At 43.8% G+C, this 70351-nt stretch overlaps 1 protein-coding gene across 3 annotated transcripts; it reads right to left on the bottom strand.

Moving 5' to 3' along the window:
• Positions 1-34218: 34218 nt before the first annotated feature.
• On the bottom strand, positions 34219-52421 carry LOC124012633 (mucin-5AC-like). 3 transcript variants are annotated; one of them, XM_046326474.1, is made up of 9 exons: positions 52238-52421; positions 41365-41534; positions 41105-41178; positions 40575-40714; positions 40280-40496; positions 39247-40039; positions 38988-39128; positions 38221-38306; positions 34219-34411 (listed from the first exon to the last, which is right to left on the bottom strand). In XM_046326474.1, exons 1-8 carry the CDS (start codon positions 52299-52301, stop codon positions 38232-38234), a joined length of 1674 nt encoding a protein of 557 aa, XP_046182430.1. In that variant the 5' UTR covers positions 52302-52421; the 3' UTR covers positions 34219-34411; positions 38221-38231. The 3 variants fall into 3 exon arrangements, with proteins under 3 accessions (XP_046182430.1, XP_046182429.1, XP_046182428.1); XM_046326473.1 differs by having other exon boundaries at positions 38221-38303; positions 39247-40496; XM_046326472.1 differs by having other exon boundaries at positions 39247-40496.
• Between the last annotated feature and the right edge of the window lie 17930 nt (positions 52422-70351).

Consider the following 70351-nt stretch of genomic DNA (forward strand, 5'->3'; position numbering starts at 1 on the left):
GGTTGCCCAATTAGCCCCCACCTCTTTGCCCTCGCCATCGAACCGTTGGCTGAGGCTATTAGAACGTGCCCTGACATACATGGCTTTGAGGTGGGCCCCCATACCCATAAATTATCACTCTTTGTGGACGACCTTATCTTATTCCTAACAAACCCAGAACACTCCCTCTCTCACTTGCAGATCCTACTACAGTGTTATAGTTCTTTCTCTGGATATAAGGTCAATCTTGATAAAAGCGAAATCTTACCGTTGTCTGTCTTTCATACCATCATACCATCAAGCACAAGTTTCCTTTTAGATGGTCTCCTATGGGCTTCACATATTTGGGCATAATTGTGGATGGAAATCTGAACAACCTCTATAAACTCAATCTGGCCAGTTTGTTGCAAAAGGTGGAGGCTGACCTTTGTAAATGGATGGACTTACCTCTCACTCTACTGGGTGGAATCAATGTAATTAAAATTAATGTCCTGCCCAGGTTTCTATATCTGTTTCAATCTCTCCCTATCCCTGTTCCCGCAGCATTTCTGCGGTTTATCAGACGGTTTATCTGGCACGGCAAAACCCCTAGGGTTGGCCTGGATAAACTGACCCTTGATTACAGTCAAGGGGGCTTAAACCTCCCCAATTTTAGAATGTACTACTGGGCTGCACAGTCTAGGTTTCTGGCTCAGAGGTTTGACAATGGTCCCTCTCCCTCATGGTTGAACATTGAAAAGCTTGAGGTAAATGATGACACTGGGGCAGATTTGTTTTACAAATGGGACAGAAAATCTTTAAAAACCAACACAGACAACCCTTTAATCATACATTCTGTCCTGGCATGGTGCAAACTGCATGAGCTGTTCAGACGAGTGGGATTCCTTTCCCCTAAAACCCCTTTATGGAACAATAGATTGATCCCTATGTTTTTCCAGAATAGTAACTTTAGACCATGGTCAGATAAGGGGATCACTCTTCTGGAACATTGTTACAAGGAGGGAGTTCTTATATCTTTTGATCAGCTGAAACAGAAATACCACTTGCCTAACAGGGACTTCTTTAGCTACCTACAACTACGAAACTTTATTAGGGTGACTCTCAAGGGACAATGGAACCTACCTAAGATGTCACCTATTGAACAACTCTGCCACGCAGACCAACCACTGTTCAAGACCAATTCCTGTGTTTACAATGCTCTTATGTCAGGACTAACACTGCCTGGGCTAGATAAACCCCGACTTAGATGGGAGAGAGATCTGGGTATTGATCTTGATGAGGATCTATGGAGTGACCTGTGCTGGGATGGGGTTACATCCACATTGAACTCCAGATACAGACTGATCCAGTTTAATTTCCTCCATCAGCTCTATATCACCCCATCTAGACTGCACAGGTTCAACCCAGATATCTCCTCCCTATGTTTTAGATGTGGCTCAAATGAAGGAACATTCCTCCATTCCACTTGGCAGTGTTCAAAACTACACGGTTTCTGGCAGGGGGTATGCGATACCATATCCTCAATTCACAGAGTTGCATTCCCTTTAGACCCGGAGGTCTGTCTACTGGGTAACTTTACTAACACCAATCTTAGGCAAAGCCATACTATAAAGCTAACAGAAATATTGCTAGCGATTGTCAAGAAATGTATTGCCTTGAAATGGAAATTGGATTCCTCCCTGCCAGTTGCAATGTGGCTTTCGGAGGGTTAATAGTTGTATCCCTTTGCAGAAAATCACTTACTGCTTGAGGAATAAGTTAAAGACATTTTACAGAATTTGGCAACCTTTTATTGACTATATGGAGAATCTCCTCCCACATCTCATTGATTGAATCTATATATAATCCTCACATAATGTTTCACACGTAATGTATATTATGTAACCTACGGCAGGTGATCCAATGTCTCGTTATTTTATTTTATTATTTTTATTATTTTTTATTATTGTATGTTTGTTTATATAACTATAATTATAATTTATTTTTGTTACGTTCGTCTGTTACTGTCACTTTGTCCTATCATTGTCTAATATCTTTTCACTTTTGTTTTGAATGTTCTTAATTGGAAAATGCAAAAATAAAATATTTAAAAAAAATGGATATGAATTTGGCAATTAAAAAGCATATCCTTTTTTGTGCTCTGTAGATTACATAGACAGAGGTAAGCGGTTGAGTGAATTTTCGTTCATGAGTTTATTTTGTACCCACCCACATCCTTTCTCTATGACTCATTACAGCCCCAACCAAATGTCATGTAAATCAAAGGACATTTGGGATTGAATGCATTTTGAATGACTTCAGATCAGATGACTTGAAGCATGTACTCCACTACATGACCAAATTTATTTTATACACCTGTCAACAAAGGGTGTGGCCTGAAATAGCCAAATCCACTCATTTAAAAGTGTGTCGAGATACTTTTGTATATATAGTGTATTTCTTCATTTAACTACTTTTAAGGTCTAAAAATACCAACTTTGACGTTGGAGTGAACTGTCATTTTAATTACAATACTACAATGATGAAAAGGTTCTTGATTCTCCATTATTATTCTCTTTATTTACAGTAGAAGTCTTCCATTAAATTGTGCATAACGTGATGCAATATAAACTCAATACACAGAAATGTGCTCCTATTTACATGTGTAGTGCTCAAGTCCCTAGTCCTAACTTGATATTTGTTCAAGTTCAAGTTATCTTTATTGTTCCAATTGGGAAATTTGTTGTGCATAGTAACTTGAGTTTTTGCAAATCTTCCATTGACATCAATGATCTCTCAAGTGAAGTTAGGATTCAGCCTTAAATGTATTTGCATTTTGCAAGATGTCACATTATTACTGCACATGTTACATTATTACTGCACATGTTGTAAGCCAATGATATGTATATACACTAGATGACTTTTTGGCGGTGCTGTGTTGAAGCCACAATGCCTCCATCTTGGCATTCCCTCACCGTTGAAAAAATATTGTCACGCCCTGGCCTTAGTTATCTTTGTTTTCTTTATTATTTTCGTTAGGTCAGGGTGTGACATGGGGGATTTATGTGTTTGGCTTGTCTAGGGGTTTTGTATGTTTATGGGGCTGTTTCCTTTCTAGGGGTTTGTAAGTTTATGGGGCTGTGTCCTTTCTAGTGGTTTGTAAGTTTATGGGGCTGTGTCCTTTCTAGGGGTTTGTAAGTTTATGGGGCTGTCACCGTTCTAGGTAATTGTATGTCAATGTTTGCCTAGATTGGTTCTCAATTAGAGGCAGCTGTCTATCGTTGTCTGTGATTGCGAACCATATTTAGGCAGCCATATTATTTGGGTATTTTGTGGGTGATTGTTTCCTGTGTCAGTGTTTGTGTAACAAGGGACTGGTTTCGGTTTTTCACGTTTTGTAGTTGTGTTCGTGTTGAGTTTTCCTATTAAAACCATGGGCACTTACCACGCTGCATTTTGGTCCGATCCTTGTTTCACCTCTTCAGAGGTAGAGGAGGAAATCCACCTTGACAAATATTTTGGATGCTTTAGAAATGCATTTATTAATTTCTACATTTGTTTTTGACACTTGTATTCTATTGCAGACACCTTATTGCATACTTTTACATTATATTATGTGAGCTAAACGTAGAAATAAAAAACACAAATACATACAAATATTTTCCTTCAAAAATATTTTTTTTAGATTATGAATGCTACTATTCCAACTACAAAAACTTAAATAGATGTAATTTTGTCCTTTAATTGAAATACAGTAGAATTCTACTCATTCCTATGGAGTAGTGCTCCTAACCGGTGAGTGCAAATTTTGGTCGACCGGTGGCTTCAAAGTCTGTTAATGGCCAAAATATAGCATCAGCAATCCAGGATTTATATACATCATTGCTGTAACCCCCCGATTCAAATATCTGACCAATTAAGGAACTCTTGATTTTCATATTTAATATTTCATAAATATTTCATATTTAAATTGAACAGTTGAACACGATGCAAAGCCAAACTGAGATATTTGTACCAATGAAAAGTCAGAATATAACAGACAGAAAATATATATCAGGTTGATGCTGATTGTGTTCATAACAGGGTCAAAGAAGACATCAAATACAGTACAAAAATACTATCATGGTTGCCCAAAATTCAGGCTCAAACATTGTGTAATAAATACAAACATATGAAACCCTTCATTCTGATCATTTGCATCCTTGATATATAACATACTAAATTCCTGACTAAATGTACAGTATCTGCAGAGGCTGTGGCTTGGTTTGGCTTGTAGCTCATCTTTGTCCGATCTTGCTTGACTGGAAAATAAACAAAGATGATCAGATAAATTAACATACATTTAATTAAGATTTTCATTAATATCTAACATATCAGATAGATTCTAATTTTCTTGATCAAGCATATTAATATGTTTCATGTTTGTCTTGCTTTAGGTCCTGTCGGCTTGACCAGACCTATACATAAAGTTCTTCACCCATAGTATGGAACTACTGTTGGTTTCAACCAAAAGTGAAATTGCTTGTACATGCCAATATTACATATTCTGTTTGAACCCATTTACTGGTCAATGGGAAAAAAGAAAAGAAGAAAGAAAGCCTGTTTCTTTGCCATTTGTCAAAAAGAATGACTCATTTTGATTGAGCCTCAAATGGGAACAAGATCGCTCAATGAATTACCCACAATGGGAAGTGGGGAAAGGCAGCATTGTATAGGCCTCTTCCCATACAATATTGAGCCATAACATTTGAGGCTATTTTCAATATGATTTAATTGCACTGGGCAGGGCCACTAGAATGCAGGTGTGAGTATATCTGCCACCTTTACTACCAAAGTAAATCCAGTGGTATCAGTCACCATAAAAGCAATGTGCCGGGTATCATTCCCAGGAAGTATCCCACATACGCCTTTGTAAGAGTGACATACAGTGGTATTAGGAATCAATGAAAGATTGTAGAGCTTTGCTGTGAATGGTCATGCTGGGTATTGATCCAATATAATCTGATATTAAATAGCCAAGGCAAACTGTTTTCAATGTTTTTAACTGTGAGAATCCTCTCTGCCCAGAGCAGGCCGTTTGATTGTCAAGAAATCTAAACTACAGGTTGCGAATTAGATTGAATGTGTTCCATCATTCCATCACTGTGCACATTGACACTAAACACAATGAAGCCATATCTATTTAATTCTTAACCTCAAATATATCTTAGCCATGATTGTGCTGCAAATGATTTGCATAAATTCCTGCAATGTGATTACCTGACTGTTTCCTTTAACTCATTCCACTGTGTTGTGTATTTTGACAAGTTTGATGTATGTTTGTGCTCTGCTTGTATGTAATCTGCTGCAAACTAATTAAACCTCTGTACAGTACCAGGACAGTCAGTCAAAAGTTCTCTGTATATATATATTTAATTCTAGCATTTTGACTTAAATAATTGTAAAAGTCATTGTAGAACAGTATTATGTGGTTGAATTGATATGTATTACTAACAATAGCAATATCAAATCAAATCAAATCAAATCAAATCAAATTTATTTATATAGCCCTTCGTACATCAGCTGATATCTCAAAGTGCTGTACAGAAACCCAGCCTAAAACCCCAAACAGCAAACAATGCAGGTGTAAAAGCACGGTGGCTAGGAAAAACTCCCTAGAAAGGCCAAAACCTAGGAAGAAACCTAGAGAGGAACCGGGCTATGTGGGGTGGCCAGTCCTCTTCTGGCTGTGCCGGGTAGAGATTATAACAGAACATGACCAAGATGTTCAAATGTTCATAAATGACCAGCATGGTCAAATAATAATAAGGCAGAACAGTTGAAACTGGAGCAGCAGCACAGTCAGGTGGACTGGGGACAGCAAGGAGCCATCATGTCAGGTAGTCCTGGGGCACGGTCCTAGGGCTCAGGTCCTCCGAGAGAGAGAAAGAAAGAGAGAATTAGAGAGAGCATATGTGGGGTGGCCAGTCCTCTTCTGGCTGTGCCGGGTGGAGATTATAACAGAACGTGGCCAAGATGTTCAAATGTTCATAAATGACCAGCATGGTTGAATAATAGTAAGGCAGAACAGTTGAAACTGGAGCAGGAGCATGGCCAGGTGGACTGGGGACAGCAAGGAGTCCTCATGTCAGGTAGTCCTGGGACATGGTCCTAGGGCCCAGGCCAGTTGAAACTGGAGCAGCAGCATGGCCAGGTGGACTGGGGACAGCAAGGAGTCATCATGTCAGGTAGTCCTGGGGCATGGTTCTAGGGCTCAGGTCCTCCGAGAGAGAGAAAGAAAGAGAGAAGGAGAGAATTAGAGAACGCACACTTAGATTTACACAGGACACCGAATAGGACAGGAGAAGTACTCCAGATAAACAAACTGACCCTAGCCCCCCGACACATAAACTACTGCAGCATAAATACTGGAGGCTGAGACAGGAGGGGTCAGGAGACACTGTGGCCCCATCCGAGGACACCCCGGACAGGGCCAAACAGGAAGGATATAACCCCACCCACTTTGCCAAAGCACAGCCCCCACACCACTAGAGGGAAATCTTCAACCACCAACTTACCATCCTGAGACAAGGCCGAGTATAGCCCACAAAGATCTCCGACACGATACAACCCAAGGGGGGAACCCAGACAGGCCGACCACAACAGTGAATCAACCCACCCAGGTGACGCACCCCCCCCCCCAGGGACGGCACGAGAGAGCCCCAGCAAGCCAGTGACTCAGCCCCGTAACAGGGTTAGAGGCAGAGAATCCCAGTGGAAAAAGGGGAACCGGCCAGGCAGAGACAGCAAGGGCGGTTCGTTGCTCCAGAGCCTTTCCGTTCACCTTCCCACTCCTGGGCCAGACTACACTCAATCATATGACCCACTGAAGAGATGAGTCTTCAGTAAAGACTTAAAGGTTGAGACCGAGTTTGCGTCTCTGACATGGGTAGGCAGACCCATGGTAGGCAATATGTTATTTCTATGTCACAGGTCAATGATAATTTAAGCCTTATTATAGAGTGACATAACATTCACAACCAATCCAGAATGGTCTTACATTGAGGGTCTGTTAAAACCACCAATCAAGTAATTCAAACCACACACACACACACACACACACACACACACACACACACACACACACACACACACACACACACACACACACACACACACACACACACACACACACACACACACACACACACACACACACACACACACAGTGGACAAGCCTATTTCTTTGCCATTCGTCAAAAATAATGACACATTTTGATTGAGCCTCAAATGGGAACAGATCGCTCAATGAATTACCCACAATCTGAAGTGGGGAGAGGCAACATTGTATAGGCCTCCTTCCATAGAATATTGAGCCATTACCTTTGAGGATATTATCAATATGATATAATTGCACTGGGCAGGGCCACTAGAATGCAGGTGTGAGTATATCTGCCACCTTCACTACCAAAGTAAATATAGTGGTATCAGTCACCATAAAAACAATGTGCCGGGTGCCATTCCCAGGAAGCATTCCTTATATTTTTATTTTTTTATTTTTTTCGATTGCTAAACGACAGTGGACACAACTGGAGTCACATGTGCAAAACTCTAACTACAGTCTGCACAGCAGCAGTTCATGTGGACCAAACTCTAGTTAGTTTTTCATTGCTTGAACACAGTTTTCAAAACTCTACACACTTATCCCATGACTTTAACCACAACCTGCACAACACTGTGGATTTACAACACTTTGTTCAAATGCTACCACACTGCTGTCAAAACTGTAAACCACACATTCAAAACGGAATAGATTTCAGCCTTGTGCCTTTCAAACACTGCTGATTGCAATTTCAGCTGAAAGGCTAAGCAGTTGTCTTGTTTTAGACTTGTTAGTGAACACACACACATATTACAGTATATATAGGTAGAGCTCAGAAGGACTCATTTTGGAAATGGAACAAGGAAGATGGGTTCGTAGAGGGAGAAGGGTGGCAGGGAGAGGGCGGATGTGTGGAGGAAGACAAAGAAGACAAAGAGCTGTTACTTCTGTAGCTCAGTTGGTAGAGCATGGCGCTTGTAACGCCAGGGTAGTGGGTTCGATCCCCGGGACCACCCATACGTAGAATGTATGCACACATGACTGTAAGTTGTTTTGGATAAAAGCGACTGCTAAATGGCATATATTATATTATATTTCAGATGAAATAAGGACTACACTTATAGACCATGTCGTGAACCATGGTCTCTCATTGAGAGAGGCAGGGTTGAGGGTGCAACCCAATCTGCAAAGATCCACAGTGGCATCTGTAATGTGAATTTTCCATCATGCAAACAGGTGAGAGTTACATCCTTACAGTAAATGAAAACATTACAGGAATCTATTTTGTATTGCAATTATAGAATATTTACACAGATATATATTACAGTAAGTTTGACTGTAAAATATATTTTTACAACAGGACCCAAAGGCTGCCCCCAACAGGGTGAAGAGGAAAAATATTTTCAGATGCGCAGGAAAACGCTATTGTTGACATGGTTGTTGTCAACAATGCAATAAAACTGTGGGAGATTCAAGATAGAGTGCTGGCTGATAATGATATATTTGAAAATGTTAATTCTGTCAGCACAACAACTATTGCTCGAGTCCTAAAGAAACACCAAGTTACAATGAAACTGTGACAATACAGAGGCGGATGCAAGATGCAAGCAACGATGGTTTAATGAATACAGTTTACAGCAGCAACAGGACAGACAGACTGTACTCAGACGGAATCCGACCCAGGGACTAGGGCGCATCTTCCGATGATAGCGTGCTGAGAAATCCAGGGGAGTGTGTCCGGATGGGTAGGAAGGAGCACAGCAGATAATCCACACAAGGGCGGCGAGAGATGAGCACGGACACACAACACAACCTCAGGGAAGTAACAAGCACGGACACACGACACAACCTCAGGGAAGTAACAAGCACGGACACACGACACAACCTCAGGGAAGTAACAACGATCTGACAACAAGAAACACTGGTTACAGAACATATAAAGGGAAGATAAGTGGTTCTAGCTGGCGCAGACAATCAGGCCGAGATTGGGAACCACGCCCACACAAACACGGGAGAGAGAGAGAGAGAGAGAGAGAGAGAGAGAGAGAGAGAGAGAGAGAGAGAGAGAGAGAGAGAGAGAGAGAGAGAGAGAGAGAGAGAGAGAGAGAGAGAAAGAGAAAGCGAGAGGGAGGCAGTGGATTCATGAACCGTGACAATACCCCCCCCCCTAGGAACGCCTCTTGGCGTTCCCAGGCGAATTTACCTGTCGATTGAAATCATCGATAAGGGAGTGATCCAGAATGTCCCTAGCAGGTACCCAACTTCTCTCCTCCGGGCCGTAACCCTCCCAGTCCACCAGGTACTGGAATCCGCGTCCCCTCCTTCTAGAGTCCAAAATACGATTGACAGAAAAGGTGGGTTCCCCATCAACAAGTCGTGGTGGCGGGGGAACCGGGACCGGCGGGTTAATGCGTGCCTGAAACACAGGTTTTATTTTAGACACATGAAAGGTAGGATGAATTCTCCTATACGCCGGAGGAAGCTTGAGCCGGACCGCCACCGGACTAATGATCCTGGTGACTTCGAACGGGCCGATAAATTTGGGGGCAAGCTTGTTCGAAACGGATCGGAGTGGAATGTTCTTAGTAGAAAGCCACACTCTTTGGCCAACGACGTATACCGGAGGCTTCGACCGGTGGCGATCGGCCTTAGCCTTGGTGCGCGCCCCCACCCGGAGAAGAGTCTCTCGGGCTCTGCTCCATGCGTGACGGCACCTCTGGATGAAAGCGTGAGCGGAGGGAACAGTGACCTCGGACTCCGTACTGGGAAAGATAGGTGGCTGGTAACCTAAATTTCACTCAAACGGAGAGAGACCCGTGGCTGCCACTGGCAACGAATTGTGAGCGTACTCAACCATAGAGAGTTGTTGACTCCAGGAAGAGGGATTCTTAGAAACCAAACATCGCAACACTCTCTCCAAATCTTGGTTGGCCCTCTCCGTTTGACCGTTGCTCTGGGGATGAAACCCTGAAGACAGGCTGACACTCGCTCCCAGTAACCTACAAAACTCTTGCCAAAACTTGGACACAAATTGGGGCCCCCTGTCAGAAACTACGTCCATCGGCAGGCCATGTAAGCGAAAGACGTGATCCACGATAGTTACCGCTGTCTCCTTGGCAGATGGTAATTTAGGCAAGGGAATAAAATGAGCCGCCTTCGAGAACCGGTCCACCACGGTCAAAATAACCGTCTTGCCCTGGGAGGGCGGGAGGGCGGTAACAAAATCTAGTGCGATGTGGGACCAGGGTCTCGAAGGGACCGACAGCGGTTGGAGTAACCCATCTGGGGGTCGATTAGAAGTCTTCCCAGTGGCACAAACCGAGCAAGCCAAGACAAAACTGTGAATGTCACGAGCCATCAGTGGCCACCAAAAGCGTTGCTTAACCAAAAAGCTAGTGCGGCTGACTCCTGGATGACACGCTACGTTGGAGCAATGCCCCCACTGAATAACATCGGACCGACACCCCTCCGGCACAAACAACCGATTAGGCGGGCAAAAGGGCGGAGGCGTTACCCCTTCTAAGGCCGTTTTGACCCTCGATTCAACCTCCCATGTGAGTGTGGAGACCATTAGGGTCCCGGGTGGATGCACTCGGGAGTGGATGGGCGTTCGGAATGGTCAAAAATGCGAGAAAGGGAATCGGGTTTGACATTCTTGGAACCCGGGCGATACGAGAGAGAGAAGTCAAAACGTCCGAAAAAGAGTGCCCACCGCGCCTGCCTGGAGTTGAGTCGCTTGGCGGTTCTGATATATTCCAAATTTTTGTGATCGGTCCAAACTATAAAAGGTACCCCCGAACCCTCTAACCAATGGCGCCACTCCTCCAGTGCTAACTTCACTGCCAACAACTCTCTGTTGCCAATGTCGTAGTTGCGTTCCGCAGGTGATAACCGATGGGAAAGGAACGCGCAAGGGTGCATCTTGTCGTCAGAAGAGGAACGTTGGGAAAGTACCGCACCTACCCCCACCTCTGAAGCGTGCACCTCCACCACGAACTGACGCGAGGGATCGGGAGCTATGAGGATGGGAGCCGAAACAAAGCGGCTCTTGAGTTTGGCGAATGCAGCCTCGGCTGTATCGGACCACCTGAACGTCACTCTGGGGGAGGTTAAGGCGGTAAGAGGAGCGACTATCTGGCTAAAGTTGCGAACGAAACGCCGGTAGAAATTGGCGAATCCCAGAAACCTCTGTAGGGCCTTACGGGAATCTGGGCTTGGCCAATCCACCACAGCCTTAACCTTGTCAGGATCCATGCGAATACCTTCAGTCGAGACGATGTAACCTAGGAATGGAACGGATTGTGCATGAAAAATGCATTTCTCCGCCTTGACAAAAAGTCCATTCTCCAACAACATCTGAAGAACTCGTCTGACGTGCTGAACGTGTTCCTGGAGAGAAGAAGAAAAAATCAGTATGTCATCCAGGTAAACATATATGAACTGATCAATCATATCTCTCAGCACGTCATTGACGAGTGCCTGGAAAACCGCTGGGGAGTTGGATAGCCCAAAAGGCATGACCAAATATTTGAAGTGCCCTCTGGGGGTGTTAAACGCGGTCTTCCATTCGCCCCCCCCCCTTATGCGAACCAAATGATATGCATTACGTAAATCCAACTTAGTGAACACGGATGCTCCCTGTAACCTTTCAAAGGCTGAGGACATCAACGGTAAGGGATAGGTATTCTTCACTGTGATGTTATTCAACCCACGGTAATCAATGCAAGGACGCAGAGATCCGTCCTTCTTCCCCACAAAGAAGAACCCCGCCCCCGCTGGAGAAGAGGAAGGACGAATGAATCCAGATGCCAGAGAATCAGAGATTTATCTCTCAATAGCCTCCCTCTCAGGAACAGAGAGTGAATATAACTTGCCTTTAGGCGGAAACTCACCTGGCAATAACTCTATTGCACAGTCATAGGGACGATGCGGAGGAAGAGAAGCAGCACGGGACTTACTGAACACATCCTTCAGGTCGAGGTATTCAACGGGCACGTTAGACAAATCCACTGCCTCCTCTAGAAACACAGAATCAGACACAGACGAACAAGCAGACACTAAACAGGACTCAAGACACTTGTTACTCCACATGGATATAGAGTTATGACCCCAGTCAACTCTGGGGTTGTGTTGGGTGAGCCAAGGGTGGCCGAGAACTAATGGTGCAAGGGGTGAGTCCATGAGTAGAAATGATAGTGTCTCAGTGTGATTGCCAGAAGTGATGAGTGTGATAGGTTCAGTGGTGTGAGAAATGTTGGGGAGTTCTTGACCATTGAGAGCGTTGACGGATATCTTGTGCGTGAGTGAGGTGATAGGAATCTGGAGTTTGTGAGCGAGCTTGAAGTCCATGAAATTACCCTCTGCTCCTGAGTCCAGTAAGGCTTGGGTGTCGTGTGTGTGGGTGGCCCATCTTAGTCTTACCGGGAGGAGAGTAGATGATGAGGTCTTCTCTGTGGTGACACCACCCGATAGTAGCCCCATTCTTACTACCGGGCCTGATCTTTTACCGGGCAGGAGTGGATAAAGTGGCCCGCTCTACCACAGTAGAGGCAGAGTCCTTGGGATCTCCGCCTCTCCCTCTCTTCCCGGGAGAGGCGAGCTCTCCCCAGCTGCATGGGTTCGTGAGCGGAGGCTGAACTGGCCGTGTTCCTGCCGCTGGCATGCCAGCCCTCCGTGTCGTTATACGGTCTGTTAGGGCATGCTCGGCGGCCAATACGACTCAAACGAGCGTCGACCCTCAAGGCTAGTTCCACTAGTCCATTTAAACTCCTGGGAAGGTCCAGAACATAAATCTCCTTCTGGATCCGGTCCTCCAGCCCATGCAGGAACATGTCCCACTGCGCCTCCTCGTTCCACTGACACTCTGCGGCCAGAGTGCGGAATTGGATGGAGTATTCCGATACTGAACAGTCTCCTTGACGAAGGTCAGCGAGTAGTCTGGCCGCCTCCCTACCCGCCATGGCCCGATCGAAGACCCTTCTCATCTCCTCGGAGAGTGTCTGGAAAGAGGTGCAGCATGGATCCTGGTTCGCCCACACCGCCGTTCCCCAAAGAGCCGCTTTGCCTGATAGTAGTGTGAGTACGAATGATACCTTAGACTGTTCACGGTTGAAGGTCCGTGGCTGCAACGAGAAATGCATGGAACATCTCGTAAGAAAAGCTCTGCAATAGTCAGGATCACCTGAATAACCCTCTGGTGTCGGTAGCCGTGGCTCTAGCTGGGAATCCGGCTCTGGCGGGGCGGGTTGAACTGCCGGTGTAGGTGGCGCAGCGGGACCCCTCAGATGTTGTAATTGTTGGGTCAGCTGGGATACCTGCGTCGCAAGGGCTTGTACTGCCCGACCTGTGCTGGAGATGTTCTCCTCTTGTTGATCCATTCTCGTGATACTGCGGGAAATGAATTCGGTCAGACTCGTTGAACTCTCTGCATCCATGGTCTGGTCAGATCGTTCTGTGACAATACAGAGGCGGATGCAAGATGCAAGCAACGATGGTTTAATGAATACAGTTTACAGCAGCAACAGGACAGACAGACTGTACTCAGACGGAATCCGACCCAGGGACTAGGGTGCATCTTCCGATGATAGCGTGCTGAGAAATCCAGGGGAGTGTGTCCGGATGGGTAGGAAGGAGCACAGCAGATAATCCACACAAGGGCGGCGAGAGATGAGCATGGACACACGACACAACCTCAGGGAAGTAACAAGCACGGACACACGACACAACCTCAGGGAAGTAACAAGCACGGACACACGACACAACCTCAGGGAAGTAACAAGCACGGACACACGACACAACCTCAGGGAAGTAACAACGATCTGACAACAAGAAACACTGGTTACAGAACATATAAAGGGAAGATAAGTGGTTCCAGCTGGCGCAGACAATCAGGCCGAGATTGGGAAGCACGCCCACACAAACACGGGAGAGAGAGAGAGAGAGAGAGAGAGAGAGAGAGAGAGAGAGAGAGAGAGAGAGGGAGGCAGTGGATTCATGAACCGTGACAGAAACAGTCATACACTGTACCGTTCGAGAGAAACAGTGAACGGGTAAAAGAGCAAAGATACCAATATGTCCAGGTAAGACGTCTGAGGTTACGTACACAGCTATACAAAATATTTACAGTAAAAAAAACACTAGCATTTCTACAGTAAAACTGTGCACTTACTGTTTTTCAGAGAGTAATTGAGGTGGAAGCACTGGAAAGACCACATTCATTTGTATATATCGATGAAGCTGGATTTAACCTTGCCAAAACACGGCGCAGAGGAATGTTATAGGTTAAAGGGGGGGAATATCACCATGTGTGCTGCAATGGCCAATGATGGTTTGCCTCTCAACACACCACTCATTGGCCCATACAACACAGAAAGGCTTATAGCTTTCCTAGTGTAACTGACAGACTTACAGGTTATCTCGTTGTCTTTTGTTTGAATTGTTTATGTGTCCGCTGTGCGGGGGAAATGATAATACAAGCGGAACTACGTAGCTAATACTGTTGTAACGGGGATCGTTATTGTAGCAACACACCTTTGGAGGGAAGGCAATCCTGCGCTGCGTTAGCTAAGTTTTCATGTCATCGGGAGTAGTTCATAAAGGTTGAAGAGTATGTTAGGATGAAGTGTGAATTCATGCCAGGAATAATAAGTGTGAAGTTTGATTTCCTCCCTTCTGTAATAAGCAGCCAATGAGGTATTTGTTCCTTTATTCATGTGTTAATCTGAACCTGTTATAACGCCGGTTAAACTGTTATGTATGTAAGCACTTCAGAGTTATACCAAGCTAATAAGTCACTCGTAAGATAAGGTTGTAAGAGTGTGCTTAACTGTATTTTTCATTTACTTTATAGTTCTCACGGAAGGTGATAATTCTGACTAAAACTACAGAATAAAGCCGCCAGTTAAAATCAAGGAACGGTTGTGCTCGTGGTTACTGAAGGGAGCTACAGTGAGAACTCAATGGTCTTCACGAGCAAGAGAGAAAGAAGAATCACATCCAGCTGTAAAAAGTCTACAAGATTCCCAAATCCTGGTAGACCCTGTCATCTGCCAGATAAGAGTTTTGCACCTACCTGCAAACTAAGAAGAAAATCTCCACATAAGGAAGCATCGTGAGGCTTCCAGGCTAACAGGAAAGTACAAGTCAAGGTGTTTGAAGGTGGTCCTAGCCTTGTGAACAGCTAATAAGAGACTTTAAGATTACAATTCGTAAGGACTGGAGATAGTTGTCTATTTCATAAATACTCTGGTATTATGCATTCGCTCTTTCTATCTTAATGTATCACTGGTATGTGTATTACTGAAAAATATTATTTGATACTTACTAAAAATATATATATAGTCACAAACATTAAGGGTCAGCGTACACCTATTAATTATATATTCACATGTAAGTTAATAGTGTAATTGTTTGGTAAGGTGTTTGTTCAAGCCTTTGTTACAAGCATTATACATGTTTATACCACGTACTGAGTTTTAAATTACAGTGAATTAGAGTATAAATTACCTACTCACTTATCCAAACCTTAGCTAGAATTGATTTGACTTGATTTAGAATGTCAGAAAGAGGTAGTTTCACTAAAGGTGATAGAGATGGGGTGGGTCAAGTTGAGCAGCTGCAGCAACACCTCGCAAACTTCGAGCCTTCATCAGAACAAACAGAACAGCAGGAAGAGGCCCAGACTGGTGTGGAGTCACTTCGGCCAGTGAATGATGATACAGAGGCTGCTAATGAGATAGCACAACAAGAGCCACGAAAAGGTGAGAGGGTCCGCAGGTTAACTGAAAAGGGCATAGAACTGCGCGATGAAAGGTGGAGACAGCTCAAACATCGTTTCAGGGTCAGCTATGAGAAGTGGAAGGCTCTGGTAAAGGAAGCAAAACTGTCACTGACAGGCTGTTGCTCTGAAGACCTACTAGAAGACCTCTTAAACAAGATTAGCCATACCTCTACAGAGCTAAACCTTGTCTACGTAAATTTGCGTCAAATCAACATTCCCGACAACGATATATACGACGCAGAGTTGATACTTGTGAAGCAGTTACAATGTCTATTATCAAGACTGTAAGGTGACATTTAAAAGGCAGGGAAGAAGGTCAAAGTAACCAGATAGAGTCGCACTGGAAGGACAGCAATTCCTTGTGCATGTCTGACCTCTCACATAAGTCAAGTATCAACTATCAGCCCTCAAGTGCTTCCTCCCAGTCTAAAAGCAACTCAAAGGTCAACTCCAGACGCTCAAGCGTGTCATCTGTCAAGAGACAAGAGGCTGCGGCGGAAGTTGCTGCTAACCAAGCAGCTTTAGAAGTAATGGTTAAGCAAGAACGCCAACTAGAAGAGCTTCAGCGACTCGAAGATGAAGATAAGAAGAGGACAGCGGAGCAAGAAGCTGAGGCTGTGAAACGCAGCTTAGAAGAAGCTAGGCTGCGAGTCAAGTTAGAGGTAGAAAATGCTGCCAGACGAAGGACACTAGAAGACAAGCGTAGAGAGTTAGAGCGCCTAGAAGTGCTCAAGAAACTAAATGCTGCCAAGGCGCGAATGCAAGTGTATGAGCAAGATGAAAACTCAGAGGATGAGATGAGAGAACTACTCTCTAACTGCAAATCTGTGAAAGAAGTCACGCACAGAAGTGGCTCATTTCACAGTCTCTCACCACAACATGTTGTGACAAGCACACAGCAAGAAGATGGCACCAAGACCATGTTCAGGTTACTAGCGGAATCAATCAGTGAAAGCCGCCTCCCCATACCAGAACCAGTAACATTCAATGGAGAACCACTCTCCTTCACTGACTGGAAAGTCTCTTTTCAGACTCTGATAGACAGGAAGAACATACCAGCAACTGAGAAGATATATTACTTGAGAAAATATATTGGTGGGCCTGCCAAGAAAGCCATCGAAAGTTACTTTATGTTAGGAACAGAGTCAGCCTATTATGCGGCATGGACCATTCTTGAAGAAAGGTACGGAAACAAATTCCTCATCACCAAGTCCTTCAGAGATAAGCTCAATGCATGGCCTAAGATAGGATCCAAGGACAGTCTTGAACTTAGAGACCTTGTAGACTTTCTTCGCAGCTGTGAGGCTGCTATGTCTTAGAATAAGGGCCTGGAGGAGCTTAATGACTGTAATGAAAACCAAAAGATCCTCGCTAAACTTCCAGATTGGCTAACTTCAAGATGGAATAGAAAGGTCATAGACATCTTAGAAGAAACTGAGATCTTTCCAAGCTTCAGTCAGTTTGTGAAGTTTCTCACGAGAGAAGCAAAGATCGCTTGCAATCCTGTGACATCCCTTCATGCTTTGAAACCAAGCGAAGATGGAAAACCTAAGACGCCAAGGATTCAAAGCCCCGGAGCAAGGGCATTAGCAACTAACTCTGATGAGAAAGATATTGTTACTAGTTGTGTCTTCTGTGAGAAGTCAGGTCACAGTCTCCACAAATGCTGGAAGTTCATGGATAAGCCCACCGCAGAGCGACAGAAGTTTGTTCAAGAGAATAAATTGTGCTTTGGCTGTTTAAGGCCTGGGCATCGCTCAAAAGATTGTGATAACAGGAACACCTGCGACACGTGTCAGAGGAGGCATCCATCCTGCCTGCACGAAGATCGTACTAAAGAAAGGTTATGGGATAGGAAGACCTCACAAGATAAGGGGACAAGAGCGTCAAGTGAGGCCATATCTAACAGAGTCGTAAGGGACATTAACAACACTCACACCTCCACAATCATTCCAGTATGGGTGTCAACCACAAGTGAGCCAGATCGTGAAGTTCTTGTGTATGCACTTCTTGACACCCAGAGCGACACCACTTTTATCCTTGAAGAGACAACAAAGGCTCTCAATACAAGGAAGGAGCCAGTCCAACTGAAACTCTCTACAATGGCTTCAAGGAATACCATTGTGTCCTGCCAGAAGCTGTCTGGTTTGCAGATTAGAGGGCTTTACTTGGAGAAGAAAATCCCTCTGCCAACGACCTACTCGAGAGAGTTTATTCCTGCAAACAGAGATCATATTCCTACTCCAGAGACTGCAAGAGCATGGTCTCATCTTGAACACATTGCAGAGGAGATTGCTCCTCAACAGAGCTGTGATGTCGGTCTCTTAATTGGCTACAACTGCTCCCAGGCTCTCCTTCCAAGAGAAATTGTGTCTGGTAAGGGATATCAGCCTTTTGCTCAGAGAACAGATCTTGGCTGGAGCATAGTCGGCTATGGAAATCCATGTATCGACTATGGCGACCCTATTGGAGTGAGTCATCGGGTTATCGTTAGACAGGTGATGCCAAGCCTTCAATCTTCTTCCAACCTCACAAATCAAGTACACTATGTTTGTAGAACACGTGTAAGAGAGGTAATCACAACACTGGACATTATCAAGACGCTTGAATCTGACTTCAATGAGAGAGCTGCAGAAGAGGACCTCATATCTCAAGAGGATATCCGGTTCCTGAAGAAAATGAAAGAGGGCATCAGACGTAAGGACAATGGACATTATGAGATGCCGCTGCCGTTTAAGGAAGAAAGACCCAATCTGCCGAACAATAAAACATGTGCAGTTCACCGACTCAAGTGCCTGGAAAGGAGGCTAAGGAGAGACAAGCAGTACTACAAGGACTACACAGCATTCATGGAAGAGACTATAGCTTGTGGAGATGCTGAGAAGGTCTCTAAAGAGGAAATTAACAAGCATCCAGCATGGTACATCCCGCACCATGGGGTTTATCACCCACAAAAGCCTGGGAAGATACGAGTCGTCTTTGACTGCTCAGCTAAGTTTCGAGAGACGTCCTTGAATGATCATCTCCTTACCGGTCCAGAGTTGACAAACACATTGCTGGGCGTCCTTTGTCGTTTTCGTAAGGGGCCAGTTGCAATCATGTGTGACGTAGAGCGCATGTTCCACCAGTTTCATGTGAAAGCAGAAGACCAAGATTATCTACGGTTCCTTTGGTGGGAGAACGGAGATCTAGAGTCTCAACCCTCAGTGTATCGTATGAAGGTCCACTTGTTCGGCGCAGCTTCATCTCCTGGTTGCGCCAACTATGGTCTCAAACATCTTGCTGCCGAAGGACGAGGAAGCTTCAGCGAGAAGTCTATCCAGTTCATAGAAAGGAACTTTTATGTTGATGATGGGTTGACGAGCGTATCGTCTGAAGCTGAAGCGGCCCAGCTGGTGAAAGAAGCAAGAGAGCTTTGCAGCATCGGCAAACTTCGGTTGCACAAGTTTATCTCTAACAGCAAGGAAGTTATAGCCACAATTCCCAAGGAAGAACAAAGCCAAGGGTGCCAAAGACCTGGATATGGCTCTGGGTGAACCACACATGGAGAGAGCGCTTGGTGTACTGTGGTGTGTCGCTTCAGACGAGTTCCAGTTTAGAGTAGTTGTCAAGGAACGCCCACTCACAAGAAGAGGAGTGTTGTCTACAGTAGCCTCTATATATGATCCGCTTGGGTTTGTGGCACCCTTTGTCCTGGCGGGGAAGCAGATCTTGCAGCGGATGTGTCGTGACAAAATCGATTGGGATGACCCCCTTCCAGATGACCTACGTTCCCAGTGGGAATTCTGGCTCCAAGGTCTACAAAACCTGTCTGAGGTAAGGATCCAACGAAGCTACTTGCCATCAAGTTTCAAGGAGGTGCAGAGTTATGAGCTCCATCACTTCTCTGACGCTAGTACCTCAGGTTATGGAGAGTGCTCATAACTCAGAACAATCAGCACCGCAGGAGAAGTTCATTGCTCCCTAGTTATGGGGAAGTCGAGAGTCGCCCCCTCCAAGGTTACGACCATACCACGACTGGAACTTTCAGCAGTGGTGGTAGCTGTTCAAACAAGTGACATGCTCAAAAAGGAGCTAGAGATACAAGGTCTACAGGAATACTTCTGGACCGACTCGAAGGTAGTTCTTGGCTACATCAACAATGAAGCCAGAAGATTCCACCTCTTTGTAGCTAACCGTATTCAACGCATTAAGCAAAGCACAGATCCCGAACAATGGAGATATGTGACCTCTGAAGAGAATCCTGCGGATCATGCTTCCAGAGGTCTCACATCAGAACAGCTCATGGCTTCCAACTGGTTCACAGGTCCAGACTTTCTTTGGCATGAATAACTTCCCAAAGGACAAGTCAAGGGGGAAGAGTTCTCAGACAATGATCCAGAGCTGAAATCCCTGGTCCATGATACCCAAGCAAAGGAAGAAAGATCATTACTAGATCACCTTCATAAGTTCTCAGACTGGGCAAGAGTGGTAAAAGCTATTGCCAGGCTCAAACGACATGTCAAGGAAGCCATAGGCTTAAAATTGAGGTCCAGTGAAGCTACAAGCATAGAAGAAAGGAGAGAGGCAGAACTCACCATTATAAAGATGGTTCAAGAAGCAGCCTTCTCCCATGAGATACACAATCTCAGGCACCAGAAAGACATCAAGACCAAAGATAAAGCAAGCAAGTTGTGTAAATTGAGTCCATTTCTGGATGAGCAAGGTATCCTCAGGGTGGGAGGTCGCTTGGCTCATGCAACTCTTCATTCCCATGTGAAGCATCCCGCAATCCTGCCAAGAGATAGCCACTTGTCAGTGCTGCTCGTCAAGCACTATCATGAAAGAGTACGTCACCAAGGACGTGGAATGACGATCAATGAGCTGCGATCCAACGGTATATGGATCCTAGGATGCAGCAATGCAGTTTCCTCTCACATCTACAAATGTGTGAAATGCAGGAAATTCAGAAGATGTACAGAAGGGCAAAGGATGGCAGATCTTCCGAAGGAACGCATGGAGACCGCGCCTCCCTTCACATACTGCGGGATGGACTGCTTTGGACCTTTCTATGCCAAGGACGGAAGAAGAGAGTTAAAGCGTTATGGGCTCCTATTCACTTGCATGGGCTCCCGAGCAGTTCACATTGAAATGCTTGACGACTTAACCACCGACGCTTTTATCAATTCCCTGCGTTCATTCATTGCCATACGTGGTAATGTTCGTCAAATCAGATGTGATCAAGGCAGCAACTTCATTGGCGCAAGACGCGAGTTTGTGGACGCCCTGAAAGAAATGGATCAAACACGACTGAAGGAACTTGGATGCGAGTTTATCATGAACACCCCATCTTCAAGTCACATGGGTGGTGTTTGGGAAAGGCAAATCCGCACGATACGAAGTGTCTTAACATCCACTCTTGATCAGTCAGACGGAAGACTCGACACCGCTTCTCTGCGTACCTTTCTCTATGAAGTCATGGCGATTTTAAATAGTAGGCCCCTAACTACGGAATATCTGAATGATCCATTAGGTCCAGAACCTCTCACGCCAAATCACATCTTAACAATGAAGTCCACAGTTATCTTACCGCCACCTGGACAGTTCATCAAGGAAGATCTTTATCTCCGCAAGAGATGGCGCAGAGTACAATTTTTAGCCAATGAATTCTGGACAAGGTGGAAGAAAGAGTACCTCCTAAACCTCCAACACAAACAGAAATGGAGTAAAGACAGAAGAAACGCAAGGATTAATGACATTGTCATTTTGCAAGATGATACTGCACCACGCAACCAGTGGAAATTGGCAAAGGTTACAGAAGTGTACCCGGGACAGGATGGCCGGGTGAGAAGAGTCAAGTTACTGATCAGCGACTCAACCCTAGATGAGAGAGGTAAACGCATCACCAAACCCACCTATCTGGAGAGGCCCATCCATAAGACAGTCACCCTCCTGGAAGCCGATCAAGAAACCTGCAGACCCCTTTCACAGAAATCACCGGTGATTGGTGGGAATGTAACTGACAGTTAGACTTACAGGTTATCTCGTTGTCTTCTGTTTGAATTGTTTATGTGTCCGCTGTAATGATAATACAAGCGGAACTACGTAGCTAATACTGTTGTAACGGGGATCGTTATTGTAGCAACACACCTTTGGAGGGAAGGCAATCCTGCGCTGCGTTAGCTAAGTTTTCATGTCATCGGGAGTAGTTCATAAAGGTTGAAGAGTATGTTAGGATGAAGTGTGAATTCATGCCAGGAATAATAAGTGTGAAGTTTGATTTCCTCCCTTCTGTAATAAGCAGCCAATGAGGTATTTGTTCCTTTATTCATGTGTTAATCTGAACCTGTTATAACGCCGGTTAAACTGTTATGTATGTAAGCACTTCAGAGTTATACCAAGCTAATAAGTCACTCGTAAGATAAGGTTGTATGAGTGTGCTTAACTGTATTTTTCATTTACTTTATAGTTCTCATGGAAGGTGATAATTCTGACTAAAACTACAGAATAAAGCCGCCAGTTAAAATCAAGGAACGGTTGTGCTCGTGGTTACTGAAGGGAGCTACACCTAGAACAGCTCTATGCTCAGCTAGTGCCAGCAGAACAGGGGGAGCCAGTAAGAAACCCCAAAGTTTTTGTCATAGTTTGCGATAACGTTGCTTTTCACCACTCTGCAGCTGTCACAGATTGGTTTGCAGCACATCACAGATTTATGGTTTTGTACCTGCCTGCATATTCACCCTTCCTCAACCCAATAGAGGAGTTTTTCTCTGCCTGGAGGTGGAAAGTGTTTGGTCACCACCCACATGACCAAATGTCTCTTTTGGAAGCCATGCGTGCCGGATGTGAGTCCAGAGGACTGCCAGGGATGGATAAGGCACTCCAGAAGGTTCTTCCCCAGGTGCATGGCAAGAGAAAACATTAGATGTGATGTTGAAGAAAACCTGTGGCCTGATGCTAGAGAGAGGCAGGATTAGCCCCTCAATTATTTGTTCGAATTACAGTATGTACTTTTAGTTTCTACCTTTTTTTCTCATTACTGTAATTCCGTAAATTACTACAGACTATTGAAGCAAACTGCTAATTTTCATTTACCTTAAAGAATTGTTATGTTCTAAAAAAATTAATAAATCATGTGAAAGAATGTCACTCTTTTCTTTGAATAAAATATTACTTTGTATGAAGTCACTGAAATTGGTCAAACTGTAAAGATGAAAAGTTTGTATTTTCTGTATTGGTGTTTGATGCTAGTGTTTTTACTCTCAGTGTGTTCTGAGTGACAGTGTGTGTTATCTCAGTGAGGGTTGTGCATAGTGTTTGGCTGCACTGAGCGTGTTTTGAGCCATGTGTTAAGAGTTGTGTTGCTTGGAATGAGTTTTGCAGGTGATGTGAACTGTTTAGCTCAGGTGAGTGTTGGTAGTGCAGACTGTAGTTAGAGTTTTGCACATGTGACTCCAGTTGTGCCCACTGTCGTTTAGCAATCGAAAAAAAACTGTAACCAGGTAAGCTAGTTGAGAACAAGTTCTCATTTACAACTGTGACCTGGCCAAGATAAAGCAAAGCTGTGCGACACAAACAACAACACAGAGTTACACGTGGAATAAACAAGCGTACAGTCAATAACACAGTAGGAGAAAAAAAATGTCTATATACAGTATGTATAAATGGCGTGAGGAGGCAATAAATAGGCCATAGTAGTGAAGTAATTACAATTTAGCAGATTAACACTAGAGTGATAGATGAGCAGATGAGGATGTGCAAGCAGTAATACTGGTGTGCAAAATAGCAGAAAAGTAAATAAAAACAATATGGAGATGAGGTAGGTAGATTGGGTGGGCTATTTACAGATGGACTATGTACAGCTGCAGCAATCAGTTAGCTGCTCAGATAGCTATATAAGCCTTCGTACGAGTGAATCAATGAAAGATTGTAGGGCATTGCTGTGAATGGGCAAGCTTGGTATTGATCCAATATAATCTGATATCAAATAGGAAAGACTGTTTTAAAGAGACATAACTGTAAAAATCCTCTCTGCCCATAGCAGGCCTACTGGATGTCAAGAAAATGAAACTACAGGTTTTGTGCTGCAATGAGTCAAATGACAAACTTGACCACCCATCGATTGATAGCCTTTGTGTTGAATACTATAATAGTGTTTGCTATCATTGATCCATTTCTGTAAAAGATCAAGATTCAGAAAATGAAGAATGTTAAAGATGATACAGTATAATAACGTATCCTCACCCAACCTTTACCAGGTGGAGGCGGGCATTGAAAACGTCTTGTAAACCAGAAGATCGTAGCCATTTTCTGTGTTTTATTTTGTTTCAAAGTTTGATATGTCTGTTTCAAACACTAACCGAACCCCAAAAAACTTAACCTTACGTTTCTTGCGACATTGACACATTGCAGTAGGTTAGTCTACTGCAATGCTCTACTTTTCAGCTACCCAGATAAAACACTAAATAAACTTTAGTTAGTGGTAAACACGGCTGGTAGAATCTTGACTAGAACCCCCAAAAATGTGATCATATTACTCCAGTGCTAGCCTCTATACTGGCTTCCTGTTAAGACTAGGGCTGATTTCAAGGTTTTACTGCTAACCTACAAAGCATTACATGGGCTTGCTCCTACCTATCTTTCCAATTTGGTCCTGCCGTACATACCTACACATACGCTATGGTCACAAGACGCAGGCCTCCTTACTGTCCCTAGAATTTCCGAGCAAACAGCTGGAGGCAGGGTTTTCTCCTATAGGGTTTTCTCTCCATTTTTATGGAATGGTCTGCCTATCCATGTGAGAGATGCAGACTCGGTCTCGACCTTTAAGTCTTTATGGAAGACTATTCAGTAGTTCCTATGATTGAGTGTAGTCTGGCCCAGGAGTGTGAAGGTGAACGGAAAGGAACTGGAGCAACGAACCACCCTCGATGTCTCTGCCTGGTCGGTTCCCCTCTCTCCACTGGGATTCTCTGCCTCAAACCCTATTACAGGGGCTGAGTCACTGGCTTACTGGTGCTCTTCCATACCTTCCCTAGGAGGGGTGCATCACTAGAGTGGGTTGAGTCACTGATGTGATCTTCCTGTCCGGGTTGGCACCCCCCCCCCTTGGATATGTGCAGTGGCGGAGATCTTCGTGGGCTATATTCGGCCTTGTCTCAGGATAGTAAGTTGATGGTTGAAGATATCCCTCTAGTGGTGTGGGGTAAATTTAAGGATGCTCTCTCTATCTTTTTTTCTCTCTCTCTGAGGACCTGAGCCCTAGGACCATGTCTCAGGACTACCTGGCCTGATGACTTCTTGCTGTCCCCAGTCCACCTGGTCGTGCTGCAGCTACAGTTTCAACTGTTCTGCCTGCGGCAATGGAACCCTGACCTGTTCACCGGACGTGCTACGTTTTCAACTCTCTAGAGACAGCAGGAGCGGTAGAGATACTCTGAATGATCGGCTATAAAAAGCCTACTGACATTTACTCTTGCGATGCTGACCTGTTGCACTCTCTACATCCACTGTCATTTTTATTATTTGACTGTGCTGGTCATCTATGAACATTTGAACATATTGACCATGTTCTGTTATAATCTCCACCCGACACAGCCAGAAGAGGACTGGCCTCCCCTCATAGCCTGGTTCCTCTCTAGGCTTCTTCCTAGGTTTCCTAGCCACCCTTCTTATACACCTGCATTGCTTGTCATGTTTTGTCTTATATTGTCTTGTCATTTTTGCTTTTCCTTCTGTTCGTTTTCCCCCTGCTGGTCTTTTTAGGTTCGTTCCCTTTTTTCTCTCTCCCTCCCTCTCTCTCTTCTCTCTATCGTTCCGTTCCTGCTCCCAGCTGTTCCTATTCCCCTAATCAATCATTTAGTCTTTCCACTCCTGTTCCCTATCTTTTCCCCTGATTAGAGTCCCTATTTCTCCCCTTGTTTTCCGTTTCTGTCCTGTCGGATCCTTGTATATTGTTCACCGTGCTGTGTCTTTGTATCGCCCTGTCGTGTCGTGTTTCCCTCAGATGCTGCGTGGTGAGCAGGTGTCTGAGTCTGCTACGGTCAAGTGCCTTCCCGAGGCAACCTACAGTTTATGATCGAGTCTCCAGTCTGTTCTCGTCATTACGAGTGGAATTGTTTTTTATGCTTTATTTACCGCTCCGATTTGTCTAGGAGTATTGCATATTTCCTTTACTGGATTAAAGACTCTGTTTTCGCCAAGTCGCTTTTGGGTCCTCATTCACCTGCATAACAGAAGGATCCGACCAAAGAATGGACCCAGCGACTACAGACGCTCGTAACACTGCCGTCGAGATCCAAGGAGCCATGCTCGGCAGACACGAGCAGGAATTGTCTGCTGCTCGTCATGCCGTGGAGAACCTGGCCGCTCAGGTTTCCGACCTCTCTGGACAGTTCCAGAGTCTTCGTCTCGTGCCACCTGTTACTTCCTGGTCTGCCGAGCCTCCGGAACCTAGGGTTAATAACCCACCTTGTTACTCCGGGCAGCCCACGGAGTGCCGCTCCTTTCTCACCCAGTGTGATATTGTGTTCTCTCTCCAACCCAACACATACTCTAGAGAGAGAGCTCGGGTTGCTTACGTCATATCACTCCTTACTGGCCGGGCTCGAGAGTGGGGCACAGCTATCTGGGAGGCAAGGGCTGATTGTTCTAACAATTACCAGAACTTTAAAGAGGAGATGATTCGGGTTTTTGACCGTTCAGTTTTTGGTAGGGAGGCTTCTAGGGCCCTGGCTTCCCTATGCCAAGGTGATCGATCCATAATGGATTACTCTATAGAGTTTCGCACTCTTGCTGCCTCTAGTGACTGGAACGAGCCGGCGCTGCTCGCTCGTTTTCTGGAGGGACTCCACGCAGTGGTTAAAGATGAGATTCTCTCCCGGGAGGTTCCTTCCAGTGTGGACTCTTTGATTGCTCTCGCCATCCGCATAGAACGACGGGTAGATCTTCGTCACCAAGCTCGTGGAAGAGAGCTCGCGTCAACGGTGTTTCCCTGCTCCGCATCGCAACCATCTCCCTCCTCTGGCTCAGAGACTGAGCCCATGCAGCTGGGAGGTATTCGCATCTCGACTAAGGAGAGGGAACGGAGGATCACCAACCGCCTGTGCCTCTATTGCGGACTTGCTGGACATTTTGTCAATTCATGTCCAGTAAAGCCAGAGCTCATCAGTAAGCGGAGGGCTACTGGTGAGCGCTACTACTCAGGTCTCTCCATCTAGATCCTGTACTACTATGTCGGTCCATCTACGCTGGACCGGTTCGGGTGCTACATGCAGTGCCTTGATAGACTCTGGGGCTGAGGGTTGTTTCATGGACGAAGCATGGGCTCGGAAACATGACATTCCTTTCAGACAGTTAGACAAGCCTACGCCCATGTTCGCCTTAGATGGTAGTCATCTTCCCAGTATCAGATTTGAGACACTACCTTTAACCCTCACAGTATCTGGTAACCACAGTGAGACTATTTCTTTTTTGATTTTTCGTTCACCTTTTACACCTGTTGTTTTGGATCATCCCTGGCTAGTATGTCATAATCCTTCTATTAATTGGTCTAGTAATTCTATCCTATCCTGGAACGTTTCTTGTCATGTGAAGTGTTTAATGTCTGCCATCCCTCCCGTTTCTTCTGTCCCCACTTCTCAGGAGGAACCTGGCGATTTGACAGGAGTGCCGGAGGAATATCATGATCTGTCTTCAGTCGGTCCCGAGCCAACTCCCTTCCTCCTCACCGGTCGTATGATTGTAGTATTGATCTCCTTCCGGGGACCACTCCTCCTCGGGGTAGACTATACTCTCTGTCGGCTCCCGAACGTAAGGCTCTCGAGGATTATTTGTCTGTGTCTCTTGACGCCGGTACCATAGTGCCTTCTTCCTCTCCGGCCGGGGCGGGGTTTTTTTTTGTTAAGAAAAAGGACGGTACTCTGCGCCCCTGTGTGGATTATCGAGGGCTGAATGACATAACGGTTAAGAATCGTTATCCGCTTCCCCTTATGTCATCAGCCTTCGAGATTCTGCAGGGAGCCAGGTGCTTTACTAAGTTGGACCTTCGTAACGCTTACCATCTCGTGCGCATCAGAGAGGGGGACGAGTGGAAAACGGCGTTTAACACTCCGTTAGGGCATTTTGAGTACCGGGTTCTGCCGTTTGGTCTCGCCAATGCGCCAGCTGTTTTTCAGGCATTAGTTAATGATGTTCTGAGAGACATGCTGAACATCTTTGTTTTTGTCTACCTTGACGATATCCTGATTTTTTCACCGTCACTCGAGATTCATGTTCAGCACGTTCGACGTGTTCTCCAGCGCCTTTTAGAGAATTGTCTCTACGTGAAGGCTGAGAAGTGCTCTTTTCATGTCTCCTCCGTTACTTTTCTCGGTTCCGTTATTTCCGCTGAAGGCATTCAGATGGATTCCGCTAAGGTCCAAGCTGTCAGTGAGTGGCCCGTTCCAAGGTCACGTGTCGAGTTGCAGCGCTTTCTAGGTTTCGCTAATTTCTATCGGCGTTTCATTCGTAATTTCGGTCAAGTTGCTGCCCCTCTCACAGCTCTTACTTCTGTCAAGATGTGTTTTAAGTGGTCCGGTTCCGCCCAGGGAGCTTTTGATCTTCTAAAAGAACGTTTTACATCCGCTCCTATCCTCGTTACTCCTGACGTCACTAGACAATTCATTGTCGAGGTTGACGCTTCAGAGGTAGGCGTGGGAGCCATTCTATCCCAGCGCTTCCAGTCTGACGATAAGGTTCATCCTTGCGCTTATTTTTCTCATCGCCTGTCGCCATCTGAACGCAACTATGATGTGGGTAACCGCGAACTGCTCGCCATCCGCTTAGCCCTAGGCGAATGGCGACAGTGGTTGGAGGGGGCGACCGTTCCTTTTGTCGTTTGGACAGACCATAAGAACCTTGAGTACATCCGTTCTGCCAAACGACTTAATGCTCGTCAAGCTCGTTGGGCGTTGTTTTTCGCTCGTTTCGAGTTTGTGATTTCTTACCGTCCGGGTAGCAAGAACACCAAGCCTGATGCCTTATCCCGTCTTTTTAGTTCTTCTGTGGCTTCTACTGATCCCGAGGGGATTCTTCCTTATGGGCGTGTTGTCGGGTTGACAGTCTGGGGAATTGAAAGACAGGTTAAGCAAGCAATCACGCACACTGCGTCGCCGCGCGCTTGTCCTAGTAACCTTCTTTTCGTTCCTGTTTCTACTCGTCTGGCTGTTCTTCAGTGGGCTCACTCTGCCAAGTTAGCTGGTCATCCCGGCGTTCGAGGCACTCTTGCTTCTATTCGCCAGCGCTTTTGGTGGCCGACTCAGGAGCGTGACACGCGCCGTTTCGTGGCTGCTTGTTCAGACTGCGCGCAGACTAAGTCAGGTAACTCTCCTCCTGCCGGTCGTCTCAGACCGCTTCCCATTCCTTCTCGACCATGGTCTCACATCGCCTTAGACTTCATTACCGGTCTGCCTTTGTCTGCGGGGAAGACTGTGATTCTTACGGTTGTCGATAGGTTCTCTAAGGCGGCACATTTCATTCCCCTCGCTAAACTTCCTTCCGCTAAGGAGACGGCACAAATCATCATCGAGAATGTGTTCAGAATTCATGGCCTCCCATTAGACGCCGTTTCAGACAGAGGCCCGCAATTCACGTCACAGTTTTGGAGGGAGTTCTGTCGTTTGATTGGTGCGTCCGTCAGTCTCTCTTCCGGGTTTCATCCCCAGTCTAACGGTCAAGCAGAGAGGGCCAATCAGACGATTGGTCGCATACTACGCAGCCTTTCTTTCAGAAACCCTGCGTCTTGGGCAGAACAGCTCCCCTGGGCAGAATACGCTCACAACTCGCTTCCTTCGTCTGCTACCGGGTTATCTCCGTTTCAGAGTAGTCTGGGTTACCAGCCTCCTCTGTTCTCATCCCAGCTTGCCGAGTCCAGCGTTCCCTCCGCTCAAGCGTTTGTCCAACGTTGTGAGCGCACCTGGAGGAGGGTGAGGTCTGCACTTTGCCGTTACAGGGCACAGACTGTGAGAGCCGCCAATAAACGTAGGATTAAGAGTCCAAGGTATTGTTGCGGCCAGAGAGTGTGGCTTTCCACTCGCAACCTTCCTCTTACGACAGCTTCTCGTAAGTTGACTCCGCGGTTCATTGGTCCGTTCCGTGTCTCCCAGGTCGTCAATCCTGTCGCTGTGCGACTGCTTCTTCCGCGACATCTTCGTCGCGTCCATCCTGTCTTCCATGTCTCCTGTGTCAAGCCCTTTCTTCGCACCCCCGTTCGTCTTCCCTCCCCCCCTCCCGTCCTTGTCGAGAGCGCACCTATTTACAAGGTACGTAGGATCATGGACATGCGTTCTCGGGGACGGGGTCACCAATACTTAGTGGATTGGGAGGGTTACGGTCCTGAGGAGAGGAGTTGGGTTCCGTCCCGGGACGTGCTGGACCGTTCACTGATTGATGATTTCCTCCGTTGCCGCCAGGATTCCTCCTCGAGTGCGCCAGGAGGCGCTCGGTGAGTGGGGGGGTACTGTCATGTTTTGTCTTATATTGTCTTGTCATTTTTGCTTTTCCTTCTGTTCGTTTTCCCCTGCTGGTCTTTTTAGGTTCGTTCCCTTTTTTTCTCTCTCCCTCCCTCTCTCTCTTCTCTCTATCGTTCCGTTCCTGCTCCCAGCTGTTCCTATTCCCCTAATCAATCATTTAGTCTTTCCACTCCTGTTCCCTATCTTTTCCCCTGATTAGAGTCCCTATTTCTCCCCTTGTTTTCCGTTTCTGTCCTGTCGGATCCTTGTATATTGTTCACCGTGCTGTGTCTTTGTATCGCCCTGTCGTGTCGTGTTTCCCTCAGATGCTGCGTGGTGAGCAGGTGTCTGAGTCTGCTACGGTCAAGTGCCTTCCTGAGGCAACCTACAGTTTATGATCGAGTCTCCAGTCTGTTCTCGTCATTACGAGTGGAATTGTTTTTTATGCTTTATTTACCGCTCCGATTTGTCTAGGAGTATTGCATATTTCCTTTACTGGATTAAAGACTCTGTTTTCGCCAAGTCGCTTTTGGGTCCTCATTCACCTGCATAACATTGCTTGCTGTTTGGGGTTTTAGGCTGGGTTTCCGTACAGCACTTTGTAACATCAGCTGATGTAAGAAGGGCTTTATAAATACATTTGATTGATTGATTTTGACAAGCTTATATAGTTTAAACGAGGCAAGTCAACTAGAAATGGAATGGTATTACTGTATAGTCAATGGATTACACGGTTCTGAGTGAGGGTGTTTTGCAGGAAAAGTACAAGGTTTTCTCAAATACGTCTCATTACAATCACACTGGTAGCACACTGGTATTGCTCAAGAGAACATAAGAGTATTTGTGTAAACCATTTGTGTAAACCTTAGTGGGATTACGGCCTGAAAGACTATTTTATTCTGTAGACGGTTGACTTTCTCAATTGTGTTTTGCCCCTGTACTTTCAAACTCATAACGCATAAACACAATGTGGATTGGCTGTTCATGGTTGTACATTTTTTCACAGGCATCTGTATATTTACAGGATGAGCAATATGGCTGGTGTCAATTTCATGCTGCAGGGTCATGTCAGGATGAGCATGCAGGAAGGGTACCACATGAGGGAGGATGATGTCTTCCGTGTAACGCACAGCGTTGAGATTGCCTGCAATGACAACAAGCTCAGTCCAATGATGCTGTGACACACCGCCCCAGACCATGACGGATCCTCCACCTCCAAATGTATCCTGCTCCAGAGTACAGGCCTCGGTGTAACGCTCATTCCTTCGATGATAAACGCAAATCCGACCATCACCCCTGGTGGGACAAAATCGCGACTCGTCAGTGAAGATAATTTTTTGCCTGTCCTGTCTGGTCCAGCGACAGTGGGTTTGTGCCCATAGGTGATGTTGTTGCCGGTGATGTATGGTGAGGACCTGCCTTACAACAGGCCTACAAGCACTCAGTCCAGACTCTCTCAGCCTATTGCAGACAGTCTGAACACTGATGGAGAAATTGTGCGTTCCTGGTGTAACTCGAGCAGTTGTTGTTGCTGTCCTGTACCTGTCCCGCAGGTGATGTTCGGATGTACCAATCCTGTGCAGGTGTTGTTACACATGGTCTTCCCCTGCGAGGACGATCAGCTGTCCGTCCTGTCTCCCTGTAGTGCTGTCTTAGGCGTCTCAGTATGGACAATGCAATTTATTGCCCTGGCAACATTCGCAGTCCTCATGCCTCCTTGCAGCATTCTTAAGGCACATTCACACAGATGAGCAGGAACCGTGGGCATCTTTATTTTGCTGTTTTTCAGAGTCCGTAGAAAGGCCTCTTTAGTGTCCTAAGTTTTCATAACTGTGACTTTAATTGCCTACCATCTGTAAGCTGTTAGTGTCTTAACGACTGTTCCACAGCTGAATGGTCATTAATTGTTCATGGTTCATTGAATAAGAATGGGAAACAATGTTAAAACCCTTTACAATGAAGATCTGGAGTTATTTGGATATTTACGAATTATCTTTGAAAGACAGGGTCCTGACATAGGGGCGTTTCTTTTTTTGCTGAGTTTGTAGTCTTCAAATATTTATTGGAGTTACCTTTTTTTTAATGCAACATAAAACAAAAAAATTCCACAATATTTAATAAGCCGTTTAAATTATTTAATAATAATAATAATTGTATTAATCAGATATGAGGTTAAGACCCAGATGCAGACCATGTCGAATAAACAATAGTTTAATGTTCCAACAAGGGCAGGCAATAGACAGGTCAAGGCAGGCAGGGGTCAGAAAACTAGAGGTGGGTAAATGGTACCGGACGATAGGAAGGGGTCAGGGTAAGGCAGAGGTCGGTAATCCAGAGGGGGTAAAGGTACAGGTCGGGCAGGCAGGCTGGCTCAGGGTCAGGGATAGGCAGAGTGGTCAGGCAGGCGGTCTCGGAGTCAGGAGAGGCAAGGGTCAAAACGGTGAGGGCGAGAAAAGAGACTGGAAAAAGCAGGAGCTGAGACAAAATGCTGATTGACTTGAACAAACAAGATTATAACAACATTTACAGCTAATAATAATATAATAATATATGTCATTTAGCAGACGCTTTTATCCAAAGCGACTTACAGTCATGTGTGCATACATTCTACGTATGGGTGGTCCCGGGGATCGAACCCACTACCCTGGCGTTACAAGCGCCATGCTCTACCAACTGAGCTACAGAAGGACCACCGGGGCAGCTCTAGCAGGGAAGACATTTGACCAACTAACTTGCCACGTTAAAAGTCACTGAGCTCTTCAGTAAAGACATTCTACTGCAAATGTTTGTATATGGAGATTGCATGGGTGTGAGCTCGATTTTATACACCAGTCAGTAATGAGTGTGGCTTGAATAGCCAAATTCACACATACTTTTGTAAATTTCTTCATTAAACTACTTTTAATGTCTAGAAATACCAACTTCAATGTTGGGAGTGAACTGTCAGTTTAATGAGGATACTTCCATGAAGAAGAGGTATTGGTTCTCAACATGTATTTACAAGTCTTCCATTAAATTGTACATAACATGATACAAACTCAGTACTCAGAAATGTACTCCTATTTACATGTGTAATTCTCAAGTCCCAAATCCTAACTTGAGATCTGTGCGTGTAACTGGAGTTTTTGAAAATCTTCCATTGACATCAATGGGCACTCAAGTCAAGTTAAGATTCAGACCTACATCTATTTCCATTTCTCAAGATGTCACATTATTACTGCACATGTTGTAAATCAATGATTTATATATACACACTAGAATACTGTTTTGGCGGCTCTATTGAAGCCACCATGCCTCCATCTTGGCACTCCCTCAATGTAAAAAATATATTTTGGAAGCTACAGAAATGAATTTAATAATTTCTAAATTTGTTTTTACCACAACTATTCTATTTCAGACACCTTATTGCATACTTTTACATTGTATTATGTGAGCTAAACATACAAATAAAATATAGAAAAACGTTTAAAGTATCTTTTTTTGAGATCACCAATGTTACTGTCCCAACAATAAACAAATATTTAAATACATGTCATTTTGTCCCTGAAACATTTAATTGAAATACTGTAGAATTCAATGTACTCTTGTGAAGGACTGCTCCAACTGGGGAGTGCCAAAATGGCCGACTGGAGGCTTTAAAGCCTGTCAATGGCCAACACATAGCATCTGCAATCCAGGGCTCATATACATCATTACTCTAAACTCCCGATTCAAATATCTGACCAATTAAGGAACTCTGATTTTCATATTTGATTTAACATTCATCTTTAGCATTATACAATTGAGCAGTTGAACATGATGCAAAGCAAAACATCTGAGATATTTGTGCCAATGAAAAATCAGAATATAACAGACTGAAAAAATATATCAGCTTGACGCTGGTTGTGTTCATAACAGGGTCAAATATGACGACATCAGATACAGTTCAAAAATACTAGCAAGGTTGCCCAAAGTTTATGCGCAAGATTTGTGGAATAAATACAAACATATGAAATCATTCAGATCATTTTCATCCAATATAACATGCCAAATTCCTGACAAACTATACAGAATCTACAGAGGTTGTGACTTGGTTTTGCTTGTAGCTCATCTTTGTCAGATCTTGTTCTGCAGACAAGAGTTTGCCTGGAAAAATAAATAAAGATTATCAGTTAAATAAACATACATTTACTAAAGATTAATTCATTAATATCTAACGTATAGATTCTTATTTTCTTGATCAAGCATGTTAATATGTTTCATGTGGGTTTGTCTGGGTTTAGGTCCTGTGGGCTTGACCAGCCCTAAACATAAATATCCCAAAAGTGAAATAGCTTCTTCAAGTGATTTAAACCACACACACACACGACAAGCCTGTTTTTGCCATTCGTCAAAAATAATCACAAATTTTGATTGAGCCTTAAATAGGGCTCTGTTCTAGGCCCTCTCCTATTCTCACTATACACCAAGTCACTTGGCTCTGTCAGAACCTCACATGGTCTCTCCTATCATTGCTATGCAGACGACACACAACTAATCTTCTCCTTTCCCCCTTCTGACGACCAGGTGGCGAATCGCATCTCTGCATGTTTGGCAGACATATCAGTGTGGATGACGGATCACCACCTCAAGCTGAACCTCGGCAAGACGGAGCTGCTCTTCCTCCCGGGGAAGGACTGCCCGTTCCATGATCTCGCCATCACAGCTGACAACTCCATTGTGTCCTCCTCCCAGAGCGCTAAGAACCTTGGTGTGATCCTGGACAACACCCTGTCGTTCTCAACCAACATCAAGGCGGTGGCCCGTTCCTGTAGGTTCATGCTCTACAACATCCGCAGAGTACGACCCTGCCTCACACAGGAAGCGGCGCAGGTCCTAATCCAGGCACTTGTCATCTCCCGTCTGGATTACTGCAACTCGCTGTTGGCTGGGCTCCCTGCCTGTGCCATTAAACCCCTTCAACTCATCCAGAACGCCGCAGCCCGTCTGGTGTTCAACCTTCCCAAGTTCTCTCACGTCACCCCGCTCCTCCGTTCTCTCCACTGGCTTCCAGTTGAAGCCCGCATCCGCTACAAGACCATGGTGCTTGCCTACGGAGCTGTGAGGGGAACGGCACCTCAGTACCTCCAGGCTCTGATCAGGCCCTACACCCAAACAAGGGCACTGCGTTCATCCACCTCTGGCCTGCTCGCCTCCCTACCACTGAGGAAGTACAGCTCCCGCTCAGCCCAGTCAAAACTGTTCGCTGCTCTGGCCCCCCCAATGGTGGAACAAACTCCCTCACGACGCCAGGACAGCGGAGTCAATCACCACCTTCCGGAGACACCTGAAACCCCACCTCTTTAAGGAATACCTAGGATAGGATAAGTATTCCCTCTCCCCCCCCCCCCTTTAAGATTTAGATGCACTATTGTAAAGTGACTGTTCCACTGGATGTCATAAGGTGAATGCACCAATTTGTAAGTCGCTCTGGATAAGAGCGTCTGCTAAATGACTTAAATGTAAATGTTAAATGTAACAGATCGCTCAATGAATTACCCACAATCTGAAGTGGGGAGAGGCAGCATTGTATAGGCCTCTTCCCATACAATATTGAGCCATAAAATTTAAGGCTATTATCAATATGATTTAAATGCACTGGGCAGGGCCACTAGAATGCAGGTGTGAGTCAATCTGTCACCTTTACTACCAAAGTAAATACAGTGGTATCAGTCACCATAAAAACAATGTGCCGGGTATCATTTCCAGGAAGTATCCCATATAAGCCTTAAGAGTGACATATAGTGTTATTAAGAATCAATGAATGATTGTAGAGCTTTGCTGGGCATGGGCATGCTGGGTATTGATCCAATATAATCTAATATTAAATAGCTAAAACAAACTGTTTTAAATGTTTTTAACTGGAAATATCCTCTGCCCACAGCAGGGTGTTAAGATGACACTTGACACAGTGAAGCCATATAGCCATATCTATTTCATTCTTAACTTCAAATAAATCTTAGCCATGATTGTGTTGCAAATGATTTGCATACATTCCTGCAATGTGATTACCTGACTGTTTCCTTTAACTCATTCCACCGTGTTGTGTATTTTGACAAGTTTGATGTATGTTTGTGCTCTGCTTGTATGTAATCTGCTGCAAACTAATTAAACCTCTGTACAGGACCAGGACATTTTAAATGATCAAAAAGTCAGTTGAAAGTGATATATATATATATATATATTGCTAAAAAAACAAGGCAACACTAAAATAACACATCCTAGATATGAATGAATGAAATATTCTTATTAAATACTTTTATTAAATATTCTTATTAAATATTCTTATTAAATAACCCTTTTCTTTACATAGTTGAATGTGCTGACAAAAATGATAAATGGAAATCAAATTTATCAACCCATGGAGGTCTGGATTTGGAGTCACACTCAAAATCAAAGTGGAAAACCACACTACAGGCTGATCCAACTTTGATGTAATGTCCTTATAACAAGTCAAAATGAGGCTAGTAGTGTGTGTGGCCTCCACGTGCCTGTATGACCTCCCTACAACACCTGGGCATGCTCCTGATGAGGTGGCGGATGGTCTCCTGAGGGATCTCAACCCAGACCTGGACTAAAGCATCCACCAATTCCTGGACAGTCTGTGGTGCAACGTGGCGTTGGTGGATGGAGCGAGACATGATGTCCCAGATGTGCTCAATTGGATTCAGGTCTGGGGAACGGGCGGGCCAGTCCATAGCATCAATGCCTTCCTCTTGCAGGAACTGCTGACACACTCCAACCACATGAGGTCTAGCATTGTCTTGTATTAGGAGGAACCCAGGGCCAACCGCACCAGCATATGGTCTCACAAGGGGTCTGAGGATCTCATCTCGGTACCTAATGGCAGTCAGGCTACCTCTGGCAAGCACATGGAGGGCTGTGCATCTCCCCAAAGAAATTCCACCCCACACCATGACTGACCCACCGCCAAACCGGTCATGCTGGAGGATGTTGCAGGCAGCAGAACATTCTCCACGGCGTCTCCAGACTGTCACGTCTGTCACATGTGCTCAGTGTGAACCTGCTTTCATCTGTGAAGAGCACAGGGCGCCAGTGGGCCCTCATACCACCCTCATGGAGTCTGTTTATGACCGTTTGAGCAGACACATGCACATTTGTTGCCTGCTGGAGGTCATTTTGCAGGGCTCTGGCAGTGCTCCTCCTGCTCCTCCTTGCACAAAGGTGGGGGTAGTGGTCCTGCTGCTGGGTTGTTGCCGTCCTACGGCCTCCTCCACGTCTCCTGATGTACTGGCCTGTCTCCTGGTAGCGCCTCCATGCTCTGGACACTACGCTGACAGATAACAGCAAACCTTCCTGCCACAGCTCGCATTGATGTGCCATCCTGGATGAGCTGCACTACCTGAGCCACTTGTGTTGGTTGTAGACTCCGTCTCATGCTACCACTAGAGTGAAAGCACCGCCAGCATTCAAAAGTGACCAAAACATCAGCCAGGAAGCATAGGAACTGAGAAATGGTCTGTGGTTATCACCTGCAGAACCACTCCTTTATTGGGGGTGTCTTGCTAATTGCCTATCATTTCCACCTGTTGTCTATTCCATTTGCACAACAGCATGCGAAATTTATTGTCAATCAGTGTTGCTTCCTTTGATTTCACAGAAGTGTGATTGACTTGGAGTTACATTGTGTTGTTTAAGTGTTCCCTGTATTTTTTTGGAGCAGTGTATATAATTCTTGCATTTTGACATAAATAATTGTAAAAGTAATTGTAGACCAGTATTATGTGGTTGAATTGATATGTATTACTAACAATAGCAATATGTTATTTCTATGTCACAGGTCAATGATATTTTAAGCCTTATTTTAGAGTGACATAACATTCACAACCAATCCAGAACGGTCTTACATTGTGGGTGTGTTAAAACCACCAAGGAGCTGTGTTGGGTTTAGGTACCTGTTGGTATGTCACCTCCACATCTTCCTGCTCAGGGGTTCACTATGTACATGCCAGTTTTTTTTCTTCTTTCGTGGGTCATCCTGCTGAGAGATGTAACTCAGTATCAGACAGATGCATTCATTTCAGAGATTACCATTTAAACACCCCTTCCTGTAATGTCTACCTTCAGATCATCCCAGCCACTCTAAACGTATGCAGAAATGGTACAGCCAAATTTAATTGCTAATCCAATATACTTAACACTCCCAGTACTCAAATATTTGGCTTAAAGTGTTTCACTCTGTCTTCTCAGTTTGCAGCTGTTGCCTTGATGTGGTTCTGTACCCACCCACAATGTTTTCCCCACTATATGGTTCTTTCCATCTGTGGCTAATGCAGATAAGCACCAGCTTTTGACAAAAAGTTGCACTTGAGTTCTTACATCCGGAAAACTAAAGTACTTTGATAACACATTTTACTCAGAGATAGGAAGGCCAAAGCCAAAAGGAAGGCCTCCCAGATGAAAGAGGAAGCTGAATGATCAAAATCTAAATCAATATTGTTCAAATTCTTATTTTATTGCTCAATATAAGTATTTTCAAAAGTACTGAGGGGGCCAGGTACATTGAATAAAGTTGTATTGTATTACACTAAATATTGTATTAGTAATATTAGCAGCTACATTCAACATTTTCAGAGCCAATGGCAGAAAAAGGCTATGTTGAGGTATACCACTGTAAGTATCTGGTCAGATGATCAGACTTCATGTTTAGAGGTGTTCTTACGATAGTCTCAATGGTCTTGCCATTGGGTTGCTCCTGTACAGGGGCTTGGGGGACATATGTGGGGAAAGAGTCCATGTTGGGGGTGCTCTTTTTTTCATGAGCGTATGGACCATCTGACCTTTTACAGCACCAGCGCACCACCTGTTGAGAAAGTAACGTATAAGAAAGCTATCAGACAGTGAGGAAAACTGTTGCCGTTCAAGTGTCACAAAATATATATTTTTTAGAATGTACACAAACTACCATGCAGGTTACTCACCATCATGATGAAGATGATAATGAGGAGCAGCAGGATGACAGCAGCTAACACCAACAGCGCAATGGCCCATCCCGGTACCCAGTCACTGAACCCACCACCATTATCCCTGGATGCTGCGTTGGCAGTTGTGCTAGATTTAGTTATGGTGCTTGACTGAGGCACGATGGAAGGCTTCAGCGGACGGTTGGTTAAACCACCAGATGGGGAGATGTTTGGTCTCTTACTGTTTTTTTCTGCGTCCACTGTCCCAGGTGAAGGACTGGCACCATGACTTGTGGTGGGTGGATGAATTGTATTAGTCTTGTAGTGTCCTCCTGAACCACCAGTTGTCATTGAAGATGACATATTTGTAGGACTGGATGTAGGGAGTGCACTATTGTTTCTCTTTCCAATGCCTTTAGTGGAGGGATCTTTCGTAATTGTAGATGGAGCCAATGGGGTGGAAGTTGTTGGAAATTTTGTTGTTGTAGTTGAAGCCAATGGGGTGGAATTTGTTGGAATTTTCATAGTTGTATTTGTAGCCAATGGGGAGGAAGTTGCTGGAATTTTCATAGTTGTATTTTTAGACAATAGAGTGGTTGTTGGAATTGTCGCAGTTATATTTGGAGCCAATGAGGTGAATTTTGTAGGAATTTTTGTAGAAGTAGTTAGAGCCAATGGAGTGGAATTTGTAGGAATGTTTATAGTTGTAGTTAGAGCCAATGGAGTGGAATTTGTAGAAATATTCATAGAAGTAGTTAGAACCAATGGAGTTGAATTTGTAGGAATGTTAATAGTTGTATTTAGAGCCAATGTGGTGGAATTTGTTGGAATTTTCATCGTTGTATTTGTCGCAGTTATATTTGGAGCCAATGAGGTGAATTTTGTAGGAATTTTTGTAGAAGTAGTTAGAGCCAATGGAGTGGAATTTGTAGGAATGTTTATAGATGTAGTTAGAGCCAATGGAGTGGAATTTGTAGAAATATTCGTAGAAGTAGTTAGAACCAATGGAGTTGAATTTGTAGGAATGTTAATAGTTGTATTTAGAGCCAATGTGGTGGAAGTTGTTGGAATTTTCATAGTTGTATTTGGAGCCAATAGGGTGGAAGTTGATGGAATTTTCATAGTTGTATTTGTAGCCAATGGTGTGGTTGTTGGTGGGTTAGTAGTGGTTGCAGTCATGTGAGTTATTGTTGTAGTGGGTGTGGTGGGGGTGATTATGGTTGAGGTGGGGGTGGTTATGGTTGAGGTTGGAGCCACAACTGTTTCTGCTGAAAAGAGAAAGGGGGAAATCACTCAGGTAAAAAAAACTCTGAGTAATGATGTAATATTACATTATGATGTCTTACATTCAATATAATTTGTATCTATCTGGAGAAGGGCAGAAGGATTGGCATCGATATAATCCAGGAAATCAAACTTGACCACAAATCCATTGATAAGCGTTGTGTTGAAAACTATGTCAGTGTTTGCTATCACTGATCCATTTCTGTAAAAGATAAGATTCAGAAAATTAAGAATGTTAGATGATACAGTATAATAACTTATCCTCACCCAACCTTGACCAGGTGGAGGTGGGCACGTCTTGTATACCAGAAGATCACAGCCATTTTCATGTTTTTATTTTGTTTCAAAGTTTGATATGGCTGTTTAAAACACTACCACAACCCACCAAAACTTAACCTAAAGGTAATTTCGACATTGAAGCTATACATTTGACAAGTTTACATAGTTTAGACGAGGCAAGTCATTCCAATTCATAATTTCATGTTTCAGTCTGTCATGGACCGATATAAATGCAGTGAGTTTATAATTTAGTTACATATCCTCTCAAAAGCTGATCTAAAGGACCCAGGTGACTTAGTCCAGCTTACTTTACCTGAAAGTCATTGTTGCAACGCCCTCATAAGTGGATGCTGTTCCGGATGTAGGAGACTTGTAGGCATCAGCAAGCTGAAAAATACTCAATTATGTCACAATTTTCATCATTGTCATGAGACCACTTATAGAGATAATTCCTGCTGTGATAATATTGTAAGTAAGTCAGCCTTTTCTGAGCCAGAACGGCACATAGGCCCGTGCTGTGGTATAGTTTATATAGTGGTGTTGTTTAAATCAAGGCATGGTTCTCAATCTTACCAGTTGGCTGACCTCACCATACAATTTCTTGTAGTCCTCGGAATTTGGATTCAATAGGGAGTCATTGAAGACCCGATTGGTGATCTTTATGTCCATCTGGAATACCATTTTGTTTGTTGGGGTGGTGCTCATACCTGCTGGAGTGACTGAGTAGGGCACTGACAGGGAACCTGTGGCAAGCAGAAATATACACCTTATTCAAGTGGATAATTTAAGGCTATGAGTGTAACATGGACTTCTATAGCCTTCATCTTGGGAATCAGAGGATTTTTGAGGTAGCCTAAAGTACTAACAGATGTAGGATCTTCAATTGAGCCAGTTTTCTACAGCAGGAAAATCTGCAGCAACAGAAAATGTGAATTATGTGGATTATAACCAATTGACAATTTCTATAAGAGTTGATACATTTTTCATTATGGCAAATCAGGTCTGACATAAAGGGAAATGAGTAACTTTAGAAGCCTTTTTAAACATGGAAAATTCACGACAAATGTGCATTTCCTGCCGTGCAGGAAAATTGTCAGCAGCAAAAGAGTGATCAAATTAATATCCTATCTCTGTAGCACACACAGAGCTGTTGGCTGTATAGTTTGAGATTCCAATGGATTCAACGTCGGGTATAAATGAGTGTTATGATTAGAAAAGATTCCTCTCAAGACCTTTACAAGCCAGAATGATAAATACAACTATATTTTAACTTACTTTACCTGTTGTCCGTGTAAAGTAAGTTCAAATCTAATTTTATTTAACATTCTGGCTTGTAGACGTTGTAAGTGGAATCTTTATACTCCTGCTTCAAATCATAATTTATGCCCAATGTAGAATTCAATTCAATATCGGGTCTTCAGGCTAGGTTTGAGAGTGTATATAAAAGTAATACAGTGAGCAAATCTGGTGGCCCATTAGGGAACATAACAATCATAATGGAGTATCAGCTACTCATAAAGGTGTGGAATTAATTTGGTTTAATCTTTAGCTTTAGATTACTCTATCTACATCAGACATCAATTGAAGTACAATACCCCCCTCAAAAGTGTTAACACTTTGCTAATTAGTTCTTGCAGGACACTCGTGGAGTTCTGACTGTAGAGAATACTCTTGAGCGATTCCATAACTGTCATTATTATGCAAGCCATTTAGGGTTGGAAACCCAGTATACAATGTCCATTGTCCTTTCAGCTCAAATTAGTCAAAACCAAAGTAGATCGAGTTGAATTATGGATATATTTCAAAATAATAGTATTATCATGTCACAGAAAGTAGGGCATCTTTTCCCACTCAAAATCAATCAAGTACACCTGAATCACCAGTTGGGTCAAATTATAGCCTGTCTACTTTGTTATCTAATAGACATTTCATAGTCATCGCAATATATACTTGTGCTTTGAGTTGGCGCTAGGGACACAATCATTTGATCTGCTGGTCTTTCTGAATGTCGGTAAGTGCCATTGAATACACATTCTTCAAAAATAGACAGTGAAGGAAGGTGGTTTACTGAATCAAGCAGATATATTATTAATAACATTATAGGCCTACTATACAAAATGTGTACAGATAGATATACTTTTATATATCATACGCTAATATATAAAATAATATACAGTTGAAGTCAGAAGTTTTCATACACTTAGGTTGGAGTCCACTCCACAAATTACTTGTTAAAATCTCTTAAGGAAGCTGCAGCTTTTTGTTACAAATCGTGCAACATTTCAGCGCCCTGCTACTCATGCCAGGAATATAGTATATGCATATGATTAGTATGTGTGGATAGAAAACACTCAGACGTATCTAAAACTGGTTAAATCACGGCTGTGACTATAACAGAACGTGCGTTTCATCGAAAAGTGCAGGAAAATCTGATCACTGAAAATGGAAAAATATATCCATTTGCAACTTCAACCAATTGTTAAAAGTGACCCCCATTAAATGGAGCCGAGGTTGCAATACCTACATCTTCCACACGATGTCAACAGTCTTGTCATTTGCCTACTATTTTTTTCTTGGTCAAACAGATATAGGGCAGAGCAGTTCTTCCGGTCTCCAACCGGATATTTTGGTTGAGATTTACCCGGACATTATTTCCAGACGCACAGCTATAGAATATAATTCGCCTCGTGATCAATTTGATCGCTTATTAACGTTTACTAATACCTAATGTTGCATTACAGAAGTATTTCGAAGTGTTTTGTGAAAGTTTATCGTCAACTTTTTTAATTTTAAAAAATGACGTTACGTTAAAAAACGCTATTTTTTTCGTTGATCACACACTCTTCATAGATCGATATCTAGGCTATATATGGACCGATTTAATCGAAAAAAAGACCCAATAGTGATTATGGGACATCTAGGAGTGCGATCAAAGAAGATGGTCAAAGGTAATGAATGTTTTATATTTTATTTGTGCGGTTTGTGTAGCGGCGACTATGCTAATTATTTTGTTTACGTCCCCTGCGGGTCTTTTGGGGTGTTACATGCTATCAGATAATAGCTTCTCATGCTTTCACCGAAAAGCATTTTACAAATCTGACTTGGTGGATAGATTCACAACGAGTGTAGCTTTAATTCACTACCTTGAATGTGTATTTTAATGAAAGTTTAATGACAGTTTGAGTTTTAACTAAAAAACTATAGATGGCGCTCTGAAACTCCGCTGAGTGATGTTCCTGCCAGGGAACTGTATTCTGCTACTTCCTTAGGAAGTTTTAACAAACTATAGTTTTGGCAAGTTGATAAGGACATCTACTTTGTGCCTGCAATTGGTTACACAGATTATTTCACTGTATCACCATTTCAGTTGGTCAGAAGTTTACATACATTAAGTTGGCTGTGCCTTTAAGCACCTTGGAAAATTGCTTCTGATAGGCTAATTGACATCATTTGAGTCAATTGGCGGTGTACCTATGGATGTATTTCAAGGACTACCTTCAAACTCAGTGCCTCAATAGTACGCAAGTATGAACACTATGAGACCACACAGCCGTCATACTGCTCAGGAAGGAGACACGTTGTCTCCTAGAGATGAACGTACGTTGGCGCGTAAAGTGCAAATCAATGCCGGAATATCAGCAAATATCCTTGTTCTTTGCTGATGCTGGATGCTGGAGGAAACAGTTACAAAAGTATCTATGTCAGGCGGTGGGTGTAGCTGGTGCATGAAGTCAGGCGCAGGAGAGCAGAGATGAGTGAACAACGCACTTTACCTAAGAAATAGCACAAGTAACAATACCAATGTGCAAACAAAATAACGGTTGCCACAAAGCACGGGTGAAAACAGCACCTGGAAAAAAACAGCCGGAAACGTGCTGACCTGAACAATAGACAATCACACACAAATACATTGGGGAAACAGAGGGTTAAATACATGACTGGTTTGTTGGCGGAAGTCTTGACAATATCCCCAGTAAAACGAGTCCTAGATCAACATAACCTGAAAGGCCTCTCAGTAAGGAAGAAGCCACTGCTCCAAAACTGCCATAAAAAAAACAGACTATGGTTTGTGTGTTAATAACATTTAGACTACGTTACCCAGCAGGCTATGCGGGTTGGGCATTTGGTTGAAGAATGCCTTGCATGGCTAAAACAAGGAGTTTTCTAGCTGAAGTATATGTTCATTAAAATAGTTATACCTACGCCCCGGTTTGTCATTATATAAGTAACAATCATAACATGGTATCAGATTGGTAGTTGCTATGACGAGACAGATAAAAGAAAGGAGTAAACTCCGCAAATTTCCACGACAAAAATGTAACATTCTAAGACAAGTGATGTGAGTCGGTTAAGATGCAAGGTTGCATGAGTGAGAGTGACAGCAGCGAGAGTGAGGCTGCATTGGAATCTGTTGACGAGCAAGTTGATGAGCAACATACTGAAGTAAGAGAAATGGACAAAACAGACTCACTAGTGAAAGACAATCCTGTCTGTGGCATACTTGATAATGGACTCAAGGAGAGATTGCTGTGTGAGCAAGATTTAACTTTGGATAAAGCAGTGAATGTGTCGAGCAGCTGAAACCACCAGAGCACAAGCGAAAGTGCTGCCCAGGGATGAGGTGTCAGTGCATGCAATAAAAAGAGGAGCACCACACACAACGCCTAACAAAACAAAAATAAGCGAAAGAGAGAAATCAAAACTACATGGAAAATGTGGATTTATCCACAAGCCAAAAAAAATTGCCCTGCATATGACAAATCATGTAACAACTGTGGGAAAAAATAATAATTTCTCAAAATGCTGCAAAGCTTAGGCTACAAAGAAAAAGGTCCACACAGACAAGGAGGAGAATTTAGTTGATTCTGGAAATATGCAATGCAGTAAAAGCTGAATGGATTGTGCCATTGACTGAATGAAATTATAATGACATTCAAGCTTGATACTGGAGCACAGGTAAACCTGTTGTCGCTGGATGACTACAGAACACTGAAAGTTGCAGGCTTGTTTTCGAATTGCTGTGCGTTTTGTTGCCAACCTATTTTGCTACCTGACAACTTTACGGGTTTCACTTTTTAATTACCGTTCATATATTAATTTTTTCCTCGACTTTTTCACTCCGGACGCTTTATCTGGACACGATTCGTCAGGACCTCCAACAGCCGAAGCTAAGTAGTAACATTAACATGATGCCTTCTAATTGCAGCCGCTGTGCTCGCCTTACGGCGAGGATAGCTGTACTGCAAGCCCAGCTTCAGACGCAATCGTTAGGCAAGGGTAATTTCAGTGTAGGAAAGGATGAAACAGCGTCTGTGCCACCAGTAAGTACAGATAGTAGTATAAATCCCCTGGCACAGTCCCCGCAGCCGGACAACTTTCTCACGGTTTCTGGAAGGAAATGCTGTAGGAACGCTCAACCGGTGTCGCTCATTCAGCAGACAGAAACTTTCAACCGGTTCTCCCCATTAAGCAGCGGGTCGGTGTCAGAGGCCGAGTCTTCTCTGGTCTCTACTCCTCCCGTTACGGGGTCTGAGACGCCGAAGCTTCCCACCATTAGCTCTGACAAATTGAAAACTCTAGTCATTGGCGACTCCATTACCCGCAGTATTAGACTTAAAGCGAATCATCCAGCGATCATACACTGTTTACCCGGGGGCAGGGCTACCGACGTTAAGGCTAATCTGAAGATGGTGCTGGCTAAAGCTAAAACTGGCGAGTGTAGAGAGTATAGAGATATTGTTATCCACGTCAGCACCAACGATGTTAGGATGAAACAGTCAGAGATCACCAAGCGCAACATAGCTTCTGCGTGCATATCAGCTAGAAAGATGTGTCGGCATCGAGTAATTGTCTCTGGCCCCCTCCCAGTTAGGGGGAGTGATGAGCTCTACAGCAGAGTCTCACAACTCAATCGCTGGTTGAAAACTGTTTTCTGCCCCTCCCAAAAGATAGAATTTGTAGATAATTGGCCCTCTTTCTGGGACTCGCCCACAAACAGGACCAAGCCTGAAACATGGCTTAAGCCTGATGAATTTACTGTGTTAAATGAGGCCTCACCTCCTGGCTACACTAGTGACCATATCCCCCGTGCATCCCGCAAAGGCGGAGGTGTTGCTAACATTTACGATAGCAAATTTCAATTTACAAAAAAAAAAATGACGTTTTCGTCTTTTGAGCTTCTAGTCATGAAATCTATGCAGCCTACTCAATCACTTTTTATAGCTACTGTTTACAGGCCTCCTGGGCCATATACAGCGTTTCTCACTGAGTTCCCTGAATTCCTATTAGACCTTGTAGTCATTGCAGATAATATTCTAATCTTTGGTGACTTTAATATTCACATGGAAAAGTCCACAGACCCACTCCAAAAGGCTTTTGGAGCCATCATCGACTCAGTGGGTTTTGTCCAACATGTCTCTGGACCCACTCACTCTCACAGTCATACGCTGGACCTAGTTTTGTCCCATGGAATAAATGTTGTGGATCTTAATGTTTTTCCTCATAATCCTGGACTATCGGACCACCATTTTATTACGTTTGCAATTGCAACAAATAATCTGCTCAGACCCCAACCAAGGAACATCAAAAGTCGTGCTATAAATTCACAGACAACACAAAGATTCCTTGATGCCCTTCCAGACTCCCTCTGCCTACCCAAGGACGCCAGAGGACAAAAATCCGTTAACCACCTAACTGAGGATCTCAATTTAACCTTGCGCAATACCCTAGATGCAGTTGCACCCCTAAAAACTAAAAAAATGTCTCATAAGAAACTAGCTCCCTGGTACACAGAAAATACCCGAGCTCTGAAGCAAGCTTCCAGAAAATTGGAACGGAAATGGCGCCACACCAAACTGGAAGTCTTCCGACTAGCTTGGAAGGATGGTACCGTGCAGTACCGAAGAGCCCTTACTGCTGCTCGATCGTCCTATTTTTCTAACTTAATTGAGGAAAATAAGAACAATCCGAAATTCCTGATACTGTGGCAAAGCTAACTAAAAAGCAGCATTCCCCAAGAGAGGATGACTTGCACTTTAGCAGTGATAAATTCATGAACTTCTTTGAGGAAAAGATTATGATTATTAGAAAGCAAATTACGGGCTCCTCTTTAAACCTGCGTATTCCTCCAAACCTCAGTTGTCCTGAGTCTGCACAACTCTGCCAGGACCTAGGATCAAGAGAGACGCTCAAGTGTTTTAGTACTATATCTCTTGACACAATGATGAAAATAATCATGGCCTCTAAACCTTCAAGCTGTATACTGGACCCTATTCCAACTAAACTACTGAAAGAGCTGCTTCCTGTGCTTGGCCCTCCTATGTTGAACATAATAAACGGCTCTCTATCCACTGGATGTGTACCAAACTCACTAAAAGTGGCAGTAATAAAGCCTCTCTTGAAAAAGCCAAACCTTGACCCAGAAAATATAAAAAACTATCGGCCTATATCGAATCTTCCATTCCTCTCAAAGATTTTAGAGAAGGCTGTTGCGCAGCAACTCACTGCCTTCCTGAAGACAAACAATGTATACGAAATGCTTCAGTCTGGTTTTAGACCCCATCATAGCACTGAGACGGCACTTGTGAAGGTGGTAAATTACATTTTGATGGCATCGGACCGAGGCTCTGCATCTGTCCTCGTGCTCCTAGACCTTAGTGCTGCTTTTGATACCATCGATCACCACATTCTTTTGGAGAGATTGGAAACCCAAATTGGTCTACACGGACATGTTCTGGCCTGGTTTAGGTCTTATCTGTCGGAAAGATATCAGTTTGTCTCTGTGAATGGTTTGTCCTCTGACAAATCAACGGTACATTTCGGTGTTCCTCAAGGTTCTGTTTTAGGACCACTATTGTTTTCACTATATATTTTACCTCTTGGGGATGTTATTCGAAAACATAATGTAAACTTTCACTGCTATGCGGATGACACACAGCTGTACATTTCAATGAAACATGGTGAAGCCCCAAAATTGCCCTCGCTAGAAGCATGTGTTTCAGACATAAGGAAGTGGATGGCTGCAAACTTTCTACTATTAAACTCGGACAAAACAGAGATGCTTGTTCTAGGTCCCAAGAAACAAAGAGATCTTCTGTTGAATCTGTCAATGAATCTTAATGGTTGTACAGTCGTCTCAAATAAAACTGTGAAGGACCTCGGTGTTACTCTGGACCCTGATCTCTCTTTTGAAGAACATATCAAGACCATTTCGAGGACAGCTTTTTTCCATCTACGTAACATTGCAAAAATCAGAAACTTTCTGTCCAAAAATGATGCAGAAAAATTAATCCATGCTTTTGTCACTTCTAGGTTAGACTACTGCAATGCTCTATTTTCCGGCTACCCGGATAAAGCACTAAATAAACTTCAGTTAGTGCTAAATACGGCTGCTAGAATCCTGACTAGAACCAAAAAATTTGATCATATTACTCCAGTGCTAGCCTCTCTACACTGGCTTCCTGTCAAAGCAAGGGCTGATTTCAAGGTTTTACTGCTAACCTACAAAGCATTACATGGGCTTGCTCCTACCTACCTCTCTGATTTGGTCCTGCCGTACATACCTATACGTACGCTACGGTCACAAGACGCAGGCCTCCTAATTGTCCCTAGAATTTCTAAGCAAACAGCTGGAGGCAGGGCTTTCTCCTATAGAGCTCCATTTTTATGGAACGGTCTGCCTACCCATGTCAGAGACGCAAACTCGGTCTCAACCTTTAAGTCTTTACTGAAGACTCATCTCTTCAGTGGGTCATATGATTGAGTGTAGTCTGGCCCAGGAGTGGGAAGGTGAACGGAAAGGCTCTGGAGCAACGAACCGCCCTTGCTGTCTCTGCCTGGCCGGTTCCCCTTTTTCCACTGGGATTCTCTGCCTCTAACCCTGTTACGGGGCTGAGTCACTGGCTTGCTGGGGCTCTCTCGTGCCGTCCCTGGGGGGGTGCGTCACCTGGGTGGGTTGATTCATTGATGTGGTCGGCCTGTCTGGGTTTCCTCCCCCCTTGGGTTGTACCGTGTCGGAGATCTTTGTGGGCTATACTCGGCCTTGTCTCAGGATGGTAAGTTGGTGGTTGAAGATTTCCCTCTAGTGGTGTGGGGGCTGTGCTTTGGCAAAGTGGGTGGGGTTATATCCTTCCTGTTTGGCCCTGTCCGGGGGTGTCCTCGGATGGGGCCACAGTGTCTCCTGACCCCTCCTGTCTCAGCCTCCAGTATTTATGCTGCAGTAGTTTATGTGTCGGGGGGCTAGGGTCAGTTTGTTTATCTGGAGTACATCTCCTGTCCTATTCGGTGTCCTGTGTAAATCTAAGTGTGCGTTCTCTAATTCTCTCCTTCTCTCTTTCTTTCTCTCTCTCGGAGGACCTGAGCCCTAGGACCATGCCCCAGGACTACCTGACATGATGACTCCTTGCTGTCCCCAGTCCACCTGGCCATGCTGCTGCTCCAGTTTCAACTGGCCTGGGCCCTAGGACCATGTCCCAGGACTACCTGACATGATGACTCCTTGCTGTCCCCAGTCCACCTGGCCATGCTGCTGCTCCAGTTTCAACTGACCTGAGTCCTAGGACCATGCCCCAGGACTACCTGACATGATGACTCCTTGCTGTCCCCAGTCCATCTGGCCATGCTGCTGCTCCAGTTTCAACTGTTCTGCCTTACTATTATTTGACCATGCTGGTCATTTATGAACATTTGAACATCTTGGCCATGTTCTGTTATAATCTCCACCCGGCACAGCCAGAAGAGGACTGGCCACCCCACATATACTCTCTCTAATTCTCTCTTTCTTTCTCTCTCTCGGAGGACCTGAGCCCAAGGACCGTGCCCCAGGACGACCTGACATGATGACTCCTTGCTGTCCCCAGTCCACCTGACTGTGCTGCTGCTCCAGTTTCAACTGTTCTGCCTTGTTATTATTCGACCATGCTGGTCATTTTTGAACATTTGAACATCTTGGCCATGTTCTGTTATAATCTCCACCTGGCACAGCCAGAAGAGGACTGGCCACCCCACATAGCCTGGTTCCTCTCTAGGTTTCTTCCTAAGTTTTGGCCTTTCTAGGGAGTTTTTCCTAGCCACCGTGCTTCTACACCTGCATTGCTTGCTGTTTGGGGTTTTAGGCTGGGTTTCTGTACAGCACTTTGAGATATCAGCTGATGTACGAAGGGCTATATAAATAAATTTGATTTGATTTGATATGCCCCGGTTTATCATTATATAAGGAACAAACATAACACTTTGCACCTGCACATGGGGACAAAGATTGCACTTTCTGGAGAAATGTCCTCTGGTCTGATGAAACAAAAATAGAACTGTTTGGCCATAATGACCATCCTTATGTTAGGAGGAAAAAGGGGGAGGCTTGCAAACCGAAGAACACCATCCCAACCGTGAAGCACGGGGGTGGCAGCATCATGTTGTGGGGGTGCTTTGCTGCAGGGGGGACTGGTGCACTTCACAAAATAGATGGCATCATGAAGAAAAGTATGTGGATATATTGAAGCAACATATCAAGACATCAGTCAGGAAGTTAAAGCTTGGTCGCGAATGGGTCGCGAATGACCCCAAGCATACTTCCAAAGTTGTGGCAAAATAGCTTAAGGACAACAAAGTCAAGGTACTGGAGTGGCTATCACAAAGCCCCGACCTCAATCCCATAGTAAATGTGTGGGCAGAACTGAAAAAGCGTGTGCGAGCAAGGAGGCCTACAAACCTGACTCAGTTACACCAGCTCTGTCAGGAGGAATGGGCCAAAATTCACCCAACTTATTGTGGGAAGCTTGTGGAAGGCTACCCAAAACGTTTGACCCAAGTTAAACAATTTAAAGGCAATGCTAACAAATACTAATTGAGTGTATGTAAACTTCTGACCCACTGGGAATGTGATGAAAGAAATAAAATCTGAGATAAATCATTCTCTCTCTATTCTGACATTTCGCATTCTTAAAATAAAGTTGTGATTCTAACTGACCTAAGACAGGGAATTTGTACTAGGCTTGTGAATTTTTGAAGGGTGAAAAACTGAGTTTAAATGTATTTGGCTAAGGTGTATGTAAACTTCCGACTTCAACTGTATAATAGTGGTACAGTATATTGAAATTGATAGACAAACATATTAAATAACTATAATTGAAGGGATTGATTACTTCAAAATCAGTCTGTAAGACACTTAAACATCTCATAAAATGTGATTTTCCTGTCATTTAAGTACTACCCAAGTACCCATATAGTGTGCATCAGGTTTTTGAAAGAGATTGCATTGTAAAATCAATATAATTTCTTAATACTAAGGTATACAATATATATATATATATATATATATATATGTGTGTGTATTATTGATAATATGTACATTACCAAATAGTTACAATTCCTCCAACTTCAAGCCTTTTTCCATAAAGCAAAAATAATGTTGCACCTACTTAATGCAGTTAAACTGGATGCATTTTCTTACCCGAGATGGCAAATATTAAGATGCACTGTGTAATCCTCAAATGGTTAGCTGAAGGTAGTACCATCTTGATGGGTAAAATCTGGCTATTTAAACAAATTCAACGAAATGTATGATACAAACGATTTAACTTCTCAAGTATGGAGTTTAATGGTGAGATGTAGTTTGTCATCTGCAGGGTGAGGTACCAGTCTTTTATCTGGGGCCACCTACGTCAGGTGTGACTCGACAGGAGCCGCGTGAGTCTGAGGCTGGGCCGTGCTTAAAGAAATTGTGAGATGTGAATCACAGCTCAACTCTGATTGCTTCGGTGATTCATGAGGTGAACCCATTTGGATCTGAAAAAACGGAATATCTTTATTTGGGCGAGGGTTCATGTCCTGACACTTGTGTAAAACATCGGCTGGGCTGCATTAACTTAATAATACAATGGGAAATGGCTTAATAGTTGTATTAGCTCTGGATAACACTATTAAATACAATTTTAGACTGAAGAGAGCAGAAGGCATGCAATTGAGACTTGAGAGTGCTAACCAAATGGACGTTTTTCCAATACACTGTACTCTGACTTTGTGTTTTCTCAGACTAAATCAGCATTTTCATTAGTTCGATCAAAAAGCTATTTTATAATGAATTTAAACGTATTGATAACTCAATTTCAAATTTCATCCTTGATGAGGACCTGTTTATACACGAACAAAACATCACCTTGACTTCAGCTTTTTGACTAACCTATTCCTACAATCGTCCTTCAAAAAGGAGGGTGTGTCAAAGGAGGACACAAAGAAAATTGTTTGACATATGTAGCTTGGCTTTCTAATCCATATATAAATAGGTTGTTTTTGTTGTTGCACAGCCTTGGAGTAGGGAACACCTTTACTTACTATTATTAAGTCCTTGTATCCAACCAAAAGCCTTGTCATGTTGGAACAATTAACTCACTGTTGTGGAATGGCAAACACTTTGGGATGCGACTTATCAACCACAAATAAAACTATGAATAAGACCAGGGTTGGGCAGTAACTGATTACATGGAATCTGATTTTTTATTTTTTAAAGAGCTATTCAGTTACCTTGTAATCAATATTGTAATCAGATTGCAGATACTTAAAAAAAGAAATACTTGGATTCATTTTCAATTCAGAAAGTATGTTTGCAGAAAAAAACACTTTGACACATTTGTTATTGCAACGACATTCAATTCAGCATTGAGAACTAGCACAAGTTTAAGTTTGCTCCACCTGGCCACAAGTCAGAGACCACAATGATAAAACACTAAATGCGTTTCATGGATCCTTTTGTTTTCTAATGCATTTTAAAAGCGCAAGTAATCCAAAATTAACTGTAAGTAATTATTTTATGTTGCCGAGTTGGTTTCATCCAAAAGTTACATTACTGATTACAATTTTGGATAGGTGAATAGTAACTTTAATCTATAACATTCCCAAAGTAATTTAACCAACCATGCATAAGACTCACAATATAGGCTATATATACTGCACCTAGGCTATGACTGAGCTGCCCGATTGACAATCCAACACAACACAAATAATAAACAACACGAGGTACAGTACCTGTTTTCTTGCATTTTCTTCCATGGTCACAACATTTTTCAAGGCTGGGATTGTCTTTACCAATGTATGACCAAATTAACATCATATCACATACAGGCTGGTGAGACATTGGGTCCAGAATTTCTGTGGATTTTCAACTATAAAAAACAAAACTGTTTGCATTCTGGCTGCCTGCAATCTGTTGGCTGTCTGTATGTGGTTAGTGCCACCCAGCGGTATAATGATTCATGTTTGACCTAATTTTGCCTTGTCTGCTATTTACCTATACTGTGGTCCATGAAGTGCCATCTGCAGGGTTTTCAGTGTTTTTTTATGGAAGAGCAACATGAACTAATCAATCATGATGTTATTTGACATCTATCCTGCTTACTGCAGATGTTAAATGTTATTTGCCATAAATGAAACATTTTGACTTCAATGACGCAAGAACCCTGAAAAGGTTGAGTTCAGGTAAAGAATAGATGTAAAAAAGACTGAAACAAAACACTACACATCATGCCTAGGTTTGTATGGATATCAGGATGCAAACCTCCATTTCAACATTTGACCTCTACCTGACCTCATCTATTCTGCTCAGAATGAATGATCTTATTAAGCTTATTGTGCACTGCTAAGTTCCTCACCCAACCTCTGTAAGGGGTATTGGCAAGTGCCCATGTCAAAGGCAACAAACCAGGAGTCATCAGCCTACCACACAACATTTGACAACATCAAACATCATATGAACTATCACTGACTACCTCTCAAATGCCTCTCAAACCACAAAAAAATGTAAACTGAGGCACAAGCAGTCTATAGTTCAACACAATCAAACCATGATTCAACCACAACTCAATAAACAAAAATATGCTTAAAATCCATCCTGTCCTTATACCACTCATACTCCCAGTTTGTGTCTCTTCCATCTAATAGTGCCAATCTCTCCACTGAATTTCTGGGGCCAGTCAGTCTGTAGGGTCAGAACAGAACAGTTGGGTTGGTCTGTACAAACACAACACACACAATAAACTCAGTTTTAAAATTCTGAATGTATTAATCGATACTCATGACAAAAAGTTTGTTGTTAGAATAAGAACTGTAAATGGATCACGTGTAGACAATTCTATTCACTAAAATGAATTATCCATTCATGTTTAGGTGGGAAATATAGTTTTTTTTCAGACTCACCAGTAACGTTTATCTGGATTGGATCACTGTATGGGGTGTAATAGGCAGGGTCCTCTCTCCCAGTTCTATGCACCAGTACTGCCCTCCATCTGAGACACTGACTCGGCTGCGAGTGTAGGAGAGGATCAGAGTCTTGGCTGTGTCTGTACCAGTAGATCGTCCACTTGACAATACAGGTCAGTGTCATTGTCTCCTGTGAATACAGGAGACTTTAATGTGGCTGTCAGACAATTATCTGTTGGAATTAAGAACAGTGTTATGCATCAGCATAACATCTATCTGATCTGCTACCCTTTACTTTTTTAATTTATTTTAATTCTACTCCCTTTTTCTCCCCACTTTCGTGGTATCCAATTGTTAGTAGCTACTATCTTGTCTCATCGCTACAACTCTCGTACGAGCTCGGGAGAGACAAAGGTTGAAAGTCATGTGTCCTCCGATACACAAGCCTCACTGCTTCTTAACACAGCGCATCCAACCCGGAAGCCAGCTGCACTAATATGTCAGAGGAAACACTGTGCACCTGGCAATCTTGGTTAGCGCGCACTGTGCCTGGCCCGCCACAGGAGTCACTGGTGCGTGATGAGACAAGGATAGCCCTACGGGCTAAGCCCTCCCTAACCCAGACAATGCTATGCCAATTGTGCCCACACAAACCTCCCGGTCACGGCCGGTTATGACCGGTTACGACAGGGCCTGGGCGCAAACCCAGAGTCTCTGGTGGCGCTGCAGTACAGCACCCTTAACCACTGCGCCATCTGGGAGGCCCTGCTGCCCTTTACTGAGATCCTCCAGCAACAGCTCATCTGCCCGTTAGGATAAATCCTGTTAGGGATCATGCGAATTTTCGCAGCTTTTTGTTAAAAATCGCGCAAAATTTCAAAGTCCTGCTACTCATGCCAGGAATATAGTATATGCAAATGATAAGTATGTGTGTATAGAAAACACTCTGAAGTCTCTAAAACTGGTCAGATCGTGTCTGTGGCTATAACATAACGTGTTTAGGAGTAAAAATCCCTCGAAAAACTGTTCACCAAAAACACAAACAATATATTAATCCGCCAGTCAATGTATTGTTTAAGGCGACCGAAAATAAATGAGGATACCCTGTAAACGCATACAGCTTCCACACGATGTCGCCAGTACTGGCATTTCCAGTCTACTTAATCCTTGGTTGTATGACATTTTGGCCTTTCCTGTTTTAGTCTCACCACAGGATGTTGTGAAATTGAAAACAATGGAGGATGATTTCAAGACTTGCTGCTATCGAATACAGATCGCCCCGTGATCAATTTGATAGATTATTAACGTTTATTAATACCTAATGTTGGTTTAGAAAAGTAGTTTGAAGTGATTTGTAAAAGTTTATAGGCAACTTTTGTAATTTAAAAAAGTGACGTTGCGTCTTGTAAAATGGAATATTCCTGGATCAGACCGGTCTAAGGAAAACAACATTTTGGCTATACAATGACGGATTTAATCAGGAAAAAGACCCAATTGTGATGTTTATGGGATATATAGGAGTGCCAAGAAAGAAGCTCGTCAAAGGTAATGAATGTTTTATATTTTATTTCTGCATTTTGGGTAGCGCCGGCTACCGCAAAATCTGTTGTTTTAGGTGACATTCCAGTATTTTGGGGGGTGCATGCTATCAGATAATAGCTTCTCATGCTTTCGCCGAAAAGCATTTTACAAATCTGACTTGGTGGCTAGATTCACAACGAGAGTAGCTTTAATTCAGTACCTTGCATGTGTGTTTTAATGAAAGTTTGAGTTTTATCGAAAACTATAGGTGGCGCTCTAAAATTTCCGCTGATTTGATCCCGCCACAGGAACCAAGTCCCTAAGAAGATAAGGGATCTTTTGTACCAAGGACTTCAATCAGTTACACTTTCAGTCACTTACTACAAGCTTTCAGTTGTGCACACACATACTTACTGTCACGGGCATCGTAAGAAGCGGACCAAGGTGCAGCGTGTGGAGCGTACATATTCCTTTTTATTAGAATGTCGCCAACAAAAACAATACAAAACGACCATGAAGCTTAACATGGCTATGAAGCCTTTCACAAAGTCGACTACCCACAAAGAAAGGAGGGAAAAAGGGCTACCTGAGTATGATTCCCAATCAGAGACAACGATAGACAGCTGTCCCTGATTGAGAATGCAGCAGACATTTTTTGGTACCCTTCTCCAGATCTGTGCCTCGACACAATCCTGTCGTGGAGCTCTACGGACCATGGCTTCGTTTTTTTCTCTGATTTGATTTGATTTGACATGCACTGTCAACTGTGGGACCGACCTTATATAGACAGGTGTGTGCCTTTCAATATCATGGCCAATCAATTGCATTTACCACAGGTGTCAATCTCCAAGGTGATGTGTGTGTGTTCCTTTTAAAAAAAAGTTGTATCTGGCTGTTGGCGGTAGGTGCACCCATTTCAGCTGCCCTGTGCGTCACTTAGGCAAACTGTTGCCATTTTGAACCATTTCATGTGTCTAAAAGGTACAAACTGTTTTCCCGGCCCAGAGAGCAAATCAAGTGCCGCTGGCCAATCGGATGGCTCAGATAACCATGTCTGCAGTAACGCTGTTATGCAGGTGAATGAGGACCCAAAAGCGACTTGGCGAAAACAGAGTCTTTAATCCAGTTTAAGGAAATAGCAATACTCCTAGACAAATCGGAGCGGTAAATAAAGCATAAAAACAATTTCACTCGTAATCACGAGAACTGACTGGAGACTCGATAATAAACTGCAGGTTGCCTCGGGAAGGCACTTGACCGTAGCAGACTCAGACACCTGCTCACCACGCAGCATCTGAGGGAAACACGACACGACAGGGCGATACAAAGACACAGCACGGTGAACAATATACAAGGATCCGACAGGACAGAAACGGAAAACAAGGGTAGAAATAGGGACTCTAATCAGGGGAAAAGATAGGGAACAGGTGTGGGAAGACTAAATGATTGATTAGGGGAATAGGAACAGCTGGGAGCAGGAACGGAACGATAGAGAGAAGAGAGAGAGGAAGGGAGAGAGAAAAAGGGGAACGAACCTAAAAAGACCAGCAGGGGGAAAACGAACAGAAGGAAAAGCAAAATGACAAGACAATATAAGACAAAACATGACAGTACCCCCCCACTCACCGAGCGCCTCCTGGCGCACTTGAGGAGGAATCCTGGCGGCAACGGAGGAAATCATCAATCAGTGAACGGTCCAGCACGTCCCGAGACGGAACCCAACTCCTCTCCTCAGGACTGTAACCCTCCCAATCCACTAAGTATTGGTGACCCCGTCCCCGAGAACGCATGTCCATGATCCTACGTACCTTGTAAATAGGTGCGCTCTCGACAAGGACGGGAGGGGGGGAGGGAAGACGAACGGGGGTGCGAAGAAAGGGCTTGACACAGGAGACATGGAAGACAGGATGGACGCGACGAAGATGTCGCGGAAGAAGCAGTCGCACAGCGACAGGATTGACGACCTGGGAGACACGGAACGGACCAATGAACCGCGGAGTCAACTTACGAGAAGCTGTCGTAAGAGGAAGGTTGCGAGTGGAAAGCCACACTCTCTGGCCGCAACAATACCTTGGACTCTTAATCCTACGTTTATTGGCGGCTCTCACAGTCTGTGCCCTGTAACGGCAAAGTGCAGACCTCACCCTCCTCCAGGTGCGCTCACAACGTTGGACAAACGCTTGAGCGGAGGGAACGCTGGACTCGGCAAGCTGGGATGAGAACAGAGGAGGCTGGTAACCCAGACTACTCTGAAACGGAGATAACCCGGTAGCAGACGAAGGAAGCGAGTTGTGAGCGTATTCTGCCCAGGGGAGCTGTTCTGCCCAAGACGCAGGGTTTCTGAAAGAAAGGCTGCGTAGTATGCGACCAATCGTCTGATTGGCCCTCTCTGCTTGACCGTTAGACTGGGGATGAGACCCGGAAGAGAGACTGACGGACGCACCAATCAAACGTCAGAACTCCCTCCAAAACTGTGACGTGAATTGCGGACCTCTGTCTGAAACGGCGTCTAACGGGAGGCCATGAATTCTGAACACATTCTCGATGATGATTTGTGCCGTCTCCTTAGCGGAAGGAAGTTTAGCGAGAGGAATGAAATGTGCCGCCTTAGAGAACCTATCGACAACCGTAAGAATCACAGTCTTCCCCGCAGACAAAGGCAGACCGGTAATGAAGTCTAGGGCGATGTGAGACCATGGTCGAGAAGGAATGGGGAGCGGTCTGAGACGACCGGCAGGAGGAGAGTTACCTGACTTAGTCTGCGCGCAGTCCGAACAAGCAGCCACGAAACGGCGCGTGTCACGCTCCTGAGTCGGCCACCAAAAGCGCTGGCGAATAGAAGCAAGAGTGCCTCGAACACCGGGATGACCAGCTAACTTGGCAGAGTGAGCCCACTGAAGAACAGCCAGACGAGTGGAAACAGGAACGAAAAGAAGGTTACTAGGACAAGCGCGCGGCAACGCAGTGTGCGTGAGTGCTTGCTTAACCTGTCTTTCAATTCCCCAGACTGTCAACCCGACAACACGCCCATAAGGAAGAATCCCCCCGGGATCAGTAGAAGCCACAGAAGAACTAAAAAGACGGGATAAGGCATCAGGCTTGGTGTTCTTGCTACCCGGACGGTAAGAAATCACAAACTCGAAACGAGCTAAAAATAACGCCCAACGAGCTTGACGAGCATTAAGTCGTTTGGCAGAACGGATGTACTCAAGGTTCTTAGGAAAGGAACGGTCGCCCCCTCCAACCACTGTCGCCATTCGCCTAGGGCTAAGCGGATGGCGAGCAGTTCGCGGTTACCCACATCATAGTTGCGTTCAGATGGCGACAGGCGATGAGAAAAATAAGCGCAAGGATGAACCTTATCGTCAGACTGGAAGCGCTGGGATAGAATGGCTCCCACGCCTACCTCTGAAGCGTCAACCTCGACAATGAATTGTCTAGTGACGTCAGGAGTAACGAGGATAGGAGCGGACGTAAAACGTTCTTTTAGAAGATCAAAAGCTCCCTGGGTGGAACCGGACCACTTAAAACACGTCTTGACAGAAGTAAGAGCTGTGAGAGGGGCAGCAACTTGACCGAAATTACGAATGAAACGCCGATAGAAATTAGCGAAACCTAGAAAGCGCTGCAACTCGACACGTGACCTTGGAACGGGCCACTCACTGACAGCTTGGACCTTAGCGGAATCCATCTGAATGCCTTCAGCGGAAATAACGGAACCGAGAAAAGTAATGGAGGAGACATGAAAAGAGCACTTCTCAGCCTTCACGTAGAGACAATTCTCTAAAAGGCGCTGGAGAACACGTTGAACGTGCTGAACATGAATCTCGAGTGACGGTGAAAAAATCAGGATATCGTCAAGGTAGACAAAAACAAAGATGTTCAGCATGTCTCTCAGAACATCATTAACTAATGCCTGAAAAACAGCTGGCGCATTGGCGAGACCAAACGGCAGAACCCGGTACTCAAAATGCCCTAACGGAGTGTTAAACGCCGTTTTCCACTCGTCCCCCTCTCTGATGCGCACGAGATGGTAAGCGTTACGAAGGTCCAACTTAGTAAAGCACCTGGCTCCCTGCAGAATCTCGAAGGCTGATGACATAAGGGGAAGCGGATAACGATTCTTAACCGTTATGTCATTCAGCCCTCGATAATCCACGCAGGGGCGCAGAGTACCGTCCTTTTTCTTAACAAAAAAAAACCCCGCCCCGGCCGGAGAGGAAGAAGGCACTATGGTACCGGCGTCAAGAGACACAGACAAATAATCCTCGAGAGCCTTACGTTCGGGAGCCGACAGAGAGTATAGTCTACCCCGAGGAGGAGTGGTCCCCGGAAGGAGATCAATACTACAATCATACGACCGGTGAGGAGGAAGGGAGTTGGCTCGGGACCGACTGAAGACCGTGCGCAGATCATGATATTCCTCCGGCACTCCTGTCAAATCGCCAGGTTCCTCCTGAGAAGTGGGGACAGAAGAAATGGGAGGGATGGCAGACATTAAACACTTCACATGACAAGAAACGTTCCAGGATAGGATAGAATTACTAGACCAATTAATAGAAGGATTATGACATACTAGCCAGGGATGACCCAAAACAACAGGTGTAAAAGGTGAACGAAAAATCAAAAAGAAATAGTCTCACTGTGGTTACCAGATACTGTGAGGGTTAAAGGTAGTGTCTCAAATCTGATACTGGGAAGATGACTACCATCTAAGGCGAACATGGGCGTAGGCTTGTCTAACTGTCTGAAAGGAATGTCATGTTTCCGAGCCCATGCTTCGTCCATGAAACAACCCTCAGCCCCAGAGTCTATCAAGGCACTGCATGTAGCACCCGAACCGGTCCAGCGTAGATGGACCGACATAGTAGTACAGGATCTAGATGGAGAGACCTGAGTAGTAGCGCTCACCAGTAGCCCTCCGCTTACTGATGAGCTCTGGCTTTTAATGGACATGAATTGACAAAATGTCCATCAAATCCGCAATAGAGGCACAGGCGGTTGGTGATCCTCCGTTCCCTCTCCTTAGTCGAGATGCGAATACCTCCCAGCTGCATGGGCTCAGTCTCTGAGCCAGAGGAGGGAGATGGTTGCGATGCGGAGCAGGTAAACACCGTTGACGCGAGCTCTCTTCCACGAGCTTGGTGACGAAGATCTACCCGTCGTTCTATGCGGATGGCGAGAGCAATCAAAGAGTCCACACTGGAAGGAACCTCCCGGAAGAGAATCTCATCTTTGACCACTGCGTGGAGTCCCTCCAGAAAACGAGCGAGCAGCGCCGGCTCGTTCCAGTCACTAGAGGCAGCAAGAGTGCGAAACTCTATAGAGTAATCCGTTATGGATCGATCACCTTGGCATAGGGAAGCCAGGGCCCTAGAAGCCTCCCTACCAAAAACTGAACGGTCAAAAACCCGAATCATCTCCTCTTTAAAGTTCTGGTAATTGTTTGAACAATCAGCCCTTGCCTCCCAGATAGCTGTGCCCCACTCTCGAGCCCGGCCAGTAAGGAGTGAAATGACGTAAGCAACCCGAGCTCTCTCTCTAGAGTATGTGTTGGGTTGGAGAGAGAACACAATATCACACTGGGTGAGAAAGGAGCGGCACTCCTTGGGCTGCCCGGAGTAGCAAGGTGGGTTATTAACCCTAGGTTCCGGAGGCTCGGCAGACCAGGAAGTAACAGGTGGCACGAGACGAAGACTCTGGAACTGTCCAGAGAGGTCGGAAACCTGAGCGGCCAGGTTCTCCATGGCATGACGAGCAGCAGACAATTCCTGCTCGTGTCTGCCGAGCATGGCTCCTTGGATCTCGACGGCAGTGTTACGAGCGTCTGTAGTCGCTGGGTCCATTCTTTGGTCGGATCCTTCTGTTATGCAGGTGAATGAGGACCCAAAAGCGACTTGGCGAAAACAGAGTCTTTAATCCAGTTTAAGGAAATAGCAATACTCCTAGACAAATCGGAGCGGTAAATAAAGCATAAAAACAATTTCACTCGTAATCACGAGAACTGACTGGAGACTCGATAATAAACTGCAGGTTGCCTCGGGAAGGCACTTGACCGTAGCAGACTCAGACACCTGCTCACCACGCAGCATCTGAGGGAAACACGACACGACAGGGCGATACAAAGACACAGCACGGTGAACAATATACAAGGATCCGACAGGACAGAAACGGAAAACAAGGGGAGAAATAGGGACTCTAATCAGGGGAAAAGATAGGGAACAGGTGTGGGAAGACTAAATGATTGATTAGGGGAATAGGAACAGCTGGGAGCAGGAACGGAACGATAGAGAGAAGAGAGAGAGGAAGGGAGAGAGAAAAAGGGGAACGAACCTAAAAAGACCAGCAGGGGGAAAACGAACAGAAGGAAAAGCAAAATGACAAGACAATATAAGACAAAACATGACAAACGCAGCAGACATAAAAGAAAGCTACATCAAATTTGATACTGTGAGATTTCAAAATATTTAAAATCATGACTATAGAGACTGTCAACGAATACAGCAAATAGATGCAGTTTTTATGAGTGAGTTCATTCACCGCTGTCAACACTTTGTATTCAACACTTTTATAAGCCATAAAATGCACGTTCTTCCTATTTCCACCCAGCGCTACAACAAGCACTGCAGTATTAATGAATGAGTAGGAAAGTGTATCTATAGGCTTGCGTTGTTATTATTAGTGGCTTGGGTCTTTTTTAATATCGAGGAATATTTCAGTTTCACTGTTCATAGGAGTAAAAAACATGAATTTGTGCACGAGGCATAAATTATGCGGTGCGACTTGAGTTTCAAAATCATCATGAAGATGTGTTATTTTTGGTCAGTGTAAGTGGAGGAAAGGGAGAGCGGAGGATGTTGAGAGGCAGACCCTCAGTCAGCTGCTCTCTCCCTCCACTGAGACTGACCATCAGATGCAGGCACCATCAGCCCAGTAAAAATACAAATAAAAAGCAAATGATTTAAATGTATGCTCATTCAGCTGTGCTTCACAAGTAACACAACAATGGATCTGTTACTGATGTGTACATATAGTCTACCTCTAATTTGGAAATATATATATTTTTAAATGGCTCTAACAACAATGCATTGGCAGGGCAATTCAAGCAAAGTCAATATGTGTTGATAATGGAGCCTATAGCTTACTGAACAAACCTCATTGCTACAGTACTGTTTTTATTTGGTTAATGGTTCATGTTAATGTTTTCAGTCATGTTAAAATCATATCTGAGTGGTAGATCTCAGCTTGAATTTTGACTCAAAGTGATCTTGACTCAGAAAAGGTTGGTGACCACTGTTCTAGGGTTTTCCCTGTTAACACTATCAACGTTTCCCTTTACTGTGGCAATTGTGATCGAATCAACACAATAACTGTTATGGCTAGCAGAACCCCTCAACAACATTCCGCAAAAATATTTTTGGGAAATATTTCACTTTCATACATTCACAAGTGCAATACACTAAATTAAAGCTTAACGTCTTGTTAATCTACCAATTGTGTCCGATTTCAAAAAAGGCTTTACAGCGAAAGCACAACATATGATTATTTTAGGTCAGAGCCTAGTCACCAAAACACATACATCCATTTTCCAGCCAAAGAGAGGAGTCACAAAAAGCAGAAATAGAGATACAATTAATCACTAACCTTTGATGATCTTCATCAGATAACACTCATAGGACTTCATGTTACACAATACATCTATGTTTTGTTCGATAAAGTGCATATTTATATCCAAAAACATCCTGTGATTTTGCAGAGAGCCACATCAATTTACAGAAATAGCCATCATAAACTTTAATATAAGATACAAGTGTTATGCACAGAATTAGAGATATCCTTCTCCTTAATGCAACTGTTGTGACAGATTTCAAAAAAACTTTACGAAAAAAGCAAACCATGCAAAAATCTGAGTACAGCGCTCAGACAACAAAACAAGCCATAGAGATATCCGCCATGTTGTGGAGTCAACAAAGTAAGAAATAACATTACAAATATTCACTTAACTTTGATGATCTTCATCAGAATTCACTCCCAGGAATGTTTGATTTGTTCGATACAGTCCATCATTTATGTCCAAATACCTCCTTTTGTTAGCGTGTTCAGTTCACAAATCCAAACTCACGACGCACGGGCAAGTCCAGGCGAAAGTTCAGAAGAAAGGTCATTTTACAGTTCATAGAAACATGTCAAACGAAGTGTAGAATCAATCTTTAGGATGCTTTTATCACAAATCTTCAATAATTCAACAATGTTCCAACCGGAGAATTCCTTTGTCTGGAAGAATTGCAATGGAACGCAAGCTACCTCTCACTTGAACACGCGTGATCAGCTCATGCCACTCTGGCAGACCTCTGACTCATTCAGCTCCCATTCCCCCCTCCTTCACAGTAGAAGCATCAAACAAGGTTCTAAAGACTGTTGACATCTAGTGGAAGCTTTAGGAAGTGTGACCCTATAGACACTGTATATTGGATCGGCAATGAGTTGAAAAACTACAAACCTCAGATTTCCCACTTCCTGGTTGGTTTTTTATCAGGTTTTTGCCTGCCGTATGAGTTTTGTTATACTCACAGACATAATCCAAGCAGTTTTAGAAACTTCAGAGTGTATTCTATCCAAATCTACTAATGATATACATATATTAGTAACTGGGACTGAGTAGCAGGCAGTTTACTCTGGGCACGCTTTTCATCCAAACGTGAAAATGCTGCCCCCTATCCCAAACAGGTTTTAACCACTTTCAATGCAAAATACCCGAAACAAAACAAACTATTTAAGAAATTTTGTTGTAGGCAGAATGCATCTATTGCATTGTCTCTTGATACTCAGCCCATACTCTACACAGACCAGTGCGGCATAAACAATCAGAGCTGCAGTAGGCCTATACGCAAATAGACCTTTGCCATATATGGATCTGTGCCATTTACTTTGAACTGGACTGTGTTTACAGCATGAGCAGTCGTGAATAGATGCACTTGGTTTGAGATCACAGCGAGAGCTGCATGTAGACTCGTGCACATTTTGTTAATATCCTTTGCTAGTTAGTGAGTTATTAGCTCAGTTATAGATCATTTGTTGTCAGTAATAGGGGGTGATTGCTTCCCACAAGAGCACAAAATGTGTACATTTCTAGACATCATTGGAAAGCGAGTCAGGTAAAAAATGATTTTTTTGTCTTAAATGGGCAGTGTTGTATTTTGAGTAGCCAGCAGGCAGAGGGTAGCATAATTTGTCTGATTTTCTGTAATAATGGGAATAATAATGCATTTTATGTTGTAAAGTGGTTTCTTACATCACACATCTTGTCTGAATGATGAACAGGCTAATATCAAGCGCTGCACGTTTTTCTTTCAAAAGTCTCCTGGAATGTAGGCCTACATTGAACACCACACATTGGCTGCTACTGTAGGCTGAATGATAGAACAGCTATTTCCATGTTGAAATGTTATGGGATCCATTGACTCAATTGTTTTTGATGGTAGGCCACTCTGGTAGACCTACATTATGATCAAATAGCCACAATAGCCTACATGGCCACTGTTAAAACTGTAGCTTAAAGCGGATACAGCCTCAGTGTTCACAATAAACCCACGCTGGAAGTTGCACAGAATTTTCACAGTTCAAGTTTACGTTTAGCAGACCTGAAATTTGCTCAGTGTCAACATGTTTTTGAGGGGACATTGGATTGGCAGACTAATTATTTTTTCCTTTTTCAATTATGTATCACAACGTATAATGGATTTATACTCCCGTTCAGTTGGCACCGGTAATGCAACATATTGGAAGCCAACTGCCATGAAAACATCACCGAATGAGAATATATTGGCTGATCAGTGGCCACTGTAATATCCAGTCCACAATATGCATTCATTTGTGAAGTGAAATATTAACATTATTTAAAATAGCGTTGACTTTTTGTTTAGATTGATTTACTACTACTAACTAAAAATACAATTATCTGAGGTCATACACTAAAATATTTATGGACAGAGTAAACACTAGGGTATTTCGTGACCATGATTACCAGATGGTGTTTGTTTGAGATCATTGACTGTTTAAACCATTAAGGGGTTAGCCTAGTGTTTGCTCTGTATTTGGCATAGGGTAATTCATATGGTTAATTACTGCAATGAACATCAGAGGGCTGTTGACATAGAGATCCTATTAAATTATTCTAAATCCTAATTCAATTTCTGCTCATCTAACACACAATTAATGCTGATGTCATTGTGAATGGTGGCACATGGAAAGGGACCGGCTCCCACTTTTGTTGGTGTTATAGGGACTTGCTTTGGACCCTGGCTGGCCTGTTTTCAATTCCCCAGCATGGATTATCTCACCGCCCAGTGCAGCTGTCTAAACAGCGTGCAACCATCACCACCACGAGTGGGGTTCAAAGAAAATTGAGCAAAGCCAAGAAAAGGGAAGATAACATAAATATTTAGATGCAGTATTTCAGTTATACTGCACTCTGACTACAATGTTTTTTTGTAAGTAAAAATTGCACTGTCCTACATGAGTTCGCTGGTATTACAGTTGCTGTCCTTTCATCATCACAAGCCTGATACACACTGGAGGCCTAGGTCCAATAGGTTTGCAACTGCCCAAACATGTCTCTATAATAAATTCATATACAATTACAATTTCCCAGCCTGACCTTTACTAATAGTGAGCACACAACTTTCCAACAATTTCCCCCACTCTTCCCTACAAGCGAGTCAAGGAAATTGCGCAAAGTTTTCAGGATATTTTTTCATGAAAGTAAAGTTATGTTATGAGTAAAGTAGGAATCACAGGTTTCAGTAGGCGATAAGATATACTCATGTTTCAAGAATGTATATACAGTGTTTGGCCTGGCGAAAAGCACTTTTATGCGATGTCTGAATGGAATGATTATTCAGAGTTTTTTTTACTCCCGCTGGTAGTGGCTGGTCTCGGGAAATAAATTATGGTCTCAGTCAAGACTGAGTAACAAATGTATCAGGACCGAAAGACTCAATATGTGCTCAATACGTGGTCTCGAGACTGGACTCAAGACTGGTCTTGAGTACTACAACACTGGGTAAAAATCCTTACTAGAGTTATCTTGATAACATGCCCCATACCTACTTGGTTGCCATGGCACCAGTGCATAAGTTCAAACAAAGAAATGAGTAGATGTGATTGGGAACCACAAAGAAATGTCCTGCCGACCCATAAAGGCCTCTCACAATTACTGTGGCTCCCTCCTTGACATGTATTTTTAGGGGTTCTAAAAACCCGAATGCTTGTCAAGCTTTCTCAACTTCCATGAGTTGTATCTAAACAGCACAGACCACAGATGATGATCTCATCTCTCTCTCTCTATCTCGAGCAGCTATGGCATAATCCAAAGTAGTTCAAACCATGTTCATGAACAGTGTTCATGTCAGCTTCTGTTTAATCACTTAGGTAACTAGGTTAGTGATCTAAACCTGAACGTTTCTTTCGTGTCTCTCTAGCCAGACACGCTTCAGCTGGCAAACCTAAATAGCATTTGTCTACAGGAAAGGGGATGTAAAAGCGTTTTGCAAAACCCAGAGGGAAGGAAACACAAAAATGTAATGGTTTTCATTCTCGTCTGCAACAAAGTGGGGTCTCCCATTACTGAACCCACACCCGAGAGGGGTGGAGTATGGTTTCTAACGTATGGTAGTAGCCACAATGTCCTGAGCCTTCTCTACTATTACAACTACACTCACACACAGAGGCCATGGCATATTCTGAGGGAGGGAGGGAGGGAGGGGTGCACTACAGCTAATGCTCTTGTGGGAGGGTTAAAGGTCATTTTCTTGTATACACATCCATCTGGCTGAGTACCAATGTTCTGGTCTAGCTGCTGTCTTCTTTGACTTTCCAGCGACTTGTTTTTTTACTTAACAATAAAGTATATAAAGTTGCAACATTCCAGTAACCTTCCTAAAATTCCCAGGTGTTGTACTTATTTTCTCTCCTGATTCCAGGACTATGACAACCAAGATTTATGTAAAACCCGGGAATTTTGGTAAAGTCAATGATTTTGTAATTATCCAGGCATAGCCTACCTTTAATGTTGACATACTTTATTGTATATCCTACTCTAGGCTAGCTCCTTCCAGTAACTCAGTTCTGGATTAAAACTAGGCTATTTGTAGTATGCTGTTGGCCATGTTCAGGCCCTTGTTTGGAACGTTTCAAAGATGAATTTCAAAATAAATTTGACATTTTGGCCAAGTTGAGGCTAGTGTACTTGGCTTGTATTTTGTTTGTTTAGTGTTCTGTAGGTTTTTAATGCCCTCTCTATTTGAAATAGACTATGCGTTCCACTCCATCCCTGCAGACACCTAAAAACGAGGATGATTTATAAAGCGCTCTGAGCTTGTCCCTCGTCTCGCCACAGAATGCCTCAATCCTCAGCGGAATTTGCAAACAGTCCCGGGTGAGGGTATCTGTGTTTAATGTTTTTTAACTGCGGTTTTCTGGCATGTTCAGAAAATGGGGGGTTTGAAACTCAGAAAGACAACCTAGGGCCTCGTCACCCCTCTCCTTTCTCTTCCCCCCCCTACCACTACCACCACCACCAAGCTGCATGTAATTAGCACAGTAAGGGCAACTAATTTTAGCCTACTTCGTGCCAAAGCGATGATTGATGTCTTTGTTTTCATATATTGAATGTATTCCCTCCCTCCTCAACTTTCAAGAGGCCTAGCCTAGGCCTACACGTTGGCAAAATTTAGGGAGCACAGGTTGGTTGTTTCCTTTTGTTGGCCTGACATATCCCAGGGTTTAACTTAAAATTGAGTAAAAATAGAAAAATTCAGACACTTCCCCTGTCAGCATAAAGCCAGTACACATTTGTCTTGTTAAGGCAGGATAATCCTGGATATTCCTGCCTTTTGAGTCTTCCTAAAAAATATCTGTCTTTGAAGGAGCCATTGTGTTGTTTTATCACTCACTGACTTTTCAGAAGGTAAATAGTTATTTGGCAGGAAAAGAGTCAAGCACCTCTCTTCAGTTCCAAAGACATGTAACTTCCGTCAGTGCGATCTTTTGATTTTCTTGCTGGATAAGAATCTCTGTGGTAAACGAGGCGTTTCGCTGTCATAAAGTAGGAGGCACCAAAGTATTATTGTGGTCCTGTATGGCTCGGGTTGGTAGAGCATGGCGCTTCCACCGCCAGGGTTATGGTTTTGATTCCTGAAAAATAAAATAAAAGTGTCTGCTAAATGGCATATATTATTATTATATGGAGTCATGACACCTTTATTGGAAACTGTTTTCTCATCCGTTTCTCATCCATATCTTTTTCTGTCTTTATGCCAAGTTTCCTGGCGCTCCACTCAAAGTCCACAAGATCACCAACCTCTGGAGATTTCTCCACAGGTAATTCCAATCCAGGGAACTGCTATGTTATGTTCTGATATAGGTACTCACCAGTAATGGGGGAAAAATGTATACAGTTACAATTCACAGTATTATTTTGGATGATATCATGTCAATACTTTGACTCCAAGTATAGATTCCATTTTCTTCTGCTAGGTAGTTAGCTAGCGCTAGTCGGCTGTACCTGCGCCAAAATGCCACTATTTTTTATCCTTTTCAGCTTGTTCTCCATCTTCTTTAAATAGTGAGCCAACATGTTTTCATCACTTTTATTTCCATGACAGATCTAAAGTAATTTTCTCATCCTCTCTCGTCTCTCTGCAGCAGTGAGCAATATGTTTGGAACATTAAATCGCAATCGAATCGCAATACTATAGAATCAGGAGAATCACAATACTGTATTGTAAGGTCCCTGGCAATTCCCAGCCCTTGTACTCACCATGCCTTTTTTTTGGAATGAACTTGCCCTCGG

Source organism: Oncorhynchus gorbuscha, linkage group LG24, assembly GCF_021184085.1.
Source record: "Oncorhynchus gorbuscha isolate QuinsamMale2020 ecotype Even-year linkage group LG24, OgorEven_v1.0, whole genome shotgun sequence".
In the NCBI taxonomy this organism is placed as follows: domain Eukaryota; kingdom Metazoa; phylum Chordata; class Actinopteri; order Salmoniformes; family Salmonidae; genus Oncorhynchus; species Oncorhynchus gorbuscha.

What these genes read in the sequence shown, in the direction of transcription:
- LOC124012633 (XM_046326472.1), bottom strand. Translation starts at nt 52,301, where the DNA reads ATGGTACTACCTTCAGCTAACCATTTGAGGATTACACAGTGCATCTTA. An exon ending in CTTAATATTTGCCATCTCGG is followed by an intron (nt 41,535 to 52,237) that starts GTAAGAAAATGC and finishes TGCTTGCCACAG; the next exon opens with GTTCCCTGTCAGTGCCCTAC. An exon ending in ATGGTGAGGTCAGCCAACTG is followed by an intron (nt 41,179 to 41,364) that starts GTAAGATTGAGA and finishes AGTATTTTTCAG; the next exon opens with CTTGCTGATGCCTACAAGTC.